Source organism: Cebidichthys violaceus, unplaced genomic scaffold (assembly GCF_023349555.1).
Source record: "Cebidichthys violaceus isolate CVI_PGR_0920_01 unplaced genomic scaffold, fCebVio1.0.p SCAF_6, whole genome shotgun sequence".
Classification (NCBI taxonomy): domain Eukaryota; kingdom Metazoa; phylum Chordata; class Actinopteri; order Perciformes; family Stichaeidae; genus Cebidichthys; species Cebidichthys violaceus.
Window position 1 is genome coordinate 13,756,669 of NW_027176816.1, and position 72,089 is coordinate 13,828,757.

Sequence of the window (72,089 nt, forward strand, 5' to 3'; positions counted from 1 at the left end):
CTGTATCTATGTATAAATGTGTATAGAGAGCCTTAATCAGTTGTTATAAGAGCTGGGAATATTTTAAATCTTGGATTTCCATAATTTCCAAAAAAAAATATCCTGAAATTGCTGTTTTTCCCCAGCGAGCTTTAGAATTTTCCAAGTTGTGCTGTGTTCTATCTTAATCTTATGTTAACCTGTAACATATATACTGATATTTCCATGACTTTTCACATCTCAAATATATATTATTTATTTTTTTAAATGCAACGCTACACTCACTTAGGTATTTTGCATCTTTTTTTGAGCTGAGGCCTGAAAATAGGCCTCGTTTTTAAAAGGTTTAATGACCTCTCAAAATTAAAAATACTCCTAGGAGCACGTCGCACACACACACACACACGCACACACACACACACACACACACACACACACACACACACACACACACACACACACACACACACACACACACACACACACACACACACACACACTTTATTATTAACACATATATACATATATATATACACACATATACACATGTATATATATATAAACAATGTTTATGTTAGTGTTTATGTTATTGTTTTTTAAACTTTCATGCCAATAAAGCAAAATTGAAGTGAGAGTGAGAGAGATTTGTTTAAAAACATTAAAAAAAACCATGAAAAAAAACCATGAAAAAAAACCATGACAAACCAAACAACACACTGACTCTTTAAAATGTACCTAAAAGGAGTGTTAAATATGAAATTGTCTCCAGCCACACAACATATTGCTTTTTTATAGCAGCATCTTTTAAAAATAAAATCATCCATGTTGTTCATATTTTAAAAAAAAAAATCGAAAGTCAACCCAAACTCTGGCTTTGACCAGTGAAATGAAGACAAGAAGTGCTTCCTGTCCTGTCCTCCATTCTGCTCTTCCTGCTGCTGTAGATCAACAGTTTGCCTCTCCAACAATGAGGTTGAGCAGCTGCCACTTTGAAGCTTAACTTTGTTGTAACTGACTCCTTAAATTAAGGTAGTCTGGGTCCACGTTTCACTAAACCATCTAAAAACATCCTGCAGTGCATTAAAAAGGTTAGAGTCTTAAAACAGTGAAAATCCATCTCTATGGTCTCACAGAATGGACATCGACTGGAAACAGTGGGGTTAATAACAGAGATAAAAGCAGTTAACAGCACCATGTAAAATCCTCCAGTTCTCCTTTAAAATAGGTTTATATAAAACTCTCCAAACTGGTATCACACCAGTGTCCACGTCCAGTTTCTGTCTCCACACTGTGTCAGCTCTACCGTTTAGTTTGCTTTTGTTAAGCACTTTTACACAATGTGTGTAGACAGTTTATCCCTTAGATGTGTACAGGTCCACAAGCTTAAAGTCCGTTCCACTTAATAAGGGTCCTAAGACCCCATTCAGATTTGGAACAAAACAGTTCTGGAAAGGGGTCAGTCGCATCAGGAGTTTCATCTCCTTGCAGCATCTCGACCTCCTCCTCCATCAGTCTCCCTGCCCACCTGCTCAGGATACTGCTCTGCCAGATGGACTTCAGCCCGAGAAGAGAAGCCACTGCAGGTGCGTCAGTCATTTGCTGTTGGACCTGTGAGATATCTTTGGACAAACTCTGCTTTAAATGTGTACCAGACCCTGACCCCCCTCCTCTTTAGGTAAAAACGGTATACTCTGAGGGACCCAATGCAGCCTGTCCCAGAAAAAGTCTACTAAGATGGCCTGTAGTCTGTGTGAGGCCTTTAAGGGGTTCCATGCAGCCTCTGCCACAGAGCAGAAGCCATCAGATTGTTAAAGCCTCCTCTGCCTTTACTGCTCATGTGTTGCCGGGTGTCTTCCATGTCATGTGACATAATGATTAACAGAAAGTAAAAGGTTAAGCAAGATTATATTTCGCTGTAGGGTTCTTTCCTTAATGTTGTTGACACGGAGCTGGTCAGTGGCTAAAACAAGCACTTTTAGTGGACATAAACTGATGGTGAGGAGGTATTACATTACAGCCCATTTAGCGGCTGCAACAATCTCCCTCAATACTGCAGAAAACCCTAAATGTATTATACCAAATAGTCAGACACACAAAAACAAGGGAAAATATGGTTGAAAAATACCAAAGTGACCTCTTAAGGTCAGTAGGTCTGTTCAACATGTTAGTTCAGCGGAAGACTGTCAATGAAAGTGTAAGTCCTCGTCCACTAATAATCAGGCCTCATGTACATAGACACACTGAATGGAAATCTAACTTTCATGGTATTAACGGAGTCCACGCATTCTATAACCTGAAGAGTACTGGATTTGTGAGGCGGACACTGAAGTTTATATTTGAGAAAATTCTGCAATGAAACATTTTTAAATACAAAGCGATTTTTAACAAGTTTTTGAGAGAATAGTATAAACAACCACTTATCAGCTGAATTCAATAAGATGAATTCTGCAGCTCAGGTTTTTACCTGAACACCTCTCAGCTGACGATGAACACCTGCACACTCTGACATCACAGCTCATTAAAATGTTTGAAACTATTTCATAAACGTTCAATAGGCAGCTCTCTTGCATGATGTCATTTTTATTTTTTACATACACACCTATGTTTTAACATTTTAACTGGACAACAAACTACAATAGCCACTGCATGCAGGTACCGTCACCTTCCTGAAGCCAAACAACTACTTTGTGGAGGGTAAAGTAGATTTTGGGTAAAAACAATGGAAGGAAAATAAATTCCAAAAGCAGCAAATTGATAAAGTGCATATCTTCACTCTAAAAGAATTGTACGGCAGCCTTCTGCTCACTTGGCAAGACACAGTGTATGGATATCATTTACACACTGGACAAATTCAGGCACATCTACTGGTTTTGTCTTCTTCAGCACTTTCCAATTGTTTCTAATTGAAAGGCAAATTATTAAATTACATTATATACACATTTTAGAAACCAAGAGTACAATTTAATTTCAAAAATGGGAACTGTTGGTGGATTTGGCCACTCTTGCATACGGCATCACATGTAGTTCAGATTCCTTCCTCTTCCTTTTGAAATTAAATCATACATGATACAGTATGGACAGAGACACAGCTCTGCTTGGCCCACATCTTCATTCAGTGCAAGACAAAAACGTTCCTACGCACAAAGAAAAGGTCTGAGTAGTGATGATACACAAGACGCTGAGGAAGGGGATTAGGAAAGAGGGTGTATTAGATATGTATGGGAGACAATTAGGGCCACATGAAAGACATTCTGAAATGATTTTTTAGTGAGAGAAGTCAGGAATTAAATCTGAAAATGAATTTGCACACCCCCATTTTGTCCCAGCATACCTGACATACTATATGCCCTCCGACCTACACACTGATGTGTTGAAAATGTACAATATTTTGCACATTGTTTTACATGAACACATTTCTGATGAGATTCCCTTCAATTTGGTCTTTGAAGAATAGTGACCTGCGTTTCTGCTAAGTGGGCCAATTTACAGTGTAAACACAAACTACTGCTTTCTGGGACATTTGACTCTTGTGTCAAAATAACCTGACATAGCTTTGGCATTACTGTACTGTGTTACTTGGATGGAGTATGCTGATACACCTCATATGCTCTAGAGATTTGGGGATGCTATGAGTTCTATTACCAAAACGCCAATCCAGGAAGAAGTCTCATTTCTGCTGTTCAAGTCAGTTCCTTGTCTTCTGTAGCTATGCTAACTCCTTTATAAGAGAGGTGCAGTTAGAGAATCAGACTTGTGCAGACCAAACCAACACTCAATGTGTCCCAAGCATGATGCATCTCATTCCTCTGTGGCATAGAGTTGATGCTCTCTACCCCTTACATTAACATTCAGGAGTCTAGAATTCACTCCTTCGTTGTTTAACATGGTACAATCTGTTCAGATGAGGGCTTAATATCTGGTTGAGATGGTATCTGGATCAGTTCCAAGTGCTCCTCTCAGTGCTCATAGACCTAAGCTTCAAGAGTGAAAACTAGTTTTCCTTCTTGCCGCTCTTTCCCAGTGACAACCTCCAACTCCACCAAGATCATTTCTGACTGCTCCATTTTCAAAATAAACTGCAACTGAAAGAATAAATGAAGATGCATTATGCCGCTATCATAACATAATTTCTCTCATTCCCTCATGTGGACTCCCTTTTACTTCAGCATGGCACTTGCCCAGTGTTCACAATGTATATACAAAATCAAATCTACACAATTTAATATGGCAGAGTTCACTGGAGTCAAATATAAAGGACAGTGTGGGAGTTCTGACAGAAGCTGGTCACTGAACAGTGTCAATAAAGATGCAAGGACAGCTGAGACTATACTACTGCTCTGGGGTCAGATCGATCAGCCAGGTTCATGCTCTTTTTTCATATTACCACAACTGAACATGAAAAATGAGCATCAGGAAATACACTAAGGGGAGGTTGAGTTCTGGAGTCCGTGGTTAAATCCTTTTAAATCATGTTGTGGCTTGTTAAATAGCTAATGTACTTTAACTCTTTATTTTTGTGTGACAAGTCACCAGCAGACTACAGGACTCCCACCCTGAGTCCATGTATCCTTATCACAACCACTCCTATCAGATCTGTTTCTCCTCTTCTGTACACAACATTGTGGAGGATTTCCTCTCATCAACTTCACAACACACAGGTGTGTGGACGGGAGGGAAAGCTTCAGCAGGTGTACCAGGTGTCCCTCAGGTGGATGCTCTGTGTGCTTTACTTGCTGTGGTGGAGGTACTGCTGGGTGAACATGTTGAGCTCGCTGTCCAGCCAGCCCGCCTTGTTCCTAACACAACAAAACACACACATTAATATCTATATGTATGAAATAAGGTGCATGTCTGAAAGAGCTATAAATACAAGTTAATGACAACTGTGCCGTGTAATTGGCTGTACTAATTTAAACAAGTAATCACAGAGAGACTAAGAGGCCACCAAAAGTCTTCTGAACCTAACCGCTTCTTAGCAGGTACACATTTCACATTGTAATGGTAATTTTTTTTACGTAGTGTGTATGTATATATATATATATATATATATATATATTTACTCAATATATTGTATCCATGCATAAGTCATTTTGCTCTGAACTTTGTTGAACTTCACCGTGTCTGTTGTGCAAAAGAAGGATTCTCCCTTGCCTGTTCACATAGATAACTAACTGTGTTGTATGAGAATGTTCCATGCCGAGGCCTTTGGGCTGCTTGTTTTGGTTGCTGGCCGTTTGTTTTCACTTGTTGTTCCCATCAGTCTGAGACCAAAAGTCTGAGACTGAAATGTCTGTAACATTGGCCATTGGCCCCTTCCTTTGCTCATTCTGTATAAAGAAAGCTTGTTCACTTTTTTTCGAGGTTCTTCCTCACTGAGACTGTACGCATTCTGTTGTGATGATTGAACCTTCTCTGTGCAGAGAATAAATACTTAAAAGACAACCTGGTTTTTGGTATTATGTATTTCAGCATGGAATGACTCACGCAAAGTGGGTATAGGAATATTTTCCACCACAACATACAGCCTTTCAGAACCTCTATGTTCCTAGTCCACAGTGAAATATGAGGCCAGCATTTTCAGATCCATGCACTCTGGCAACCGTGTTTAAAAATGTACGTTTTTTTCTATCTTTGGGAGTTGTTTTGGCTTAGTGTGGATAGAGGTCCAGTACAGAGAGGAAAAGTAGCTTCATACATGCATCGGAATTCTGCAAGTCTCTTCTTGCATATTTTACCTACTACCTATAGCAGGCATTTATCCCACCATCTCACATGCCCCAAATACTCAAGTCATACAGTCTGGCACAGATTGAGGTCTGTTATCACTAATATACAATATGCTGACAGTACAAACATATGGTTAACACCAAGAGCCTCTACGTGTGGTATACAATGTCCAGGCTGCTCATAAAGTAAGTAGTATGGAAGAAGTAAAAAAGCATCAACCAATTGGGCATTATTAAATGAGACCATCAGTCTATTTCTAGAAAGTTATTCTTATCATGCTATGGCAACATGTACATGTGCTATCATGAAGTTCATTACATTTTTTGTCTTAATTCAACGTTTTTTCATGTTTAATACTGAAGTACATATGGCATACGATCACCGCCCACGGCCGACCATCGAGCCAGACCAAACTCCACCGGACTTCCTCAGGATGGAAGCTAAGCTAACCCAGCTAGGCCCTGAGGCTACTAAACTAGCCTCAGGGCTGCGACTGATGTTCAGTCGCAGAAAAGAAAAAGATGAAATAAGACTTTAGGCGAAACCAGTGACAGGAAGTGGGTGACTATTAAGCCCACATCTTCATAGAGACCTGGCTCTGTCTGGGCATCCCGGATCAAGCAGCACTTGACGGGCAAATCTCAGGACAGAGCGCAGCACTCCTGTGGGACGAAGAGGTAGACTCTATGTTTCCACCAATGATGCTTGGTGCTCAAACATATTGAAAGTTAAATCAGATGAAATCATGCAGGTTCACCAGTAACTCCTTCAGCTCAGACTCCATTGGGGCCCCCAGCTGAGACCACTCTACCGTTTATAAACAGTTTTACTGTTGTTAAATGTGCCCCCCCCCATTTACTTCTATTCATTAAGACTTTTGTCAGTCTTTTGATTTGATTTTTTGAGGCATGCAAGATGTCAAGGTAAGACGAGCTTTCTTAAAGTATTCAATGTAACGCACGGTGAGTTCATCAGTCATTTTGTGGGTGTAGTATTCCTTTGTGGTTAGCCCCACCATCTGTATGTATATGTACGCTGCGTGTGGTGAGCTTCTTACCGCAGCAGCTTAGCCTTGCTCTGTAGGCTGTCCAGCAGCTCGATCTTGCTGTTCATGTCAGTGATCTCATCCTCCAGGTTCTGACGGGTGACGTCGACCTGCTGGCAGAGCTGAGCAAACACTCCTGCCAACTCCCTTTAACAAGCGACAGAGGGGACACAACCAAAATAGGACAGCATTACAATAACAAAGAGATTCTTCACCGTCTTCATAACAACCCCCCCACCGTTTTATTTCTTAGTCGACACCATTTTATCTTATTCCGTCTGTATTTAAGAGTTTTCATGTTGAATTGATTTGAAAAGCGTTACATAAATCTGATGCATTATTATTGCTCACTGCTGGACTTGGTGGCTGCAGTTGGATCCAGTGTAGCTGACGATGAGCTGAAGCTTCTCGCTAGCGTAGTCCACAAACTGTCTCTTGAAGGCTCTTTCCTTGGCCCTGGTGGTCCAGGTGAGCCGCTCGTAGATGTAGAGGAGTCCGTACAGACCCACTGACAAGGCGATCAGACGCCAGCCCACTGCTTTCCAGACCTGAACACACCAACTAAGCTTTAGGTCTGGCTCAACGGTACCCTTCTACCTCTCATATCTAAACACACTGAAGCTGATCCAGCTCTGTCAAGACTACTGTTGGATGATGGGTTGTCCTGGTGTACAAAAGCTACTTGAGGGTAAGGACTTGAAAACAACCAAGCATGGAGAAATAAGTCAATATCTTGAGTCTTCATAATAAATGTCATAAGATGTGCATTATGGAAATAAAATGTATATGATGAACTGAATGTGAAAACATGCATCATAAAAAAAGAATATAAAAAAACACCAAGATCCACCTTCTAGCCTTTCAACCACATCTCACTTTGTCCTCTTTTACACAGGCCTTTATTGTGTGTGTCTGTGTGTGTGTGTGTGTGTGTGTGTGTGTGTGTGTGTGTGTGTGTGTGTGTGTGTGTGTGTGTGTGTGTGTGTGTGTGTGTGTGTGTTTTTACCACGCCGCCAACCACAAGGACACCCATGGAAGTACGGGAGGTAAGGGATGCGAGACCAGTCACCATGGAGACCATCAGCTCCTCCTGGGTCACGGAGCTTTGTGGGAATGGAGGCATGCTGGTGCTGACTGGAGTCAGGGCCATTGGTCGAGGGACCTGCAGTGAGAACAGAGCTGAGAACAGCACAGAGCATAGAAGAGACTGGCTCTAAATGCTACCGACAGTTCTGATCCAGCACAATGCTACAATGGTTCTATGAAAAGTGAAGATATGAGGTGAAATCCAGAGCAAACATATTACAGGTTAGGGTTAGTGAACATGATCTCATTTCTTTGCCCTGGTTGTGCCTATTACAGCATCATCCAACAAAGCCTGGTACAGTAGCATGGACTGTTTCAACTAGGGATGTCACAATATGAAATAATCATATCACAATTATTGTCAGAGGAAATATGAATCTGAATATTTCGAATACAGCTAATGAACTAAAGTAGCCTACTTATTATCCTCATCAACTATATCCAGTTAGTTTTTATAGTGGAACATTTGGCTACTTCAAACACAATGGCTACACAGAGAAAGAGAGAATGACAGTCCTCCTCAGCCGGTAATATGATATCTCTGTAAGATCCCCTTACGTGTACACTTTTGAAAATAATTGTATTTTTTGTCTGCATCTGCCAGTGAGCTATCATAACAGAAGGCATCAAAATAATTTAATTCCACTACAACAGAGATTTTCTGCAATTAACTGGGTAAATATGTGTGTACAGTTGAGGCCAAAATTATTAGCTCCCCTTATGAAATTAGACAAAACTCTTGATTTCTCCATGGAAATGACCATTAACAACAAGTGTTTATAGTGCATTTGTTTCCAAAATAACAAAGACAAAATGTCCACTAAGTTTGATTAGGATATTTTATTGATACACTGAGTTGAAACAAGAAAAGGCAAAAATGAGACATCCAAAATTATTAGCCCCCTGGCCATTAATAGTCAATAGTGTACCCTTTCTGAGCCACAACTGACAACAACCTCTTAGAGTAGTTCTTTACTAGGTTGGCGGCACAGGTCTCCTGAGGGATTTTGGCCCATTCTTCCATTGCAAATTCTTCCAGCTGGTCCAAATTGCGTGGAGCATGGACATTCACTTTGAGCACCCGCCACAGATTCTCAATAGGATTGAGGTCTGGGCTCTGTGCGGGCCACTCCAGGACCTTGGTTTTGGTATCCTTCAGGAACTGTTGGACCAATTTCGATGTATGCTTTGGGTCATTGTCTTGTTGGAAGACCCAGCGACAACCTAAGGATAGACTGCGAGCAGATTTCTACATATTATCCCTCAAAACATCAACATCATTTTCTTTTTTCATGATGCCATGCACCCAAACAAGGCTCCCTGTACCTGAGGCTGCAAAACAGCCCCACAGCATGATGCTCCCACCACCATGTTTAACTGTGGGAACTGTGTTCTTAGGGTTGAAGGCTTCTCCCTTTCTTCGCCAAACATAAGCAACATCCATGTGCCCAAAAAGTTCCAGTTTAGTCTCATCAGACCAAAGCACAGACTTCCAAAACTCATCTTTACCTTTCAAATGTTCACGAGCAAACCTCAGTCTGGCTGTGATGTGCCGCTCTTTGAGTAAAGGGGTTCTTCTGGGACAATGGCCCTGAAGCCCACCACGATGGTGAGCCCTCACAACTGTGTTCCTTGAAACATCAACTCCAGAAGAGGCCAGGTCAGCAACAATCATCTTGGCAGATGTCCAGGGCTTCTTGCTGACATCTCTGACTATTTTCCTCTCAAGAGTTCTTGAAATCTTGCGCTTACGACCACGCCCAGCTTTGTTTCTTACAGAATTTGTCTCCTTGTACTTGGCAATGATGCAACGTACAGCGGTTCTAGACACTGTGAAACGCTTGGAAATGGCAGTACAGCCTTCCCCCTTATCATGAGCCTCCACTATCTTCTTTCTGAGCTCAAGACTGATTTCCTTTGTCTTTGGCATGGTGAGTAAAAGTAGTCCCTCTCAATAATGTGTTAAAGTGCCCTGTTCCTTGGAGTCTTTTTATGCTGATTGAATGCTCAGGTGTTGTTAGGAAGCTAATTGACTGCACAGGTGTGGCTGGAAAGCTAATTGGTTAATTAGGTGTGTTTGAAAGCAGAAATTCACATGGGGGGGTAATATTATTGACCACCCCATCAGGGGGGCTAATATTTCTGACCACCCCGTTTTTCACTATATTTGATATAAAGCAAGCCTAAAAATGTATTTTATATTCCAAAATTTACCAAAAGCTACCAAATAGCACTGGTGAATGTTTGATTATACCAAGTTTTATCAATGCTGCAAACATCCATAATTCCTGGGGGGCTAATAATTTTGGCCTCAACTGTTTATCATATGACCAATCAGGCAAAATGAGTTAATACTAATGAACAAGTGGTATTCAACAAACCGAACAAGCAAACCTCATAGAAAATAGAGATTTAGAAGAAGAATCCAAAAATGCTCTTGCATAAGGTGATCTAGAACCCATTATGAAGGCCATCTGCCAAATAACCTGTAAGAATACTGTAAATATGCTCTCTAGAAGCTCAGCAACAACATCCAGGAGCTGTCTCACTGATCTGGTTCCTGCATGTGTTACCTGGTCGCTGTAGCCCATTAGGGCCCGCCTGGTGTTTTTGGGCCCAAGGAAGCGGTTCACCACCATGGTCCAGCCCAGAGAGAAGTGGAAGCTGATGTCCTCCTGAAAGTCACTGCAAAGCTTGTCACAGGCGAGGTCATAACTGAGGCTGAAGCACTGACGAGGAACCAGCTTATCCACCTGCTCTCTAACCGGGTTGGGCAGCAGAGGCTTCAGACCCTCTACACACACACACACACACACACACACACACACACACACACACACACACACACACACACACACACACACACACACACACACACACACACACACACACACACACACACACACACACACACACACACACACACACACACACACACGTTATAACTAAGCACAGATGTCAGTGACACATAGTGTGTGGCTACATACATGTTCCCACTTAAGGATACTACATTGATAGTAAACAGTGTTACATGCATTATGCTCATAAATGTGCAGTGTAGACAGGGGGATGTTTGTGGACGGTTGTCTCAGGTGTAAACATGAGGAGTCCTACCGATCATATCGGTGTGTGTCGCCTGCAGGGCACTGGTGATGGAGGTGGAGCATCTCTCTGACATGTTCTTGCCCAGACCCTCCTCTATGTGCCGATGGAGCTCCTAGAACAAAACAAACAAACAACCAAGTGAAATATCAACTGCTGCCGTTTGGTTTCCTTACATGTACATCCACACTACTGCTGTGGCAGAAGTGCCAGACCACTGAGCCAGACATTACATTACATTACAGTCATTTAGCAGACGCTTTTATCCAAAGCGACTTACAATTGAGTATCTATCTATACACCGTAGGCACAGCTACAGGAGCAATTTTGGGGTTAAGTGTCTTGCTCAAGGATACATTGACATGAGACTAGTGGAGCAGGAGCCAGGGATCGAACCGTCGACCCTCTAATTGAAAGGCGGCCCTGGTCTCCACTTAACCACGGTCACCCCAGACCACCTCATACAGACATAGGATGTCCATCACAGTTTGTAGAAGAAATGATGGCTACCAATACCAATCATCATTATTGCCCTTTATGCCTCCTGGCATGTAGGGCCGCAACGAAAGTCTTCCACCCCCGTCCGTCACTGGATGGTGCCCCATGAGTGTGGTTTAGGCTCTGCATCTCCTTCTCCACAGTTCTTCTCCATGTGTTTCTTGGTCGGCCTCTTTTTCTTTTCCCTTCTGGTGTCCAGTGTAAGGCTGTTCTTGTAATATCAGCAGGGTCTTTTCTCAACACATGTCCTATCCATCTTCTTCTCATTAGGATGGTCTCCATGCATTCTTGTTGGCATTTGTCATTCAGTTCTTCATTTGAAATGGTGTTTGGCCAGAAAATGTGCAGTAATCACCTTAAACTCTTTCTGGGGAAGGTTGATATTCTATTGAGATCTTCTTGTGTCATTCTCCAGCATTCAGAACCGTACAATAGGTTTTTATATTATTTATATTTGAGTTTGGTCTTGGTGGTGTACTGCTGTGACCTCGATATGTTATTCAGTACTTTGAAAGCGTTCCTTGCCTTATTAAGACGATTCTTGATGTCTTTATCTGTGCCCCCATCGTGTCTGACAGTGCTGACCAATTAGTGAACTCGTCAGTTTTGGGAAGATCTTCTCCATTAACCTGAAAGATCATCTCCATAGTCTAGATCTTCAAGTGATGAAAAGAGAGACCAACATCTCCAAAAAGAACAGGCAGGTTTCAGAAAGGGTAGAGGTTGCAACAATCACATATTGACGTTACGTAACATCATAGAGCAGTGCAGAGAGGCAGAGGGAAATGTATATAAACTTTGTTGACTTTGAAAAACCATTTGACTCCATTCATCGTGAAAGCCTTTGGCGTATATTGCGGCAGTGTGGGATCCCTGAAGATATGGTTCTTGTGATCCAAAGTTTTTATACCAATTTCACATGCAGGGTTGGAAACAGTATGCCAAAAAAATGAAATTGAATGAAACGAATGAAAAGTGAAAACAGGTGTAAGACAAGGATGTGTGATCACAGCTTTGCTCTTCAATATTACTATTGACTGGGTAATGAGACAAAACTGAAGACCAAAATAGAGGCATTCGATGGACACTCTTTTCATCACTTGAAGATCTAGACTATGTAGATGATCTTTCTCTTCTTTCACATACTCATCGGCACATGCAGGAGAAAACATCCCGCCTCAGTGATTTTGGTCAGAAGATTGGCCTGAAGATCAGCAAAAAGAAAACTGAAGTGATGACTCTGAACATTCCAAATCCCTCACCAATTCAAGTTAATGGAGAAGATCTTCCCAAAACTGACGAGTTCACATATTTGGGCAGCACTGTCACAATGGGGGCACAGATAAAGACATCAGGAATTGTTTTAATAAGGCAAGGAACGCTTTCAAAGTACTGAATAACATATGGAGGTCACAGCAGTAACCATCAAGACTAAACTCAAATTGTATCAGAGCTGTTTTTTATTGTATTGTATGGTTCTGAATGCTGGATAATGACACAAGAAGACCTCAACAGACTATCAACCTTCCACACAAAGAGTTTAAGACGAATACTGCACATTTTCTGGCCAAACACCATTTCTAATGAAGAACTGTATGACAAATGTCAACAAGAATGCATGGAGACCATCCTAATGTGAAGAAGATGGAGATGGATAGGACATGTGTTGAGAAAAGCCCCTGCTGATTAAGGTTGTCACGATACCAAAATTATGACTTCGATACGATACCTGTCATAAATATCATGATACCCAATACTTACGATACGATACCAGAATTCGATACAATACCACAAATACGATATGATACCACAAATATGATACGATACTGGTATATTTATCTATAATAGTAATAAATAAAACATCTGTATGGTTCCCTTTTTTACCAGCTTGTTCCTGCCCAGCTTTTTGAACACTTAACAAATGGCATTAATATTAGTATTAGCCTACAGAAAGGTATTAATGAAAACTACATGGTGCCATCATAGCATTGATTATACACGGCTATGTAGACAACCTATTGTCCGTATCTGACCAGATGACTACATAGTTCCTTCCATAAGTATGAGCAATTGTAGAGTGCAAAAAATAAACCTAAAGCTATGTGGGATGGGTACATTAAAGATGGACACATAATTAAAGGGCAATTTCTCCCTTTAATTGAAAAACAACAATGAAAAACATGCCACGACATACTATACACCAATACACACATGCCATTAAACTATGGTCTGTGTGGCTTTGAAACAAGTTTTACAGATGGGTCTCTGTATGTCAGTGGGCTTTCCTTCACTGTCTGCAATGTAGCCAAAGTACTTCCAGATTTCACTTCTGGCATCTTTTTTTCCAACAAGCCGAGGACGGTCGGCAAAAGCTCCTGCACTTGATGCCATGTCTCCCCTGCGATCACTCACTGTGAGTGAGCGCTGCCTGTTGCGTGTGTGAGCGCTGGGCAGCCCCGTCCCCTTGCAGTCAATGCGTGCAGGCAGCATGACAGGGAGCGGAACAGTGAGTGCGCTCTGATCGCGAGCTATTTTAATGAAGTATCAATACTAAAAATAAGCAAAATCGGGCCGTTTTTAAAAATACGGGTAGAGCGGTACCTTTTTAGTATCGATACACCGTGCAACATTACTGCTGATATTACAAGAACAGCCTTACATTAGACACCAGAAGGGAAAAGAAAAAGAGGCCGACCAAGAAACACATGGAGAAGAACTGTGGAGAAGGAGATGCAGAGCCTAAACCACCATGGGGCACCATCCAGCGACTAGCCCAGGACAGACGGGAGTGGAAGACTTTTGTTGCTGCCCTACATGCCAGGAGGCATAGAGGGCAATGATGATGACTGTCCTCAGTGTCGGCAACCCACCTGACACATCTTGAAACACATACCAGGTCTCGTTTCTCGTGCTTTGAGAATGTCAACATTAATCTCTATACAACACGTCTAAACTGTGACGCAGACGGTGTAGACAGCACTGTGGTTTAAAATGAACTTGAAACACTCATCAGAACCTAGTGAAACAGACAGCGAGTCTGACGCAATGACAACTAGTTGTGCTGTGGCTCTGTCACATTTCCTCAGTGGTTCCAACGTGAAGCATGTTACAAGTAGCAAACCAGAAGCTAACCATCTAGATTTGGTGCTTCAGCCAGGTTCAGGTTTACTGCTATTAGATTTTGTTTGTCCAGGTCAGTCTGACCTCGTGTTTTCTGGCCTGTACAGACATCCATCACAGATAGAGCAGCAGTTTTTACCTCCGTGCCATCAAATTAAATTGCTGAGTTGAATGAGTACATCAGTACATAATGCACATTACATGGGCTTAATACAGGTTCATTGAGCCAACAAGAGGCCAGGGATGAGCTTTACACTATGCTGCATGACCATATCAGACTGTTGGATGCAGGAATATTTCAGGATGCACACACAGCAGAGTCTTACAGTCAGGATTATGGTTTCATCTCAGACCGTCCGATTTTATCCGTATATAAATGGGACAAACCAGCTCATGAAGTGGTCAGAACACACAAAAAAAAAAAATCTGGGGGAAATCTGCAGACTCAACCGCTAAATGGACTGTGTGGAAAAGACCCGGTCTAAGAGACTGAGGGCTCTCTCTTACACCTGGCACAGAGCAACTGTCTTTGCTAGTTTGACTGACAAAAATGTGGCAAGTGTTACGGAAAAATCTGTCTGTGCGATGAAAGAAATCATTGCAGCAGTACCGGTGCAACACAGCTTTGTGATGTTCGTGGTGAATCAAATGCATTGTTACTCTACAGCGCGGCTGGGCTGAGAGGTAGAGTGGGTTTTCTTCCTATAGAAAGATAGACGGTTTGATCCCCAGCTCTTCCAGTCCATGTCGATGGGCAAGACACGTAACCCCAAATTGCTCCCGAGGGCTGTGGGTGTGAATTAGTTCAGTTCTGATGCACTTTGCATGGTAGCCCCTGCCATCAACCTATGAATGGGTAAATGATGACAAGTAGTGTAAAGCGCTAGTTTCTAGTGGTCGAACGACTAGAAAAGCTATACAAAATGCAAGTCTATTTACCATTTACTTGGTACTAGTAGACAATCTTGCCATTTACAGTCGGTGTTTACAGCAGTAATGTTTGGCCGAGAACTGCAAGGAGAGGAAGAGCGAGTGAGATGGTGCCTGCAGGTGGGACATGTGACCCATAAAAACATTGATTAAAGACTGTGGCGGCCTGCCAAAGTCTATTTTGTACCTGCAGTTTCATAATGAACCAAAATAATTTTACAATGCTGAACAGGTGGGCTGGCTGGTGGGCTGGCTGGTGAGCTGCGACCGGCTTTTTTTTCAGGTCAGAAAGTGACTTGCGGCTCCAGCAGCAATTACAGCACCCCTCGTCCAGACTGTGTAGCTTCCCAAAGCTGTGAGCTTAATGCTGGCTGCTCGCTCTCACTGCTGCTGCCATGTCTGCAACACACTCGGCCCGTGTTCAAACATGAACAATGTATCGTTTACCGTGCTTTGGGAGTGGGACTCTTATCATGATTAAATTGTTTACTGGAGCACACTGTAGGGTACAATAATTGGTAAAATTAAGTAATACAAGAAAGTCCTGCACACATGTGAACCATGGATCAATGACAGTTTACCTTCACCATCACAGTATGAAATAGTTTTACTGACATCGTTATCCGCCAATGTTCAGTAAAATATGCGATTAGGACATCATTTATGCTTTCTGTTGGCTGATCTCTGATAATGTTACGGAGAGCTGGTAAAGTGGCTAATGGACAACAAACAAAGGTTCCATTCAGTTACATTGTGATGCGTTCAGGCTCTGTTCGGTGAAAATCAGTATTGAGCGAAGGTAAATCATAACGTTATCATGATGTGTTCACGTGTAATCTCGTAGAATGTAGCGTTGGTGAGAGATAAATCCAGTTGTTTGAAAATGTTGTTGAGAGATCGTAGAAAAGTATGAAAGTATAACTGTTATAACCTGTAACCTTTTGAATCAACGTATAACCATTGAACCTATTAACCTTTTTACTTTTTGATAGAAGTGATTAAACCTATAACTTGCTTTACTTTTTGATAGATATGATTTAACATATAAACTGCATATATGCCTTATATAAAGTAGTCACTCTAACCTTATACACTACTTCCTCGTCTGAACAGGATCAAACCAGTTACCTTCTGTGTCTGACTTAGAGAGAGGAGGCTTCATGTGAGTTACTCATTAGCCTGAAGGAGGTGCAGCTTTTTAGCAGCATAAAAAGGAGCAGAGAATCTGTGAGTTTGGGCTTTTTTTCCCCCAACTAGACTTAGGGGTCTTACCCCCCTTAGAAAGTATTATGCCTCATAGCAAAATCAGTGAGAACTGATAAAGAGGAAAACTCCGTATAAAAGGAGTGTTAAACTTATTTCTTGTAACACAGAAACTGTTTCATTGACTTGAAATTGTTGTATGTGATTGTTGTGCGACCAACCTAAATAAAAATCCAGCCTTACATTTTGAAAGAGACTGAAACCAAACAACGTATTCTGGTCCTGAAAAACAATTTAACCCTCTTCCCCTGTCCGTTAATGGTGTGATCAGAAGTGACGACTGAAGCATGCAGAGGAGCTTAAGGTAAGTACCCTGAGTGAAGACTTGGCAGTGTTAGTCATAAAATGGTGAGAATGTTCACAATAGGCAATAGTAAAGTACAGACGAAGTACATAACTATTACATACAGGGTGTTAGGGTTGCATCCCATTGAAAACGCCTAGGGCTTCACCGTAAAAGAATTTCAAGACGACAATTAATCCGAAATCCTAACGATTTAGCTACGGGGTGAGATAAAAGGACGAAGGTTTTGTTCCAACACCTCAAAAAGGAAAGTATATCCTTGCAGGTGGGACAGCCGACGGAGTGACCACCGTGTTAGGTGCGTACTACTTCCCCGCCTAGAAACGGGGCAGGCGCCGCTCATGCTTCAATGTTTTCACAGCAACATAAATAGATATTAGAGGGCACTATAACCTGTTTACACTAGCTTCAATAATCATTAAAACTACTAATGACAAGATTTGTTTTATATCAAAGAAAATACAATCATTCATCTCCTAATCAATTGAATTGTGTGCCTTACTGAAAAAAACACTATAAACTATTTTAACAAAGTAAAAGGATAACATTTAGAATAGTTGAAGGTTTACGGACTTCAGAGTGGTTGGTCATGAGAGTGGTCATAATCCGTTGCACCACTACTACTTAATTTACGGTAGGCCTATATCATTGGATTATAATTATGTATGTATTAATGTCTACATCACTTTAATGTTGCAGCTGGTGAAGGAGAAGCTTATTTGAACAACTTTATATACTTAATTAGGTTATGTACAACTTAATAATACATCTTAGTTAATTAGTTGATTTATATTTTGTATTAGTATTGTATCAGTAACTAGTAACTTATATTATCAAATACATGTAGTGAGGTTAAAGTACAAAATTACCTAAAATTGTACTTGAGTAGCCTAAATGTACCTCGCTACATCCACTGCTAGAGCCAAAAATTGTTTACAAAAGCACAACGTTCTTCATTGATCTGCCAAATTTTGCGCTCATATTGCACCTCATATTGTAAAAAACAATCTTTTGGCGGAGCATACCCCCAAAACCCCCTAGAGCAGGGGTCACTAATAGGCGGACCACAGCCCAGATCCGGACGCAGACGCTGTCCTATCCGGGCCCTAGCCTTTACAGCACTCGGTCAACAGTCCAGGAAACACACCGACCAATTACATGCATTGTAAATCATCTCACATGACGCCACTCAGCCAATCAAATATCTGTATTCTGAAACGCATCGTCAGCCAAGTGAGATTTGCACACAGACGGGGAGAGAGAGAGAGTGAGCAGTGGCAGAAGTAAATCGGAGAAGTTTTAATTTCTGTATGATATGAATTTTTCACACACACACCGTCATGCATAGCCGAAACAACTGCTGTCACTCTTCAACAGGTAGCTAAATATATTGTTCGCCGCTATGAGCGCTACGATCGGAGCTAGTTGTCTTAAGTGTATTGAGAGGGAACCCTAATCATGGTTATAACTTTATAACAACAATTAACAACCCACAACTAACTCTCTTTAACAGGGCAAAACACCACGACACAACAGTTTGTGACACATAAACAATTTGTAACACTAATAATTGTACATTTATACAATTTCACCGCCGAACTGCATGCTGGGTACAGCTTGCTAGCTAGCCCGTTAGCTATTCTGTTAACAGCTGGGAGAGGCTCCTTTCGCTACAGTAACGTTACATTAAAGAACAGAAAAGAGCGATGCAGGGTGAACAAAGAGAGACCGGAGATGCACCAATAGAGTCTGTGCCCAAGAGAGGAGCTGTGTCTGCTGTTTGGAAGTGTTTTGGTTTTAAAAAAATCTGATGTTTTGCGAGTTTGGAGCCACTGTTGTTGCCGCTGGTGGTAACACGAGCAACTTACGTCACCTCAGCAGAAAACTGGAGTTATTTTCATGTTTGTAATATATGCAATCTGAAATTTACACCTTGAAAACTGCAAACCTATCAACGTCATGTTTTTATGTTTGTTAAATTCTCAGTAGCGATAACTAAATGATATGCTTATTATACATATTACAAACAAAAACACTTAACCAACTTTTTGTTGGGTATTTTGGTTAGACACATGCAACGCTGATTACCTTGTAACATGTGTGGTATTTGTTGTAAATGTACGTTGCTACATAGAGGATGATAAGAAGCTTTCTTTTAAGAAAGTTCTTTTTTGTGTATTTTTTTTTCCGATGGAGCCCTTATTTTACTTCAAAACGGAACAAAAGTAGGATTCTGTAGTGACTAACCCTGCTGTTGAACTCCCTTCCTCCTCATCAAGGACTCCCAACGTGTTTACGTTTTAGGTGCTGAATCATTTTAGGTGCTTTTTTTTTTATACTCAAACATCTCCGCGACTTATTGAGTGGCGTAATAATCGCGCGACACAACAAATCAATAATAAAATTTGTTGCCAACGCTTTTAATAACCGATTTTATCGATTCGTTGTTGCAGCCCTAGATATTATTGTAATGTTCCGGACCTTTGCACAAGGAAATTTTCTCAATCTGGACCTTTTGGATTTTTAATTGAATACCCCTGCCCTAGAGCAGTGGTTCTCAAATGGGGGTACGTGTACCCCTGGGGGTACGTGAAGGCACTCCAGGGGGTACGTGAGATTTTTTTTAAATATATTTAAAATTAGCATCCATTCATTTCCTGAAGAAAGTAGAGCTGTGGAGAAGGGCCTCTGCACAGGTGGATTTCACCTGCTTTCCTCAGGTGGAGGATGTGGACAGAGCTCCAGTCAAGTTGGTCATAGTGGGACATTTGACCAACATGATTCAAGATTTTCATTCCTACTTTCCTGACATGGAGGAGAAATCTGCACAGCTGGATTGGGTCAGAAACACATTTGTCTTGTCCGAAGCAAACGGAAGCAAGCTACCTGTCACTTATCAGGAAAAACTCCTGGAAGTGTCATCTGACCGTTTCCTCCAGATGAAGCCACATCCACACTCACACAGTTTTGGGTCTGTGAGGCAGGAGCACCCTGACCAGGGACAGAAAGCTTTGGAGCAGCTACTACCCTTTGCCTCCACATATATATGTGAGGCCTCCTTCTCTGCAATGACTGTGATCAAAACAAAGCAAAGAAACAGACTGTGCCTGGAGAAGAGCTTGATCACAGCAGTTGTCTCCCTGCCACCAAGACTGACAAAGATCCTCAGTGAAGCACAAGCTTCTCACTAAAATGTAAATGCAAAAGCACTCAGTTCAATGCAACAATGCAATCTTCAGTGTTGACAGTTTATTAAATCAGACACTGATGGCACAGTGCTGTGTATTTTTTTCAACCAAAAATGCTTTGTGCTGGTTAGGAGGTACTTGATGGAAATAATATTTCACAGGGGGTACATCACTGAAAAAAGGTTGAGAACCACTGCCCTAGAGGGTCCCCTCCAGGTCCGCCAAACAGCGTCTCACTAAATCCTGTCCTACACTGTGGGGACGCTCTCTGCCACAGACAGCCTTCTCTGGCCTATCCTCTGTTGGAATGTCTTCGTCTGTGAGGCAGCCTGGGAAGAGAAGGGGGCATGCTGCATCTTTTGACGCAGTTCTGCTGATACAGACAACAGCTTAGCAGGACTGTGCAGCCGGCAAGCAGTTCATGATCTGCTTTAATCTTCTTTTCAACTTCATTGTTGACTCCGTCCTTCTGATTAGCCCTAGCTAAATCCCAGGACCCGCAGTTTATTTTTTCTCGCTCCCACCCGCAGCAAAGTTAAAATAACACACTCACTGAATCCCAATGCCATCCATTAAAGCACAATGTGGCGCACACACACATTGCCCTACGTCACACATTGATGCAACTTGAAGACCATAGCCTATTGCTCCTTTTAAAACACAATCATTCTTAAAGTACAATTACTAATATAGGATATTTTACCGTTTTCACCAGCAGGGTATAACAATTTCTAGTATTGATATACTGTTCAACTCTACTGGCAACCTGCCAAAAAGTGCAGTATGGCTATGTACACACAGTCATGACAACAAAACATCTGAATGTGCAGGAAGGAAAGAATTGGGTATAGACAGACAGAAGGCATGGCCTCAGTTTCAGCCAGCCCTGTGAAACTCACATTAAGGACAAAGATCTTTTTCAAACTCACATTCTTGTAGACCTTGAGCACCACTGGTGATGGGTGGAAGTCCATGTGGTAGTCATCCACCAGCACATGAAGCTTCCTGATCTCCTCTGACATGGCATTGGACACCTGAACATGAGCAGACAGCAGGAGTGAAAACTTTCCCTCTGTTGAACCAAGTGAAACAGAACTTGAAAATAAACTTAATATTGAAGTTGTTTTTTGACTAAACAAGTTTTGACTTTTATTTGATAAGTGAGGAAATAATTAGATTCCACAAGTGCATCATTTCACAAATCACCATTGAGATTCAGGAACTAAAGTCCAGCTGTTTCAACGCAGCTGCTGAAAAGGCAGGACATGTTATGTTGTCATGTTGGGGTTCACCTGTCTCTCCACCTCCTCAGTAATCTTCTTGATCTTGGCTTTACAGTCCATGGTCAACAAGTCCAGCTGCTTGTCTATAAACTCCAATCGGTCCTGACGGTCCTCTTTGGTCTCAAAGCAGTAGATTCTACCAACACACACACAGCCGATTGCCATTTGATAACGCTGTACATTGAAGATGGTGTCTTTGTTACAATTAAACTATTTATTTGAATTATTTCTCCAATCATCCCATCTCTGGATGAAGAGTGTTTAGAGTCCGAACTAACCGTCAATAATGCAATCCAGATGTAATTTAACAGTGTAAAGGCATCTGAGGGCAGATGATCACATTTGTTTCCAGTCTTTGTTTCACATATTGTCTCAATCCATGCACTTGTACAATTTCCTTTTAATACCTGACTCACCTCTGCTCTTGTGCAGCAATGTGTACAGAATCCATAATGCGGCGCAGGGCTTCAGAGATCTGTTTGGCCCTCACTGTGTGCTGCTCAAACTTGGTCTTCACCGCTGACTGGGAGATGCACTCCTACACACACACACACACACACACACACACACACACACACACACACACACACACACACACACACACACACACACACACACACACACACACACACACACACACACACACACACACACACACACACACACACACACACACGCCAACAATCCACACATCAACTCAATGGATGGGCTTCCTGACTCACTGCATTCACAACTCAAAGTCCAACTGAAAGCAACTTTTGATATCTGGATTATTTTGTAACTTTACACAAGGAATAACATACAACAATTGCTCAGTCAGAAAGTGTCGTGAAATAAAAGCTAAATAATAATAATAATAATAATAATAATAATAATTAAAGCTGCGAGCAGCGAAGAACGGGCCCTCGCCTCCTCCAGCACATCGGGGGTGCCGGCGGGACACTAACGTGTGCGTCCGAGAACGTCTACGACCGTCGGACAACGCACCTACGAATCTGATGCTTTTTTTCTGCTTGGACCGCGTGATGCTAGAAATGATGCTATGCAAATAATCCACTGCTACCTTTATCTGCTGTGTGGCGCCACAGAAGACCCGCAAACATGCATTATGTTGCTCTATATGAACTGGAAACCAAATTGTGTAAAAGTCATGTAATTCGGATGCTATTTGTCAGAAAACGCAGATTTCCTTTTGCCAGCAGGTGGCGCTGTGAGTATTACTGAAAATTAGCTTGTAGACATCCTCAGGCCATGAGTGTTATCAAGCATGTGGAGTTTGGGACTGTTTGGAACAAGTCCGGATGAGTTACATCAGCTTCTTAGGTGGGGAATCACGTAAAGTAGGCTAAGCCATTCCGTCAAACGTAAAGCTTTTGATAACTTTTAATCACAAAGGTCTTGAGACTGTACTGACCAAATTTGAAGTGGATCCGACAAAGTCCCTAGGAGGAGTTCGTTAAAGTATAGCGACTAAAAGTAAGCCTAAATCTATTGAAAAATGACACAAAAATCAAAATGGCCAACTTCTGGTACATTTTAGAGCATGGTCCTAAGAGAGTTATTTTTAAGTCCCTCTGAGATACATAATCCTACCAAGTTTCATACAGGTACCTCAAACGTAGCGCTGGGGCTACTCTTTTGAAATATTGTAGGGGGTGCTATGGAGGCAATTTAAAACGGCCAAACCAAACACCCATATAAAATATGTCCTCCCATTACCTATACCACATGTGTAAAGTTCCATGAGTTTTTGAGCATCACAAGCCACTGATCCATCGGCCTACTTTGTCATGGCGAATGATGCGTTGCCATGGCAACAGCGTTCAACGAAAACTCACAATATTCATGATGATGCATCATCAACGTGTTAAGGCTATCTTTACAACTTTTCAGACTGATCTGGTGAACTGGCTAGGAGGAGTAAATAAAAGTATAAAATATGACATTTCCTTTTGCCAGTAGGTGGCACTATGAGTTATTGAAAATTTTTCAATTGAAATGTGCTAAGAGTTGAAGTAGCATCATGCATAAGAAATTTCGTGCAGATTGAATATTGTACCTTGGAGTTATAACAACTTCTTTTTTCCCGGCCAATGAGGCAAAATGGCCGCCCCGCCACGTCAAGGTTCTTTGATGAAAACTCTAGCTTTTAATAACTTTTCATCACAAAGGTCTTAAGAGCATCCTGACCAAATTTGAAGTCGATCGCATGAATTCTCTAGGAGGAGTTCGTTCAAATACAAAGGCTGAAAACGCGAAAAATCACCAAAAAACTGAAATTGAGTGAATTACTGTAGCGCCCCCTATAACTTGAAAGGACTGAAAATTGAAGGGGATGTTCCGCCATGCGATGGGCACATATACTGCAAATTTTGGGACTTTAGGATACACAGTTGAGAAGTTATATATATTGATAAACAAGCCACGCCCCAAGAGGTTCATTGGTCCGTATCTTCTTAACGCTGTAAGATATCAACAAGCTTTTGATAACTTCATGTGATCTAGATCCAATAATGAAGCACAGCAAATTTGGTAGCAATCGGACTTAGCATGTAGGAGGAGTTGTGAAAAATGTGTTTTTCACAAAATTCAAGATGGCGGAAATTTTTTCCAGGCGGACCTTAGGGGTCTGAGAGGCTTTTTTTTTTACATCGAGCGGATGTGGACATCTGTGTTGAATTTCAAGTAAATCGGACATACTGGCTGAGGGGCGTCGCCGGTCCGACTTGTAGGGGGCGCTACAGAGCCATTTTTTTTCACACAAATATACAACCTATATCATACCTCAAGTTTCACCAGACCTGACAAGACTGCAAAATTTGGTGAGTTTTCATGCATGACAAGTCCCCAGAAATGCTCCCAAAAAGGAAAAATAAAAATCAGAATAATAATTAAAGCTGCAAGCAGCATTGATCGGGCCCTCGCAACTTCACGCACGTCGAGGGTACTGGCAGGACTCTGCTTGACGTGGCAATACATTTCTGTGATCGTCAGACTCTGGATGACGCGGGCATGCATTTCAGTGACCATCATACACTGAGTGCACGAGTTAAACGGTATTTCTTGGTACTGGCAGGACTCTGGGTGACGCAGCCATACATTTCTGTGACCGTCAGACTCTGGATGATGCGGCCATGCATTTCTGTGACCATCATACACTGCGTGCACGAGTTAGATGATTTTTCCTGCGTCGACCAGCAGCGTAGCAAGATCATGTTGCCAGGTCTTAAGCCTCAAATGTTTTAAGTGTACCTCCAATACAATCATAGATGTAAGCCTGTTAAGATCTTTAAGAAAATGAATGTGCGTGAATGCACTTCAATGTTTGAAATGTAACAGACTGTCAGTTTACTGTGACGAAGTTCAACTCCCTGCAGTGTCCTACTGATTGTATTTGGACTTACATGAAAGTTAACAGAACAGCAGTGTCATTTGTTTTTACTTGAACACTTTAATTTGACACTGTTTTCATTTTAAGCTCTTCTGTAACTTTAGATTGTAGTGTGAAGCATTCATTGTAACATTTAACCTGATTCTCATGTAGAAGCTCTAGACAGATCATTTATACTAATGCCCACTGACATGGTTTGAAAAACACTGTTGATTAACTTTTGTTCTCCAAGCATCTTAGTTTGCACATATTTAGATCAGAGAAGTCTGTTTCTCATGGTGTGCCCACAAACCCTGTTTGGGACGCTGTTATTATAGAATTCTGTTTACGTCCGTGGTTGCCAGTAGGTGGCGCTATGACTATGAGTTAATATTGGAATGCAGAAGTCCTAAAATCACGACAGCAATCAAGCATGTCAAGTTTGGGGCAGTTTTGACAAAGTAAGGTTGAGTTACAAAAGCTTGATGGATGATGGCGAATCATGTAAAATTGCCGCGACACCAAGTCCATGTTATCCGATGAAACATCAAGCTTTTAGTAACTTTTAATCGTTAAGGTCTTTAGGTTGTTCTGACCAAATTCTAAGCTGATTGGATTATTTCCCAGGAGGAGTTCGTAGTGCAGCACCTGGAAAAGGAAATAAAACCACAAGAAATTCATACAAAATTCAAATTGGCTGACTTCCGGTTGGGTTTAGAGCATGGACCCCTAAGACTTTTTTTTAAGTCTACATGTGATACACCTGCTTACTTAATTTCATACATCTAGGTGAAACGTACTGCGAGGGCTGCATCGTCGAAATATTGTAGGGGGCGCTATCGAGCCGAGTTGCCACTCTGAAGCATTAAAATCACATCAGATAACTACATTCAGGATTTTAAATGTGTGTGACAAGTTTGATTTTGTTTTGAGTATTTTTAGCCCCTCAAAAACACCTTTGTTTTTCATGGCGAGGAATGCGTCGCCACGGCAACGGCATTTCACGAAACAACAAGCTTTGAGTAACTTTTAATCACAAAGGTCTTTAGATTGTTCTGACAAAATTCTAAGTTGATCTGATTAGTTCCCTGGGAGGAGTTCGTTAAAGTAGAGCGCCTGGAAATTGAAAAAACGACACTAGAAATTCAGACTAAATTCAAAATGGCTGACTTCCGGTTGGGTTTAGGGCATGGCCCCAAGAGACTTTTATTTAAGTCCACATGTGATATATGTGCCTACCAAATTTTGTTAATCTATGTGAAACGTACTGCGAGGGCTGCTTCGTCGAAATTTTGTAGGGGGCGCTATTGAGCCGATTTAACACTGATTGAATAAAATCATATTATAGAACTACATTTTGGCCTTGTGATCTGTGTGTCAAGTTTGCTTGTGTTTCGAGCTTTTTCAACCTCTCCAAATGACCATCGTTTTTCACGGCGAAGACTGCGTTACCACGGCAACGGCGTTCGACGAAACATCAAAAGCTTAGAGAACTGGCATTATGAACTTCTTACATTTGTGTGGAACAAATTTGATGTTGATCTGATTTTCCAACTAAGAGAAACAAGCCAAAGTATAAAGACTTTAACTTACTGTTGCCAGTAGGTGGCGCTATGACTATGATTCAAAATTGGCTTGCAGATGTCTTCAGGCCTTGAGTTTAATCAAACATGTGAAATCTGGTAAAGATCTGATGATGCGGAGTCGAGTTACATCAGTTTATTCGTTCATGGCGAAGGATCAAAATTCGCAGAGCCGCCACATCGCCACGCTTCGACAACTTCCTACAATTTTCACAAAAAAGCATTATCAAGGTCTTAAGGCTGTTGTGACAAAATTTGAGAGGGATCCGATTAATCTGTGAGCAGTAGGGTGTCAAAGTACACAATCTATGACTTCCTGTTGCCACTAGGTGGCGCTATTACTATGATTCTAAATTGTCATATACATGTGTTCAGGGTCAGGATGTTATGACATATGAGAAATTTGGAGCAGATTAGGCAATGTACAGCCGAGTTACAACAACTTCCTGTTTCATGGCGAATGGTGTTTTTTTGCTGCCACGCCACGGACACATAGTTCGATAACTTTTTGATCTTTGAGTATCGTTTCACTGCCAAGGTCTCAAGAGCATACTGACCAAATCTGAAGGCAATCGGGTTTAATCTCTAGGAGGAGTTCGTTAAAGTACGGCGCCTTGAAACGGTCCAAAAACGTCATAAAATTCAAAATGGCCGACTTCCTGTTTGGTTTAGGATATACCTCATTTTGACTTTTTTGTACGTCCCATCACGTTCCACATACCTACCAAATTTCATACAGCTAGGTGAAACCCAAAGTTGGGGCAACTCTGTAGGGGGCGCTATCGAGCCAAAATGTCATGCCGCAGCTGGACACCCCAATAATACTGGACTTTTCACCACGATTGAATTTTGTGCCAAATTTCAAAAGATTCCCAGTATCCCAAGCACCTCCTTTTTGCGATGAAACTGGTACGATAATAATAATAATAATAATAATAATAATAATAATAATAATAATAATAATAATAAAAAACATTAGAATAACAATAGGTCCTCCGCTCCGACTACGTCGGTGCTCGGGCCCTAATAATAATAAAAAACATTAGAATAACAATAGGTCCTCCGCTGCAGAAGACCCGCAAACATGCATTATGTTGCTTTATATGAACTCGAAAGCACATTGTGTAAAAGTCATGTAAATCGGATGCCAGTTGTCAAAAAACGCAGGATTACTTTGGCCAGCAGGTGGCGCTGTGAGTATTAGTGAAAATTAGCTTCTACACATCCTCAGGCCATGAGTGTTATCAAACATGGGAAGTTTAGGAGCGTTTAGAACAAGTCCGGCTGAGTTACATCAGCTTTTTTCATGGGGAGTCACGTAAAATAGCCGCCCGCTACGACTAAGCCATTCCGTCCAACGTAAAGCTTTTGATAACTTTTAATCACAAAGGTCTTGAGACTGTACCGACCAAATTTGAAGTGGATCCGACAAAGTCCCTAGGAGGAGTTCGTTAAAGTATAGCGACTAGAAATAAGCCTAAATCTATTGGAAAATGACACAAAAATCAAAATGGCCGACTTCCGGTACGGTTTAGAGCATGGTCCTAAAAGACTTATTTGTAAGTCTCTCTGAGATACATAATCCTACCAAGTTTCATACAGGTACCTCAAACGTAGCACTGGGGCTGCGCTTTTGAAATATTGTAGGGGGCGCTATGGAGGCAATTTAAAATGGCCAAACCAAACACCCATATAAAATACGTCTTCCCATCACCTAGAACACATGTATAAAGTTCCATGACTTTTTGAGCATCCCAAGCCACTGATCCATCAGCCTACTTTTTCATGGCGAATGATGCGTTGCCGCGGCAACAGCGTTCAACGAAAACTCCCAATATTCATGATGGTGCATCATCAACGTGTTAAGACTATATTTCCAAAATTTCAGACTGATCTGGTGAACTGGCTAGGAGGAGTAAATAAAAGTATAAAATATGACATTTCCTTTTGCCAGTAGGTGGCACTATGAGTTATTGAACATTTTTCAATTGAAATGTGCTAAGAGTTGAAGTAGCATCATGCATAAGAAATTTCGTGCAGATTGAATAATGTACCTTGGAGTTATAACAACTTCTTTCTTCCCGGCCAATGAGGCAAAATGGCCGCCCCGCCACGTCAAGGTTCTTTGATGAAAACTCTAGCTTTTGATAACTTTTCATCACAAAGGTCTTAAGAGCATCCTGACCAAATCTGAAGTCGATCGCATGAATTCTCTAGGAGGAGTTCGTTCAAATACAAAGGCTGAAAACTTGAAAAATCACCAAAAAACTGAAATTGAGTGAATTACTGTAGCGCCCCCTATTGGTTGAATGGACTGAAAATTGCATGGGATGTTCCGCCTTGCGATGTGCACATATACTGCAAATTTGGTAATTTTAGGATACACGGTTGAGAAGTTATGTGTATTGATAAACAAGCCACGCCCCAAAAAGTTCATTGGTCCGTATCTGCTAAACGCTATAAGATATCAACAAGCTTTTGATAACTTTATGTGATCTAGATCCAATAATGATCCACAGAAAATTTGGTAGCAATCGGACCAAGCATGTTGAAATGAAAAAATTTGTTTTTCACAAAATTCAAGATGGCGGAAAATGTTGGTAGGCGGAGCTTAGGGGTCTGAGAGGCTTTTTTTTTTAGATCTGGACATGTGTGTTGAATTTCAAGTAAATCGGACATACTGGCCGAGGGGCGTCGCTGGTCCAACTTGTAGGGGCCGCTAGAGAAAAATAGTTTTAAATCAAAATATGCGACCTATATCAGATGGCTATTCGCACCAGACCTGACAAGTCTGCAGAATTTGGTGAGTTTTCGGGTATGGCAAATACTCACCCAAAGTACAAAAATAAAAATCAGAATAAGAAAAAAAATAATAATACTCCATAGAATTTCAATAGGGCCTTCGCTGGCCCGACGTTGTCGGTGGCTCGGGCCCTAATAATAATAATAATAATAATAATACCCCATAGAATTTCAATAGGGCCTTCGCTGGCTCGACGTTGTCGGTGGATCGGGCCCTAATAATCTTTAGAAACTCAATAGGGCCTTCGCTGGCCCGACGTTGTCGGTTGCTCGGGCCCTAATAATAATAATAATAATAATAATAATAATAATAATAATAATAATAATAATAATAATAATAATAATAAATACTGGATGCATGGGGAAACTGCTCGCCACCAGCCATCAATGCTGGAGTGTCATGGATGTCACAGTGATAAATAAAATGGATACCCAATAAGACCATGGAAGTAAGCATAACTGGGGGATGACTTTCTGTTAAATGTAATTTAGTATTAAAATCTGTGACCTATTATAATCTCAATCAGAGTTGGTACTGGCATGAGGGTCTTACCTCGAATCGCCTCTCAAAGTTCTGGAACTCAAACATTCTGGCTTGAAATCCCTCAGCAAGAGCTCCACCTGAAACAGAACAACAATAAGTAATACTGTAGAAAACTGGGGAATATTTTTCCACACAGTCCACATTTAGTGTGTTCTTTTAAAAGCCGTTATGTATAATCCATGTGTATGTCACTGCAGACAAGACAACACTGACTAGCATTCCCACCTGCTTCAGGCATCCCTTGAGCCTTCTGTACACGAGCCTGAAGTACTTCCTTGGCAGACACGAAGAAGATGCGGTCACTGGCCTGGGCTCGGTCCACCACACCCAGCTCATCCACCAGGAAATTGGTGCAGCGGTCCATATGCTGCCTGCGGACCTGACACAACAACAACAACACACTTTGTTGAACCATATTGTAAAGCAACAATGGACACTGAGCCACCAAGCTGCTGGCCTACATCTGTCTGTAGCAAAAATGTAGGAAAGATAAGACAATCTGGGAGTAAACCGTTTTAGTCTTTGTGTAGCTTTCAGCCTAGTCATTCAAGAACCTGTGAATGAACCAGAAACAAATTTCAATTGAACTGGGTGTGGCATCAATTCTCAACCGCAGATATTTCAACATCCGTGCAAATAAAGCCTGCAAACGGTAGTATTAACATGGCTAGATAACACTGGGGGTCACTGAAAAGGCTTCAAACCTGAATACAGAATATTAGTCCGGGTTTGCAGAGGACTGTGAAGCAGGAGGTGATTCTCAGGTCACTTCCAGCAGACCAGGTGGAGTGCAGGGAATGGTAATACCAGTTTAGCTGTTCACCAGCCTAATCTATGGCTCCTGCTGAGTCAGCAGCTAGTTAATAGTGTACTATGTTGTATCAATACTCCTATTAAGATTTTGAACTCTATAGTAACAAGCTCGCATTTCAGTCAGTCACAGCGTTGCTATCTCTTGGTACCTCATTGGCAGAGACCAAGAGATAGCAGAGACCTTACTAAAGTGAACACTTTAGTAAGGTCCATCATCTTTAAAATGTGCTAAATTATAAAAATATTCAATATTCAGAACATATCTATTGCCTCCGTATGGCTCTCAACATGGCAACGGCTGAGTGGGGCATGCTCACATTATTTTAAAAAGCAAAGTGAGGAGACACAATGAGAGGTTCTGACTCACTCTGATGAAAGTGCAGGCAGGGAGAGACCCACTGCACCAGTGGCATCGACTAGTACCATTGGTGGAAGGAGTATTAAGATATTTTACTTTTAAAAAAGTATTAATATCACGATTTGAAAAAGATTGTTACAAGTAAAAGTCCAGCATTCACAATAAAATTTCTTTAGCAAAAGTATCTAAGTATGTAATCAAGAACATGTACTTAAAGCACAAAAGTAAAAGTACTCACTATGCAGTCAAATGAGCTCTTTAGTATTTACATTATTATAGATTATAATAGATTATTACATGGGGGATATGACAGGGGTCACATGGCCCAGTGGTAGAGCAGGGTCGTCCTCCAATCAGAGGATCGGCGGTTGTCAGCGGTGTGTGAATGTTGTATGAGTGATTAGTTAAGAGTCCTGATGGGCAGGTAGCACCTTGCACGGTAGTCCCTGTAATCAGTGTATGAATGAATGAATGATGACATGTAGTGTTACAGCGCTTTGAGTGGTCGAGAGACTAGAAAAGGACTATACATGTACAGTCCATTTACCATTAAATATTGATGCATTAACATGTAAGATGCATTTTAATGTTGTAGCTAGCTGCAATAGAGCTAATTAGGGCCCAAGCCACCGACAACGTCGGGCCAGCGAAGGCCCTATTGAAATTCTATGGGGTATTATTAGGGCCCGAGCCAGCGAAGGCCCTATTGAAATTGTAAGAGTTATTATTAGGGCCCGAGCCACCGACAACGTCGGGCCAGCGAAGGCCCTATTGAAATTGTATGGGGTATTATTATTAGGGCCCGAGCCACCGACAACGTCGGGCCAGTGAAGGCCCTATTGAAATTCTATGGGGTATTATTAGGGCCCGAGCCACCGACAACGTCGGGCCAGCGAAGGCCCTATTGAAATTCTAAGGGGTATTATTATTTTTATTCTGATTTTTATTTTTCCACTTTGGGCGCAGATTTGGAGTATTTGCCATACACCAAAACTCACCAAATTTTGCAGACTTGTCAAGTCTGGTGAAAATAGCCATCTGACACAGGTTGTATTTTTCGGTGTAAAAAAATGGCTCTCTAGCGCCCCCTTGAAGTTGAACCGGCAACGCCCCTTGGCCAGTATGTCCGATTTACTTGAAATTCGACACACATGTCCAGATCCACTAGATCTAAAAAAAAGCCTCCCAGACCCCTAAGCTCCGCCTCAAAACATTTTCCGCCATCTTGAATTTTGAGAAAAACTAATTTTTGAGAACTCCTTCTAGATGCTTGGTCCGATTGCTACCAAATTTGCGTTTAGAAGATACGGACCAATGAACTTCTTGGGGCGTGGCTTGTTTTTCAATACATATTACTTCTCAACCGTGTATCCTAAAATCACAAAATTTGCAGTATATGTGCACATTGCATGGTGGAACATACCCTGCAATTTTCAGGTCATTCAACCAATAGGGGGCGCTACAGTAATTCACTCAATTTCAGTTTTTTGGTGATTTTTCACGTTTTCAGCCTTTGTATTTGAACAAACTCCTCCTAGAGAATTCATGCGATCGACTTCAAATTTGGTCAAGATGCTCATAAGACCTTTGTGATGAAAAGTTATCAAAAGCTAGAGTTTTCATCGAAGAACCTTGACATGGCGGGGCGGCCATTTTGCCTCATTGGCCGGGAAGAAAGAAGTTGTTATAACTCCAAGGTACATTATCCAATCTGCACGAAATTTCTTATGCATGATGCTACTTCAACCCTTAGCACATTTCAATTGAAAAATGTTCAATAACTCATAGTGCCACCTACTGGCAAAAGGAAATGTCATATTTTATACTTTTATTTACTCCTCCTAGCCAGTTCACCAGATCAGTCTGAAATTTGGTAAAGATAGCCTCAATATATTGATGATGCATCATCATGAATATTGTGAGTTTTCGTTGAACGCTGTTGCTGTGGCAACCCATCATTAGCCATGAAAAAGTAGGCTGATGGATCAGTGGCTTGCGATGCTCAAAAACTCATGGAACTTTATACATGTGTTCTAGGTAATGGGAGGACATATTTTATATAGGTGTTTGGCTTGGCCGTTTTAAATTGCCTCCATAGCGCCCCCTACAATATTTCAAAAGAGCAGCCCCAGTGCTACGTTTGAGGTACCTGTATGAAACTTGGTAGGATTATGTATCTCAGAGAGACTTACAAATATGTCTCTTAGGACCATGCTCTAAAATGTACCAGAAGTCGGCCATTTTGATTTTTGTGTCATTTTTCAATAGATTTAGGCTTACTTTTAGTCGCTATACTTTAAAACCCTTTAAGCCCTAAGCCTTTTTGTAGTCCTCTCCTCGATTTTTGCAACCCCTAGTTAAGAGAGTGATTTTCGTCTAAATATAAGGTGTATTTTAATAGTTGTTATAGTGTAGAAAGCTAACACTTGTGAAATTTGTTCTAATTTGTAAATATCAGTATATATGTTACTGGTTAAGAGTACATTAAGATGGAACACAGCACAAATTGAAATTCTTTATCTCCGACTATAAATTAATCCAATTTTGATAAGATATTTTTTTTTAATGTTGTAGTTGAAAGCTTTTATCCTCTCCAGATCATAGCCCAATGGGTTGAGAGTCTCTCTGCACAATGTATTCTTTGATAAAGTGAAGCATTCAAGAGCTAGAGAGGTTAGAGTGCAGTGATTTCAGCCGAGGTCAACCAAAATGTCATTTGGTTCCAGCTGTTCCATTGCAATTTTATATAGTATATAATTATATATTTCACTTCTTTTATGACTAATAGTGTTCAATCTATCATATGCAGAAGTTTGGCATCATTTAGAGAGCCTGGATCCTCTCTGAGCCTGTTTATGTCTGTCATCCATGGGATTTTCTCATCTGGCTTCCACTCCAGGTCTCCTAGCTCAGCCTGTGGTTGGTCGATTTCAGTCAATGGGCCCGCCTTAGAAGCGTCTGAGTCCTGGCTATCTAACAAACGCATCGTGATTTTGATAGACAGAAGCGATAGCCAGTAAGGAGTAAAACAGTGGCGCGTCACCTGAATTTGCGCATAACCTCGTCGGCATTCACACCCATCCCCCACACGGTCCCTTTGTTATTGGGCCCTTGTTTCTCCGCGGGGACATTTCAGAGACGCACCGGAAATACGTAGAAATATTGTTGACGGAAATAAGCGGAGATATACAGCAGAACAACGAAAAGGTAAGGAGCTTTGGATGATTTTGAAGGATATTACGCATTGTGTTTCTGGTGTTTGTTTGCTCACAGCCTTGTGAGGGTTTACCGGAGAGGCGATCTGATAGTAGGTCTGCAATCTGTGTCGAATGCTCGTGCTGTTTGATATTTCGGTTGCCTATGCTAACCGTTAGCTTTGTTATGCTAACTCGGAGAAGAGCGACTTATGGCTAGAAATACGTGATTTTGTGATAAATATTTTATTTGCGTACACAATTTGTGTAGAATGGTGTTTGGAGTGTGTCAGAGTGTCTTGGATTGTTTGTTTTAAGCAGATTTTGAATTTTTTTTTTTTCATATTCATAATTACATGCATTGGTCATTTTTGGACGGTAAAGACCCAGAATCGGGTCCGTCGGGCTTAAACAAACTCCTCCTAGGGACTTTGTCGGATCCACTTCAAATTTGGTCAGTACAGTCTCAAGACCTTTGTGATTAAAAGTTATCAAAAGCTTTACGTTTGACGGAATGGCTTAGCCGTAGCGGGCGGCTACTTTGCGTGATTCCCCACCAAAGAAGCTGATGTAACTCATCCGGACTTGTTCCAAACAGTCCCAAACTTCACATGGTTGATAACACTCATGGCCTGAGGATGTTCACAAGCTAATTTTCACGAATACTCACAGCGCCACCTGCTGGCCAAAGTAATTCTGCGTTTTTTGACAACCGGCATCCGATTTACATGACTTTTACACAATGTCGTCTACAGTTGTTATAGAGCAACATAATACATGTTTGTGCATGCTCTGTAGCACCACACAGCGGATACAGGATGCTGTGGACTATTTGCATTGCATCATTTCCTGCATCACACGGTCCAAGCAGAAAAAAAGCATCAGACTTGTAAGCGCGTTGTCCGACTGTCGCAGACGATCTCGGCTGCATACGTTGGAGTCCCGCCGGCACCCCCGACATGCGGGAGGAGGCGAGGGCCCGTTCATCGCTGCTTGCAGCTTTAATTTTATTCATTTTTATACTGTTGGGTGGTTTAATTTACTGTGTAACAATACATTGTATATAATATTAAACTAAAGAGTACAATATTTCCCTCTGAAATATAATGGAGTAGAAAGTACTTTCAAAATTGTACTGATTAATACCACGCTGTACAAATAAAGAGTGCAACAAAATCATGTGCTGGTGCGACCAATTGAGAAAGTTGGTGGCAGAGCAACCAGTGGAAAAGTTAGCAGGAGCCATTGGTAGCAAATAGTTGTTTGCTGCTATAATAACACTTTGAATATTGTAAAGACAAACTAAACATTCTATATGAACTACTCACATGTGCGAAGAGGCAGCTCTAGTTGCTAGGAGACATATGAATTATGGCTGTCAGTTTCAGTTAATTTTGCTTTCGCTAAAGTACCCATCAACCGGTAACTAACTGGTTAATTTTTAGGAAAAAACACAAAATGACATGAAATGCAAGAGGCACTTTCTTTTCAGTCCAGTGCTCCATTGACACAGTGAGCTTTGGCACTGCATTTCAAACGCTATCCATTTAGAGGTGCTGGAATTTCAATGTTTTGTTTTGTAATTGTCTTTCCTTTTTTATTTGTCTGTTGGCTTTGCTAAGGTTTATTGTCGCATTTTGATCAGGTCATCAATAAGAGTGCGCCAAACGATAGTCCACCGATCTTTATCTGCCAACATTCGTTCTAAATAGCTTGATCTGTGGACTCTATAAAGGCCGATCAGAAGATCCGATCAGATCGGTTCTGAACTGAAACGTTTGCCTGCTTATTGAATCCCTTTGAATGACACAGCGAGACAAACAACGGGCCCGGTGCCACGCTACTCTGACCAGCCTAAGCGGTTGGGGTCAGAAGCTTCTGTTCACTGCCCATGTTAAATTGACCTACAGACTGTAAGTTAACCTATAAACCACTGGTGTATGGTGGCACAACAGCCATACACCAGTGGTTCATGCATACACCATACAAAATGTTAAATATGGTGTCATGTTTGAAATTTCCATGTGTTTTTCCAGTTGTCGATGTTTTGCCAGCTGACTGACCTCCTCCATGTATTCAGGCTCTGAGGCTGAGGCGTCCCAGCGGTTGTTAAGGATGAAAATGTTGGGACTGGAGAGTCGCTCATTGACCTTGTGAAAGAAGGACTTCTCCTGTAGGAAGACATCATTTACAACTGTTTTAAAAGACATCATACAAGTAAAACATTAGCATTACATTGACATTAACTACCACAGTCCGTCAGATTATTCCACTATCTCATCATACAGTTCACTCAGTTCTGAAGCTTAGGTCTCAAACTAAAGAGGTGCCATGTCTCACCGTCTGCATCAGTGTGGACTCAGAATTTGCCACCAGAACAAATACATCAGCATCCAGGCAGAACTTGTCGATCCAGCTGTCCAGTTCTGTGGTAACATCAATACCTGGGCTGGAGGGGAAAACACAAAGTAGAAATTGCGGATGAGCATGGCAGCTTTTAAGCAAGAGAAAAGTGAATTTAAATATTCTCCTTTTATGAGCAGGTTTGTATTTTTTAAATTGCTAGCACTACATACAGTTTATCCCATCTTAACCTTGGTATAAAATGCTGTGACCTTTCTAGAACAGGTCTATGCTCCACTGCCAATCTGCATGCTAAGTATGCTAATGTATTCACAGCATAGTATTTCTTAACCTATTCAGCCCTAAGTCTATTTGTAGGCCTCTCCTCGAAAATTGCATACCCATAGTAAAGAGAGTGTATTTTGTCTAAATATAAGGTGTATTTTAATAGTTTTGGTATTTTAGAAAGCTAACACTTGTGAGATTTGTTCAGATTTGTAAATATCAGTATATATGGTACTGGTTAAGAGTACATTAAGATGGAACACAGCACAAATTGAAATTCTTTATCTCCAATTTTGATAAGATATTTTTTTTTAAATGTTGTAGTTGAAAGCTTTAAACCTCTCCAGATCATAGCCCAATAGGTTGAGAGTCTCTCTGCACAATTTTTTCTTTGATAAAGTGAAGCATTCAAGAGCTAGAGAGGTTTGAGTACAGAGATTTCAGCCGAGGTCAACCAAAATGTCATTTTGTTCCAGCTGTTCCATTGTAATTTTATATAGTATATAATTATATATTTCACTTCTTTTATGACTAATAGCGTTCAATCTATCCATATGCAGCAGTTTGGCATCATTTAGAGAGCCTGGATCCTCTCTGAGCCTGTTTATGTCTGTCATCCATGGGATTTTCTCATCTGGCTTCCAGTCTATGTCTCCTAGCTCAGCCTATGGTTGGTCGATTTCAGTCAATGGACCCTCCTTAGAAGCGTCCGAGTCCTGGCTATTGAACAGACCCATCGTGATTTTGATTGACAGAAGCGTTAGCCAGTAAAAATTAAAACCGTGGCGCGTCGCCTGAAACGTGCGTAAAGTACGAAAATAAAATCCCTTCCCCCACGGCGCCTAGTTAGACAGACCCTTGTTTCTACACGGGGACATTTCAGAGACACACCGGAAACACGTAGAAATATTGTTGATGGAATTAAGCGGAGATTTACAGCAGAACAACGAAAAGGTAAGGAGCTTTGGATGATTTTGAAGGATATTGCGCATTGTGTTTCTGGTGTTTGTTTGCTCACAGCCTTGTGAGGGTTTACCGGAGAGACGATCTGATGGTAGTTATGGAATCTGTGTCGAATGCTCTTGCTTTTTGCTATCTCGGTTGTCTATGCTACCCGTTAGCTTTGTTATGCTAACTCGGAGAAGAGCGAGTTATGGCTAGAAATACGTGATATTGTGATAAATCTTTTATTTTTTTAATTGTTGATGAAAGAGTGTTAACTTGTGTCTGACCTGTCCACCAACACCAGATCATCCCTGAGCAGAGCACACTTGGCTTTAGGCCACATGACACAGACCAAGCTGCCGGCATCCAGGTCCTCATCCTGGTGGAGCGCGTGGGCCAGCTGGTTCACCGTCTGTAAACACACATCAGCAGCATCAGATTACCGCACACAGCGAAGACCTTCATTGAACTCCTGCAGACTGGAGTTGTGGAGTTTGGAGGTAGTTTGACCTGTATACTGTAATGGTAATTTTTTACGTAGTATACAGTTGTGGTCAAAAGTTTACATACACTTGTAAAGAACATAATGTCATGGCTCTCTTGAGTTTCCAGTTATTTCTACAACTCTGATTTTTCTCTGATAGAGTGATTGGAACAGATATTTCTTTGTCACAAAAAACATTCATGAAGTTTGGTTCTTTCATGACTTTATTATGGGTTAACAGAAAAAAGTGATCAAATCTGCTGGGTCAAAAATATACATACAGCAGTGCTAATATTTGGTTACATGTCCCTTGGCCATTTTCACTTCAATTAGGCGCTTTTGGTATCCATCCACAAGCTTCTGGCAAGCTTCTTGTTGAATCTTTGACCACTCCTCTTGACAGAATTGGTGCAGTTCAGTTAAATTTGATGGCTTTCTGACATGGACTTGTTTCTTCAGCATTGTCCACATGTTCTCAATGGGATTTAAGTCAGGACTTTGGGAAGGCCATTCTAAAACCCTAATTCTAGCCTGATTTAGCCATTCCATTACCACTTTTGATGTGTGTTTGGGGACATTGTCCTGTTGGAACACCCAACTGCGCCCAAGACCCAACCTTCGGGCTGATGATTTTAGGTTATCTTGAAGAATTTGAAGGTAATCCTCCTTCTTCATTATCCCATTTACTCTCTGTAAAGCACCAGTTCCACTGGCAGCAAAACAGCCCCACAGCATAATACTACCACCACCGTGCTTGACGGTAGGCATGGTGTTCTTGGGGTTAAAGGCCTCACCTTTTCTCCTCCAAACATATTGCTGGGCATTGTGGCCAAACAGCTCGATTTTTGTTTCGTCTGACCACAGAACTTTCCTCCAGAAGGTCTTATCTTTGTCCATGTGATCAGCAGCAAACTTCAGTCGAGCCTTAAGGTGCCGCTTTTGGAGCAAGGGCTTTCTTCTTGCACGGCAGCCTCTCAGTCCATGGAGATGCAAAACACGCTTGACTGTGGACACTGACACCTGTGTTCCAGCAGCTTCTAATTCTTGGCAGATCTGCTTTTTGGTGGTTCTCGGTTGACTCTTCACCCTCCTGACCAATTTTCTCTCAGCAGCAGGTGATAGCTTGCGTTTTCTTCCTGATCGTGGCAGTGACAAAACAGTGCCATGCACTTTATACTTACAAACAATTGTTTGCACTGTTGCTCTTGGGACCTGCAGCTGCTTTGAAATGGCTCCAAGTGACTTTCCTGACTTGTTCAAGTCAATGATTCGCTTTTTCAGATCCATGCTGAGCTCCTTTGACTTTCCCATTGTAGCGTTTGTATCCAATGAGCCCTATTTAAATGGCCTCAGAGAAGACACCAGCTGTAGTCACTCATAATCACTCACAAGAAGTTAAGAGGCCATGCTATGAAGCTCATTTCATTGACACAACTTTCTAAGTCACCAAAATTGCTAATTCATGTTGCTGTATGTATATTTTTGACCCAGCAGATTTTGTCACTTTTTCTGTTAACCCATAATAAAGTCATGAAAGAACCAAACTTCATGAATGTTTTTTGTAACAAAGAAGTATCTGTTCCAATCACTCTATCAGAGAAAAATCAGAGTTGTAGAAATAACTGGAAACTCAAGAGAGCCATGACATTATGTTCTTTACAAGTGTATGTAAACTTTTGACCACAACTGTATATTTCTACTCTGTATATTGTATTCATGCATAAGTAATTTTGCTCTGGACTTTGTTGAACTTCACCGTGTCTCTGTAGTGCAAAAGAAGGATTCTCCCTTGCCTGTTCACATAGATAACTACCTGTGTTGTAGGAGAATGTTCCATGCCGAGGCCTTTGGGCTGCTTGTTTTGGTTGCTGGCCGTTTGTTTTTTAATGTTGTTCCCATCAGTCTGAGACCAAAAGTCTGAGACTTAAATGTCTGTAACATTGGCCATTGGCCCCCACCTTTGCTCATTCTGTATAAAGAAAGCTTGTTCACTTTTTTCGAGGTTCTTCCTCACTGAGACTGTACGCATTCTGTTGTGATGATTGAACCTTCTCTGCCCAGAGAATAAATACTTTAAAAGACAACCTGGTTTTTGGTATTATGTATTTCAGCATAAGAAGACTCATGCAAAGCGGGTATGGGAATTTTTTCCACCACAATAATCAGTAGGGGTGCAACGGTCTCTCTCTCTCTCTCTCTCTCTCTCTCTCTCTCTCTCTCTCTCTCTCTCTCTCTCTCTCTCTCTCTCTCTCTCTCTCTCTCTCTCTCTCTCTCTCATTATTCACAAGTGTGCCGAACCGTGAGGGGTGATCCGAACCGATCACGGATACACCACTAATACTCTGTGAGCTCTGCTAACCTTTATGCTCTTCCTCTCCTCAGAGCCTTCAGTGAGGAGGAAGGCCTCATTGCCATCTGTGCCCTCCACCCTCAGGAAGCAGTTGGTAGTGTGTCCTATTCCAGATGGCAGCACCTTGTCACACAGCATGGCATTGATCACTGAGCTCTTCCCATTGCTGGTCCTACAGAACAAAACAAACCTGTCAGCAATATCTGAAGCCTTTCCACAGTTTTACTTTAAGTTGCTATTTAATACTCTAGTTTCAGGTCAAATTTAACATTTAGAGATTTTCGACAGCTACACAGAATTAGATTAAAAATCAGTTTAAAAGGTCACATTGTATGCTTATTTTCAGGTTCATAAATGTACTTGTGGTTTCTACTAAAACATCTTTACATGCTGTAAATGTCATGTTCAAAAAACACTTAATTCTTCTCTACTGTCTGTGGGCAGGGTCACCTAGCTGGAGGTGGTTTTACTGATCCACCTGGAACCTGATCTGCTTGTTTTACACAGGTTTTCTGATGGAAGTAGCAGGAGAAAAAGTGTAAAGATGGTCTTTTTTGACACTTTGAGGGTCTGTAGAAAAAACAGGCACACATACTTATATTTGAAAGCCATAAAAAAAGTGAATTTTGCATAATATGTGACCTTTAATAAATTAAAAATTGTAAAACAAAAAGTGGCTGCAATAAAACCCAAGTCATTTTTATTCAATATGGAGAACAAAAGAAAGTTCTAAAATGTGACAGAGAAGCTACGAAGCAGATTTACAAACCTCCCAAAGAAGACCACCTTCATATGCCTGCGCGCCAGCACTTCTCCAATCCCTGCCACCTTGGCGAGGTAACCCCGAACCTCCTGGACCTGCTCCTCTGTGGTGACTGGATCCAGCTCATCATTTTTGTAAGTATCTAAAAGGAACACATTTATCCATTTTATTTATGAGTTTAAAAATCAGGACATTTTTAATCTGTTATAGAATAACTTGAGCTGACTTTCCCTGTACAGTAATGTAAAGTGAAACTACGTCAAATTGTATATGGCCATTGGAAACGTTTGAGCAGAAACCCATTGAGTTTCAAGGTAACAATAAACCTATTATGGAAACCGATTTCATCATTTTAGGACTGCTTTAATAACATCCCATATTCAACAACTATTTAACATATGATGCGTAATAAATGATTGCTGTAATTATTCCAAGAATAGACGCACATCAAAATTCAAGCGGCGGCTGGCTTGACCGCATAGTTTTAAGGTGCTGCTGTTGCGCTGCTCTGTCTTGTCTGTCCTTGGTCTGTCAGTGTCCTCTATTCGCACAAGGTTATCACAATGTTATCAACTTGAGGAAAATCTTGAGGAAATGGATGTGTGGCGTGAGAGTGTGTGAAAAGTGTCAATTGCTTGATTCTCACCTTTAGTGCATAATTTTACATGTACTACCGAGCATATGCACATGGCATTTCGAGCCCTGCAACAGTGATGTCATGGTGTTATGACACACCCCTGAGTAAAGTTCGACATGAATGCAACAAGGTGAGCAAAACAAGATTTTCATCTGATGTTACTGAGATACTGTCTAGTATCTTCTGCAACAGCTTCCTGTGTTTGACTGAGAGCAAGGCTGAGCTAGTAACATCAATGAAAAACCTATTATTTATTTCCATCTATTCTACAGTTTAAATACATGAACACTAAAAGTACAGACAGCTGGTCTGATTATCACTGTGGTTGTACTAGGTTTTTTTTAATTTTTTTTATGTCTTTTGCTTCAGTCACACCACAAAAAGAAAATGTTTTTTTTAAGACTGATTTCATGTGTGAAGTTAGACCTCTTCAACACCTTAACATTGGCTCTTTCAATGTATTGATGTTGACGTCTGTGTTTGATGTTTTGATGTAACCAACACTGCTGTATTGAGCTAACCCACTATGTTGTCCCGAAAGCAAATTCCACCGACCTCGGTCGTACGGTCATTAATATATCATTGATTGATTGACTTTTACCCGGGTGGTTATTCAGATATGAGACGAACATGTCAAATTGTCTTCAGATTATCATAATGTGTGAAAAGGGTTAGAGTGCGAATGCAGTAAAGAGGGTACCATCTAGAAAGGAAGCACTCTCCTTGATGTACGCCCCCAACTGTTCAAAGATCCCGTTGATCTTCTTCTTTGCTGTGACAAAATGCTTGAGCGGCGATGCATTCACTTCCGCCATCAGTCTCTTATCCTTCTTGCTGTGGACTGCGTTGGTGTTGGCTCGTGGGAAAACCAAAGACATGGCACTGGACAGGGGATAAAACATCAAAACACCCTTATAAGCATATCTGGCAAGTGTGACTGAAATCTGAAATCCTATTATAGTGAAAGACAATTAGACAAAGATTTACAGCAGGGGTAGGGCAAATGTGATATCCATGTTAAATACCTTCACCTACTCACTGTAGACTGGACTGACAACTGCTGTCCAAACTACAGCCCAGCCCCTTCATTTACATTGCTCTTAAGTCCTGATCACTCAATCTCAAGAAGCCCAACAACATTATACATCAGAATTGCAGTAGGAGCTGGCTCAAATCGTGGCAGCGGCAGCTAGTAGAGGCACTTCCTGTGGCAAGCTCAGCTGCCGCAGCAAGTTGCGACTTTGCCATGACTTGCCACGACTTTGTGGCAGCTGCCACGACTTGCCGCGGCAGCTGCCACTGTTCGGGAGAGGTGCCGCGACAGTTTAGCCTTTGTTTTTCGTAATTTGACAATATGTGACAATACATTAAGGTCCTTGAAGGTATGACTGTTGGTAGTTGTAATTGGTTTAGTAAAAAAATGCCGATTTGTAAAAGTATGCTACTCGTTTTTATTAAACTAAGCTAATATAGGCTAACGTCAGTTGGTACTTGTTGCCATGGCAACGATAAACACTTTCATGCAGCGGACTGAATGAATGCTAATATATATTTGCATTCATTCAGTCCGCTGCATGAAAGTGTTTATCGTTGCCATCAACAAGTACAAGTACTAACTGACGTTAGCCTATATTAGCTTAGTTTAATAAAAACGAGTTGCATACTATTACAAATCGGCATTTTTTTACTAAACCAATTACAACTACCACCAGTCATACCTTCAAGGACCTTAATGTATTGTCACATATTGTCAAATTACGAAAAACAAAGGCTAAACTGTCGCGGCACCTCTCCCAAACAGTGGCAGCTGCCGCGGCAAGTCGTGGCAGCTGCCACAAAGTCGTGATAGCTGCCGCAACTTGCTGCGGCAGCTGAGCTTGCCACAGGAAGTGCCTCTACTAGCTGCCGCTGCCACGATTTGAGCCAGCTCCTACTGCACAAATAACCAGTAAAAACAGAACCTTCTAGACGAATCTTCTCTAAAGCAGTAACGTTATTAACTACCTGTTACCTGTACGGCCCTTCCATTAGACTGAATGTGATTGTAACGCTTCTAGAACGTGTGTGTGTGTGTGTGTGTGTGTGTGTGTGTGTGTGTGTGTGTGTGTGTGTGTGTGTGTGTGTGTGTGGTGAGGCTGCGAAGGCCATTGTTCAGCTGTGACCTTTCACACAGTGTGAAGGTAACTCTGCAGTCATGGTCTGGGTGTCTTCTTTCACTCGTTTAAAACCGGCTAACGTGAACGCACTAAATGGAACATCAGCACAAACCCAAGTGGAACAGCGAGACAAACACATTCAGCTGAAATCGATTAAGTTGACGCAAGCAGTAAATAGCAAGCTAGCCTTTATTAAGGTCCATATGTCATCAAGTTGTCTAACGTCCCATATCTAATGTAGTTAGCTAACGTATCCTATACCAGTCAAATAACCACCAGTCCTTGTTTTTGTGTTAACGTTATCAGAAAGTAACGTTAATGCTCCTGACAGGCATTGCAACGCATTGAAGTAGGAACGGGTCCTCGTTGAATTACGAGCTAACTAATATAGCCACGGAAGTCCATTTCGAATAGCAGCTAACGTTAGCTAGTGTGACATTACTGCAGAAACCCGCCGAACAGACGGGCAGCTGTTTGGGTTGTGACTTACCGTGGATGGGGTCGTTCCTCACAAATAATCCTCTTGCATCCTGGCCCCTCGGCTTTTTGAATCTCTAAAAGCTAACTAGCTGATAACGTTACTGCGCGACTGAATGTCAGTAAAGCTATTAGCTTCTACTACCTATGCTAGGTTAAGGGGGCGTCGCTAAATGTTTTTAACAAGCGCAGGCTTGATAACAAACTGTTCTGCAGCACTGACAGTGTTCGAACAGCGAAAATGACGACGGAGACGACAATACATCTATTCCAAACTCGTTGTTTCCTAACCTGCACGTCGTTCCAGCACATTACCAGCAAGTTGTGGGTATTCTTGAGATGTTGCGCTCTAGACAGACTGCTCACCAATGTTGCCAGATCCGATTGACAGGTCGTCTTCTTCTTCTTCTTCTTCTTCTTCTTCTTCTTCTTCTTCTTCTTCTTCTTCTTCTTCTTCTTCTTCTTCTTCTTCTTCTTCTTCTTTAAATTTGATTGGCGGGTCGCAACCAACTTGAATAGGCGCATACCGCCACCTACTGTACCGGACTGTGCAGTTTCAGGGTAAAAGTTTCATCACTGTTCTAAAAAAAATAATAAAAAAAATAAATAAAAAAATAATAATTACCTAATCAACACCTGCTAGCAACTAAATCCTACGGTCTAATCCCGTTTCTTTAAGAAATCGCAACAGTGCCCTGCAGCAGTCACGCCATTCTTCGTCCCCTACAAGAACTCCCTCCAAACTCCACCTCTGTCCCAACTGACACATTTTTTGCTTCAAGATGTTCCTTTCTGAATTGTATCTTCGACATTTTAGGATAACATGCTCCACATCTTCAGTGACATTACAAATAGCACACTTATCTGAGTCCCTTTTTGCCATTAAATACAGCGTTGAGTTAAGTCCTGTATGTCCGAATCTTAACCTCAATAATATGACCTCCTCTCTTCTATACTTCCCTTTGTATGTCTTCACATTTATGGATTTCTGAACGTTATACTAATGTCTTCCTCTGTTGTCATTGTCCCACTTCTTATGCCATAAATCCCGTACTGCCTCTCTTATTAATGCTTTGGCTTCCCCCTTCCCAAAAGGAATATTCAATATCTGCTCTTCTTTTAGTTTTAGTGCTCTCTTTGCAATCATATCTGCTCTCTCATTGCCCTCCACTCCTATATGAGCAGGAACCCAGCAAAATTGAACATTTATTCCCAGTCTTTGAAGTCTCAACATTATCAGAGATATTTCCATCACTAAATCCTCTCTTATTGTTTGTTTTGACTTTAGGCTGTTTAAAGCTGCAGCAGAATCTGAACAGATGACCATTCTCTCAGGCCTGACCTCTTCTACCCATTGCAGTCCCAAGATTATTGCAGTAATTTCGGCTGTAAACACAGACAGTCTGTCATTAATTTGTTTACATAAGGTCACACAAAATTCTGGAATGAATACCCCTGATCCTACGTGTCCATTCCCGTTGTCTTTAGATCCATCTGTATAAATCTGCAGATAGTTATAATAATTATTGTTGATGTATACTTGAGTCTGATGTCCAATGTCATACAAGTTTCTTTCCATCCATTTGTTCCTCTGTTCTATGAGTGATAAATCTACATTGTGAACTGATAATATCCAAGGCGGAACATTTCCCCACATTACATTGGGACCATACTCTAACCCATTTAAACCGTATTCTTTGGCTATTGTACTGATTGTCCAACCAAACCCTTTGCCTTTAATTCGGGTGTATTCCCAGCATTCACACGGCACATTTGTTGTGGGAAGTTCCTCTCCTAATCCCTTTAGCTTCACCCAATATGCCAGAGCTAGTTTTGAACGTCTTAAGCTTAATGGCAGTTCGTCAGCTTCCACCAGAAGAGCGTTGTTTGGGGTAGATTTAATTGCACCCAAGCTAAGTCTTAGAGCTCTGAAATTAATTCTATCTAACTTTTCTAATGTACTCTTAGCAGCTGCTCCATACACCATACATCCATAATCTATACATGATCGTATAATGGCCCTATAGATATCCATTAGTGACCGTTTATCTGCTCCCCATTCATGCCCAGAAACTGCTCTCATAACATTAAGCACCTTTTTACATTTAGTTTCAATATGCTTAATATGAGTTCTCCACAAACCATATGCCTCAATATTTAAACTCTGCCACCCTCTCCATATTTTGTCCATATAATTTAAGATGAGTATTGCTTGTATTTCTCTTTCTGGTAAATATCATGTAGCAAGACTTAGCAACAGACATCTTAAACCCCCAGTCATACGACCACTTTTCAACATTAAATATAGCCTTTTGGATGCTACTGATCACTTGTCTAATATTTTTTCAAGTTTCTTGAATGCAAATAACATCTGGTATAACTTTCAGATCAGCTACCACCTTCTTGAATTCTTGTCCATTTGCAATTAGACTTTTGGCATTCCATTGTAGGATATGCAACACCATTATTAGGTTAATCACCCTGATCCTGTCCATCATGATTGGGAGGGTTCAACATCTTATGAATCAGATCAGCCTTAACTTCTTTAATCCCCAGTATCTCTATGGCTGCCTCTACGATTGTCTTAATTCTGTCACTTTTTCTCTTTTGTTGAATTGCTAAATTCATAGTTTTGCAGATGAAGGCCACGAAACAGATTTTATCTTCAATTAGCGTGTCCTCATTTATCTCTCTTATGCATGGATTTAACTCTGTTTGACTCTGATTTAGGACGGGGGGAAGGTCCACAGGAGGTTGTCTACTCTCAGCTTCTCTTACATCATTAATGTGGGTTTCCCTGGATGTACCTCTATCATTTTCCTTCACTTTTTTAGCTGCTTCCGCATAAGACACTTGGTTAAGTATTTTATATTTCTGCACTTCCTTTGATTGCATTTGTACTGGGCATCCTCCAAAAGCAGTGCTATGTTCCCCGCCACAATTACAACATTTAATTTTTACATTATCACCACATTTTCTGTACTCATGCTCGCCTCCACATCTTGCACATCTCTGTTTCCCCTTACATTGTCCAGCAGTGTGCCCCGTTCTTTGACACTTGAAGCATCTTAAAGTAGCTGGAATAAACTCTTTTACCTCATAGCTCATGTATCCTATTCTTATTTTCTTAGCCAAAACCTTTTCAAATTCAAGCAGCACTGATAGGCTATCAGTTTTCATTCCATTTCGATTTATTTGAAGTCTCAAAGCTTCCACTACCTTTCCTCCTTTCACTTCCTGGACTATCTCATCTATGGACACTGATAATGGCACATCCTGTATAACCCCTCTCAGCTTTGAAACGCTCTCTGGAATATGACTGCTGATGCTTTCTCCATTCAAATTTTCAGCTCTGAGGATCTTCTCTCTTTGCCTTTGATCAGTAGCAAAGATCAAAAGTCGCCTGTTGCTTAAAAACTTGATCTTCCCTATTTCCTTCTCTATTGCCTTTGTCAGTTTTAACTGATGATAATGGGCCCCTTCCTTCTTAAACGCAATCACAACTTTCCATTCAGTTGTGTCATCCTCCTTCCTCACACTTGTTCTATTAGCCTTCACTTTTTTACTCTCCTCGCCAAAATCAGTTCCGAAGCAGCCTGAACTATCGCTCCTGTTTCTCCTCTTTCTGTTAGCTTCTTGCCATGGCATGTTGTCACTTTCGCCATCCAAACTATCACCCATGATATCTGCATTCATGGTACAGTTGTTGCACAACCGCAAAATTCTGCTTCTCTGGTCTCGTCACACGCCGCTGCCTCTGCCCCCCCCCAATTGACAGTTTCCACCCTAATCACAATTTAAACTCCACCCAATTCAATAAAAAACAGCACAAATCATAACCTTGCCAGAAATTTGTGTGAAACTGTAAAACCCATCATAAAAATATCTGCATCAATTAATCAAAGACAAAATGCAACCCAAAATGAGTGCAGTCAGACAACTAAATACACAAATTGCCCTGTCAATGAGAATGACGTCAAGGTAATCGGTTGACCGGCGGAACCAGCTCAATCTGGCAACGCCTCTTTGCTCTTTTTTACGACAGCCGGCATCTCTTAGGCCGATGTAGCATTGCTGACCCCTTCTGGAATTATCCATTACTGTGCCATCTTTGGTCTTGATCCTTTTTAACTAGACCACTGACTCTCAATAAGTCAAACAGGCATTGTCTTCCTTTTCCTTTGCCTCCATACGCTGGAATACATTTATTAACATCACTTCATTTTCTGCCAGTTGGGTGCTTCCCAAGATGAATAGTTAGCTGTTCAGATTGGTGCTCCCCCCCCCCCCCCCCCCCCCCCCCCCTCATTCCAGCCGGTCAACTTTACTTTTTTTGTACTTTCAAAAAGGTTGGTTTATTGTAGAAAAACACTCACACTCAAGTTTAGTAATGAAACACAAAATGCACTATCTATTGTGCCAAAATTCCTCCTACCAAAAAACTTTATTTAATTTATAACAGCTTTACAGTTTTATAAATACATACCCAATCTATAAATAGACAGACATAATACACAAAGACAGATACAGATACAAAAAAAGTGATGTGTGCCTGGATCAAAAGTGTATTAAATGCCATGGGAGGGTCTGGTTTTTATCCAGCATTCTCTTCCTTCTGAGGTCAGTGACCAGTGTTTTATTATCATGTGGCTGTCTATAACAGTCTGATTAATTACCATTACACATCTAGTTTTCCACAGTTCAAAACATGTAATGCTGACAATGAGTTGGAAAAGTGCTCGTTGTTTCACAGGCATCTTCTCATCAAACAGAGCAAACGTAACAGATTTATAATTCACATGGAAAACTAGGTTGAGGCCTTGAAGCATGGACCAGACCTCTTGAGCTCTGTAACAGTCCATGAGTAAATGTTGTTGTTTCATCCTCATTACAATGAATCATGGGACATTTCTTTGTTGTGACATAACAACTCCATGAAACAGCAGCTCTTACAGCGAGTCTGTTGACAGACATGAGCCAGCGGACATCTCTGATGCTCTCTGAGAGGTTTTTGTTTTTTAATATTTTTATTACTTCCTCACCTTCAATATTGATTACATTTTTGTATTTAATAAATCCATCATATTTGATATCGTTGATCTTTTTAAAACCATTTTTACTTGATAGACCATTCCAGTCTATCCGTAGGTGTTGTTGTTGAGTAATAAAATCTCCACATATTATATTCAGGACCTTGTCTAAGTCTCCCTTTCCTCTTTCTCCACATGGAGCGATCGCTTACCCAGAGAGCATTTCTGGAGATGGCAGCAGAACATTCTTTAACAAAGGCAACATATAATTTAACACCCAGCTCCAGAGCCCCTAACCCACCATAATCTTTACTTTTATACATCATTTCTCTTTTAGTCACTTCCCTGGTTGTGCTCCAGTTTAAGTTTACACACTGTTTGTTTAACTGGATTATCATTTTGTTGGATGGAGGAAAAATGATTGATAAAAACTAGTTTAGATAAGATGAAAGCCTTGACTATATTAACTCTGGTCTTATAATTAGTATTTTTGTTTTCCCATTTTTCACCTCTTTAATTTCATACAACTTGTTCTCCCAATTTCTTTCACTACTTTTTTTGTCACAAAATATTAAACCCAATATTTTTATTCCTGGGTTAACTTTAATGTTAATATTACATTTATCACATGTAATATTATCACATTTATCACATCCAAACTCCCTCTGTTTTGGTATGATTTAATATAGTTCCAGATGCTAGTTCGTACAGAGCTAGATTATTGGTTAAAGCATCCATCTCCAACTGGTTTTTGATGATAACCATGATGTCATCCGCGTAAGCGATGGCTGTGACTCAGATTAGATGATCTGAGTTGATTTTTTTAATAAAAGGATTTATGGCAAGGATGTATAAAGCAGCACTCAGAGGACACCCCTGCTTCTTTCCTCTTTCTACTTGAAAGGCTTCAGTTAAAATTCCGTGTACATTTACACAGATACTTGATTTAACATACAAACATTTCACTATGTGAACAAAGGCATCGTGCAAGCCGTATGACTTCATCACAGCCCGAAGGTAATCTCTGGAGATGTAATCAAAGGCCTTCTTCTGATCAAGCCCAACAACATAGAAACCTTTTTTTCCAGTTCATGTAAAAGTTCTCTTAACATGCACAAGTTGTCCCACATCAGTCGGCCTTTAATTGTACATGTTTGTTATTTATCTATCATTTTGTCTAATATATTGTTTAATTTGTTCATAATTATTTTAACAAGTATTTTATAGTCTGTATTCATAATAGTTAGATGTCTGTATCTGAATCAGCATCATCACCTTTCTTAAACAATAAACATAAAACACCTTGATAAAACAGCTGCTCTTTATACCTTCATTGTACACAGCAGTGAGGAGGTTTACAACATCTTCATTGTATAACTGATAAAACTCAGTGAGCAGACTGTCAGGACCAGGACTTTTACTGACGTTAAGTTGTTGGATGGCTTCTATCACTTCCTCTTTTCTTATCTCTCCACTAAGATGAGTGAAATTTAAATTGCTATATGAAGGCATTGTTTCCAAAAGAATATAGACACAGCCTACATCTGTATCCATTTTCATATATGCATTGACACACAGATTTTTGATTACTTCTCTTTTTTGCTTTTCACAGTAAAAAGTATCACCTTAATGGTTTTTTATATTTATTAGGGCCCGAGCACCGACGTAGTCGGAGCGGAGGACCTATTGTTATTCTAATGTTTTTTATTATTATTAGGGCCCGAGCACCGACGTAGTCGGAGCGGAGGACCTATTGTTATTCTAATGTTTTTTATTATTAGGGCCCGAGCACCGACGTAGTCGGAGCGGAGGACCTATTGTTAATCTAATGTTTTTTATTATTAGGGCCCGAGCACCGACGTAGTCGGAGCGGAGGACCTATTGTTATTCTAATGTTTTTTATTATTATTATTATTATTATTATTATTATTATTATTATTATTATTGTTGGAATGCTGATTCAGCATTCCAAGTATTGTTCTTCGAATCTTTATTCTTCAACTATTTCTTCCGTACGTATTTTGGCACTTAATAACGTCCACATTTCTTAAGCTACAGAAACCGTTCAAATATGAAAATGTTCAGCTTTTTCAGGAGAGGGGTGCTATGTCTTTTTATGTTTCTAATCTTTCAACTTTTTTAATTATTAAGCATTTTGCAATTTTTTTTTGAATGGGATGTCTATGGAGAAACTTTTCAAATCCTCTTAAACTTGTTCAACTTTCAGATCATTCTACTTCCTCATACTTTCAGCTACAGACACCATTTAAACTTTCAAATGTTGAGAAAACCCTGATCAATGATTGTATGTTATAATCATTTTGATATCTTTTATACTTTTTGAGCTGTAGCAATTTTGCTTTTATGTGTTTTTCAGTCCTTTTCTGCTTTTATAATGGGTGTGTATTGCGCAGCTTAGAGTGCGTGATGTCATCGCTAGAGTGAAGAGAAGCCTGAGATTTCTGTGAAAAAAATATTTGTCTTTTGCGACTGACTCCTCAATTTTCACTCTACATGCATAATTTTTGGATGGAAACGTAGCTAATCTTGTCCTTGTCGTAGACATATGACTATGGAATCTCACAGATTTACACATTTGGCACAAAAGCCTTTACTTGAGAGGAAAACCAACTTTCTCCTCCATAGACCCCAATGTTAAAACGTACTTCAAAAAAGTCTTGCACAGACAACCGTACCCCATTTCTAAATCGCCATTGAAGCCACTTTGTTTTACACTACAGACACAATTTTCGCATGATCTGTTCTTCAAGTCATCCTCCCTCTCGAGTATTCATTTTGGAGCAATAGGGGCTATGGTTATGGTGTTTTTTGGGTTTTGTTTGACAGGTGTTTTCCAGTTTTTTTCTCATGAAAAGGCGGCAGGCTCACAGGTGTTCATGCTTGAGCTAATTACTGATGTTTATAAACACACAGACTCACAGACACAAGCCTCTCTCTCTATCTCTCTGTGTGTCTCTCTCTCTCTGCGTGTGTATCTCTCTTTCTCTGTGTCTCTCTATCTCTCTGTGTGTGTGTGTGTCTCTCTCTCTCTGCGTGTGTATCTCTTATACAGTCATTCAGGTATTAGAGACTTTTAGAGGACCCCCCACACACTCACACACACACACACACACACACACACACACACACACACACACACCATTTTAAAGTCCAAGCCCCACCGAATGAATTCCAACTGAAATGCTTTTGATGAAGCCTGTCATTTAATAACCTGTTTGTGTTTATCTAACATTATGATTCAGTCTCCTCTCCTCCTGTCTAACCCACCCAGCCCCACCCTTTCAAAATAAAAGCCCCATGGATTAACTGTATTTAAACATTAAGCTCAAAATGAGGCTTTTTTGTTGAAATAATTAATGTTCTTACTAATACTACGACAACTACTACTACTGCTGCAAATATTTCTAGTATTACTACTACTGCTACTAATACTACTTCTACTACAACTTTTTACAACTTTTGCTGTTGCAACTATTACCATTACTACTACTGCTATTATTACTACCACGACTGCTAATACGACCAGTGCTACTATTACTTATACTACAACTGCTACTACTACTACTACTACTACTACTACTGCTGCTATTCATACTACTACCAGTACTAATACTACTACAGCTATTAGTATGAATGCTACTAGTATTTCTACTACTGCTATTACTGCTACTTCAAATACTGCCATTACTATTACTAATACTACTACTTCTTCTACTACTACTACTGTTATATTAAATACAACAACCACTGCTACAGCTATTACTACGACTACTTCTACTACTTCTTTGAATTACTAATACTTCTACGACTAATAATACTTCTATTACAACTACAACTTCTACTACTACTATAAATATCTCTAATGCTACTAATACTTCTACTTCAAACAATACTTCTACTACAACTTCTACAAATATCACTACTGCTGACATTTTTTAAGCCACAGAAACCATTCGAATATCAAAATGTTCAGCTCTTTCAGGAGAGAGTGATATGACTTTTCATATTTATAATCTTTACATTTTTGAATTATTAAGTTTTTTGCAATTTGTTTTGAATAAGATATCTATGGAGAAAATCTTCAAATCCTGTTAAACTTCATCAATTTTCAAAGCCTTCTTCTTTCTCATACTTTCAGCTACAGACAGCATAGTTAGAAGTTTCAACTAAAAGGGTTTTCAGCAGTGCAGTTTAAATGCTTTCGGGCTTCAACATTTTTCAGACAGGTAGTCTCTCATTTCTGTATTTTCAGCAATGTTTTTGCAATTCATTTCAGCTTTCAGCATTCCAACGCATTTTCAGCAGGAAATGCATTTTCTAGTTATTATTATTATCGTACCAGTTTCATCGCAAAAAGGAGGTGCTTGGGATATTGGGAATCTTTTGAAATTTGGCACAAAATTCAATCGTGGTGAAAATTCCAGTATTATTGGGGTGTCCAGCTGCGGCATGACATTTTGGCTCGATAGCGCCCCCTACAGAGTAGCCCCAACTTTGGGTTTCACCTAGCTGTATGAAATTTGGTAGGTATGTGGAACGTGATGGGACGTACAAAAAAGTCAAAAGAAGGTATATCCTAAACCAAACAGGAAGTCGGCCATTTTGAATTTTATGACGTTTTTGGACCGTTTCAAGGCGCCGTACTTTAACGAACTCCTCCTAGAGATTAAACCCGATTGCCTTCAGATTTGGTCAGTATGCTCTTGAGACCTTGGCAGTGAAACGGTACTCAAAGATCAAAAAGTTATCGAACTATGTGTCCGTGGCGTGACGGAAAAAAAACACCATTCGCCATGAAACAGGAAGTTGTTGTAACTCGGCTGTACATTGCCTAATCTGCTCCAAATTTCTCATATGTCATAACATCCTGACCCTGAACACATGTATATGACAATTTTGAATCATAGTAATAGCGCCACCTAGTGGCAACAGGAAGTCATAGGTTGTGTACTTTGACACCCTACTGCTCACAGATTAATCGGATCCCTCTCAAATTTTGCCACAAAAACCTTAAGACCTTGATAATGCTTCATTGTGAAAATTGTAGGAAGTTGTCAAAGCGTGGCGACGTGGCGGCTCTGCGAATTTTGATCCTTCGCCATGAACAAATAAACTGATGTAACTCGACTCTGCATCATCAGATCTTTACCAGATTTCACATGTTTGATTAAACTCCAGGCCTGAAGACATCTGCAAGCCAATTTGAATCATCGTCATAGCGCCACCTACTGGCAACAGTAAGTTAAAGTCTTTATACTTTGGCTTGTTTCTCTTAGTTGGAAAATCAGATCAACATCAAATTTGTTCCACACAAATGTAAGAAGTTCATAATGCCAGTTCTCTAAGCTTTTGATGTTTCGTTGAACGGCGCTGCCGTGGTAACGCAGTCTTCGCCGTGAAAAACGATGGTCATTTGGAGAGGTTAAAAAAGCTCGAAACACAAGCAAACTTGACACACAGATCAGTTAGTCTGAATTTCTAGTGTTGTTTTTTCAATTTCCAGGCGCTCTACTTTAACGAACTCCTCCCAGGGAACTAATCAGATCAACTTAGAATTTGGTCAGAACAATCTAAAGACCTTTGTGATTAAAAGTTACTCAAAGCTTGTTGTTTCGTGAAATGCCGTTGCCGTGGCGATGCATTCCTCGCCATGAAAAACAAAGGTGTTTTTGAGGGGCTAAAAATACTCAAAACAAAATCAAACTTGTCACACACATTTAAAATCCTGAATGTAGTTATCTGATGTGATTTTGATGCTTCAGAGTGGCAACTCGGCTCGATAGCGCCCCCTACAATATTTCGACGATGCAGCCCTCGCAGTACGTTTCACCTAGATGTATGAAATTAAGTAAGCAGGTGTATCACATGTAGACTTTAAAAAAAAGTCTTAGGGGTGCATGCTCTAAACCCAACCGGAAGTCAGCCATTTCTAATTTTGTATGAATTTCTTGTGGTTTTATTTCCTTTTCCAGGTGCTGCACTACGAACTCCTCCTAGGGAAATAATCCGATCAGCTTAGAATTTGGTCAGAACAACCTAAAGACCTTACCGATTAAAAGTTACTAAAAGCTTGATGTTTCATCGGATAACATGGACTTGGTGTCGCGACAATTTTACATGATTCGCCATCATCCATCAAGCTTTTGTAACTCAACCTTACTTTGTCAAAACTGCCCCAAACTTGACATGCTTGATTGCTGTCGTGATTTTATGACTTCTGCATGCCAATATTAACTCATAGTCATAGCGCCACCTACTGGCAACCACGGACGTAAACAGAATTCTATAATAACAGCGGCCCAAACAGGGTTTGTGGGCACACCATGAGAAAAAGACTTCTCTGATCTAAATATGTGCAAACTAAGATGCTTGGAGAACAAAAGTTAATCAACAGTGTTTTTCAAACCATGTCAGTGGGCATTAGTATAAATGATCTGTCTAGAGCTTCTACATGAGAATCAGGTTAAATGTTACAATGAATGCTTCACACTACAATCTAAAGTTACAGAAGAGCTTAAAATGAAAACAGTGTCAAATTAAAGTGTTCAAGTAAAAACAAATGACACTGCTGTTCTGTTAACTTTCATGTAAGTCCAAATACAATCAGTAGGACACTGCAGGGAGTTGAACTCCATCCCAGTAACCTGACAGTCTGTTATGTTACAAATACTGAAGCACATTCACACGTTCATTTTCTTAATGATCTTAACAGGCTTACATTTATGATTGTATCGGTGGTACACTCAAAACATTTGAGGCTTAAGACCTGGCAACATGATCTTGCTATGCTGCTGGTCGACGCAGGAAATATCATCTAACTTGTGCATGCAGTGTATGATGGGCACAGAAATGCATTGCCGCATCAACCAGAGTCCTGCCAGTACCCTCGACGTGTGTGACGTTGCGAGGGCCCGATCAATGCTGCTTGCAGCTTTAATTAGGGCCCGAGCACCGACGTAGTCGGAGCGGAGGACCTATTGTTATTCTAATGTTTTTTATTATTATTATTATTATTATTATTATTATTGTACCAGTTTCATCGCAAAAAGGAGGTGCTTGGGATACTGGGAATCTTTTGAAATTTGGCACAAAATTCAATCGTGGTGAAAATTCCAGTATTATTGGGGTGTCCAGCTGCGGCATGACATTTTGGCTCGATAGCGCCCCCTACAGAGTTGCCCCAACTTTGGGTTTCACCTAGCTGTATGAAATTTGGTAGGTATGTGGAACGTGATGGGACGTACAAAAAAGTCAAAAGGAGGTATATCCTAAACCAAACAGGAAGTCGGCCATTTTTAATTTTATGACGTTTTTGGACCGTTTCAAGGCGCAGTACTTTAACGAACTCCTCCTAGAGATTAAACCCGATTGCCTTCAGATTTGGTCAGTATGCTCTTGAGACCTTGGCAGTGAAACAATACTCAAAGATCAAAAAGTTATCGAACTATGTGTCTGTGGCGTGGCGCCAAAAAAACACCATTCGCCATGAAACAGGAAGTTGTTGTAACTCGGCTGTACATTGCCTAATCTGCTCCAAATTTCTCATATGTCATAACATCCTGACCCTGAACACATGTATATGACAATTTAGAATCATAGTAATAGCGCCACCTTGTGGCAACAGGAAGTCATAGATTGTGTACTTTGACATCCTACTGTTCACAGATTAATCGGATCCCTCTCAAATTTTGTCACAAAAGCCTTAAGACCTTGATAATGCTTCATTGTGAAAATTGTAGGAAGTTGTCGAAGCGTGGCGACGTGGCGGCTCTGCGAATTTCGATCCTTCGCCATGAACGAATAAACTGATGTAACTCAACTCCGCATCATCAGATCTTTACCAGATTTCACATGTTTGATTAAACTCCAGGTCTGAAGACATCTGCAAGCCAATTTTTAATCATAGTGCCACCTACTGGCAACAGTAAGTTAAAGTCTTTATACTTTGGCTTGTTTCTCTTAGTTGGAAAATCAGATCAACATCAAATTTGTTCCACACAAATGTAAGAAGTTCATAATGCCAGTTCTCTAAGCTTTTAATGTTTCGTCGAACGCCGTTGCCGTGGTAACGCAGTCTTCGCCGTGAAAAACGATGGTCATTTGGAGAGGTTAAAAAAGCTCGAAACACAAGCAAACTTGACACACAGATCACAAGGCCAAAATGTAGTTCTATAATATGATTTTATTCAATCAGAGTGTTAAATCGGCTCAATAGCGCCCCCTACAAAATTTTGACGAAGCAGCCCTCGCAGTACGTTTCACATAGATTAACAAAATTTGGTAGGCACATGTATCACATGTGGACTTAAATAAAAGTCTCTTGGGGCCATGCCCTAAACCCAACCGGAAGTCAGCCATTTTGAATTTAGTCTGAATTTCTAGTGTCGTTTTTTCAATTTCCAGGCGCTCTACTTTAACGAACTCCTCCCAGGGAACTAATCAGATCAACTTAGAATTTGGTCAGAACAATCTAAAGACCTTTGTGATTAAAAGTTACTCAAAGCTTGTTGTTTCGTGAAATGCCGTTGCCGTGGCGATACATTCCTCGCCATGAAAAACAAAGGTGTTTTTGAGGGGCTAAAAATACTCAAAACAAAATCAAACTTGTCACACATTTAAAATCCTGAATGTAGTTATCTGATGTGATTTTAATGCTTCAGAGTGGCAACTCGGCTCGATAGCGCCCCCTACAATATTTTGACGATGCAGCCCTCGCAGTACGTTTCACCTAGATGTATGAAATTAAGTAAGCAGGTGTATCACATGTAGACTTAAAAAAAAGTCTTCGGGGTCCATGCTCTAAACCCAACCGGAAGTCAGCCAATTTGAATTTTGTATGAATTTCTTGTGGTTTTATTTCCTTTTCCAGGTGCTGCACTACGAACTCCTCCTAGGGAAATAATCCGATCAGCTTAGAATTTGGTCAGAACAACCTAAAGACCTTAACGATTAAAAGTTACTAAAAGCTTGATGTTTCATCGGATAACATGGACTTGGTGTCGCGGCAATTTTACATGATTCGCCATCATCCATTAAGCTTTTGTAACTCAACCTTACTTTGTCAAAACTGCCCCAAACTTGACATGCTTGATTGCTGTTGTGATTTTAGGTCTTCTGCATGCCAATATTAACTCATAGTCATAGCGCCACCTACTGGCAACCACGGACGTAAACAGAATTCTATAATAACAGCGGCCCAAACAGGGTTTGTGGGCACACCATGAGAAAAAGACTTCTCTGATCTAAATATGTGCAAACTAAGATGCTTGGAGAACAAAAGTTAATCAACAGTGTTTTTCGAACCATGTCAGTGGGCATTAGTATAAATGATCTGTCTAGAGCTTCTACATGAGAATCAGGTTAAATGTTACAATGAATGCTTCACACTACAATCTAAAGTTACAGAAGAGCTTAAAATGAAAACAGTGTCAAATTAAAATGTTCAAGTAAAAACAAATGACACAGCTGTTCTGTTCACTTTCATGTAAGTCCAAATACAATCAGTAGGACACTGCAGGGAGTTGAACTCCATCCCAGTAACCTGACAGTCTGTTATGTTACAAATACTGAAGCACATTCACACGTTCATTTTCTTAATGATCTTAACAGGCTTACATTTATGATTGTATCGGAGGTAGACTCAAAACATTTGAGGCTTAAGACCTGGCAACATGGTCTTGCTATGCTGCTGGTCGACGCAGGAAATATCATCTAACTTGTGCATGCAGTGTATGATGGTCACAGAAATGCATTGCCGCATCAACCAGAGTCCTGCCAGTACCCTTGACGTTTGTGACGTTGCGAGGGCCCGATCAATGCTGCTTGCAGCTTTAATTAGGGCCCGAGCACCGACGTAGTCGGAGCGGAGGACCTATTGTTATTCTAATGTTTTTTATTATTATTATTATTATTATTATTATCGTACCAGTTTCATCGCAAAAAGGAGGTGCTTGGGATACTGGGAATCTTTTGAAATTTGGCACAAAATTCAATCGTGGTGAAAATTCCAGTATTATTGGGGTGTCCAGCTGCGACATTACATTTTGGCTCGATAGCGCCCCCTACAGAGTTGCCCCAACTTTGGGTTTCACCTAGCTGTATGAAATTTGGTAGGTATGTGGAACGTGATGGGACGTACAAAAAAGTCAAAAGGAGGTATATCCTAAACCAAACAGGAAGTCGGCCATTTTGAATTTTATGACGTTTTTGGACCGTTTCAAGGCGCAGTACTTTAACGAACTCCTCCTAGAGATTAAACCCGATTGCCTTCAGATTTGGTCAGTATGCTCTTGAGACCTTGGCAGTGAAACGATACTCAAAGATCAAAAAGTTATCGAACTATGTGTCCGTGGCGTGGCGGCAAAAAAACACCATTCGCCATGAAACAGGAAGTTGTTGTAACTCGGCTGTACATTGCCTAATCTGCTCCAAATTTGTCATATGTCATAACATCCTGACCCTGAACACATGTATATGACAATTTTGAATCATAGTAATAGCACCACCTAGTGGCAACAGGAAGTCATAGGTAGTGTACTTTGACATCCTACTGCTCACAGATTAATCGGATCCCTCTCAAATTTTGTCACAAAAGCCTTAAGACCTTGATAATGCTTCATTGTGAAAATTGTAGGAAGTTGTTGAAGCGTGGCGACGTGGCGGCTCTGCGAATTTTGATCCTTCGCCATGAACGAATAAACTGATGTAACTCGACTCCGCATCATCAGATCTTTACCAGATTTCACATGTTTGATTAAACTCCAGGCCTGAAGACATCTGCAAGCCAATTTTGAATCATAGTCATAGCGCCACCTACTGGCAACAGTAAGTTAAAGTCTTTATACTTTGGCTTGTTTCTCTTAGTTGGAAAATCAGATCAACATCAAATTTGTTCCACACAAATGTAAGAAGTTCATAATGCCAGTTCTCTAAGCTTTTGACGTTTCGTCGAACGCCGTTGCCATGGTAACGCAGTCTTCGCCGTGAAAAACGATGGTCATTTGGAGAGGTTAAAAAAGCTCGAAACACAAGCAAACTTGACACACAGATCACAAGGCCAAAATGTAGTTCTATAATATGATTTTATTCAATCAGAGTGTTAAATCGGCTCAATAGCGCCCCCTACAAAATTTCGACGAAGCAGCCCTCGCAGTACGTTTCACATAGATTAACAAAATTTGGGAGGCACATGTATCACATGTGGACTTAAATAAAAGTCTCTTGGGGCCATGCCCTAAACCCAACCGGAAGTCAGCCATTTTGAATTTAGTCTGAATTTCTAGTGTCGTTTTTTCAATTTCCAGGCGCTCTACTTTAACGAACTCCTCCCAGGGAACTAATCAGATCAACTTAGAATTTGGTCAGAACAATCTAAAGACCTTTGTGATTAAAAGTTACTCAAAGCTTGTTGTTTCGTGAAATGCCGTTGCCGTGGCGATGCATTCCTCGCCATGAAAAACAAAGGTGTTTTTGAGGGGCTAAAAATACTCAAAACAAAATCAAACTTGTCACACACATTTAAAATCCTGAATGTAGTTATCTGATGTGATTTTAATGCTTCAGAGTGGCAACTCGGCTCGATAGCGCCCCCTACAATATTTCGACGATGCAGCCCTCGCAGTACGTTTCACCTAGATGTATGAAATTAAGTAATCAGGTGTATCACATGTAGACTTAAAAAAAAGTCTTCGGGGTCCATGCTCTAAACCCAACCGGAAGTCAGCCAATTTGAATTTTGTATGAATTTCTTGTGGTTTTATTTCCTTTTCCAGGTGCTGCACTACGAACTCCTCCTAGGGAAATAATCCGATCAGCTTAGAATTTGGTCAGAACAACCTAAAGACCTTAACGATTAAAAGTTACTAAAAGCTTGATGTTTCATCGGATAACATGGACTTGGTGTCGCGGCAATTTTACATGATTCGCCATCATCCATCAAGCTTTTGTAACTCAACCTTACTTTGTCAAAACTGCCCCAAACTTGACATGCTTGATTGCTGTCGTGATTTTATGACTTCTGCATGCCAATATTAACTCATAGTCATAGCGCCACCTACTGGCAACCACGGACATAAACAGAATTCTATAATAACAGCGGCCCAAACAGGGTTTGTGGGCACACCATGAGAAAAAGACTTCTCTGATCTAAATATGTGCAAACTAAGATGCTTGGAGAACAAAAGTTAATCAACAGTGTTTTTCAAACCATGTCAGTGGGCATTAGTATAAATGATCTGTCCAGAGCTTCTACATGAGAATCAGGTTAAATGTTACAATGAATGCTTCACACTACAATCTAAAGTTACAGAAGAGCTTAAAATGAAAACAGTGTCAAATTAAAGTGTTCAAGTAAAAACAAATGACACTGCTGTTCTGTTAACTTTCATGTAAGTTCAAATACAATCAGTAGGACACTGCAGGGAGTTGAACTCCATCCCAGTAACCTGACAGTCTTTTATGTTACAAATACTGAAGCACATTCACACGTTCATTTTCTTAATGATCTTAACAGGCTTACATTTATGATTGTATCGGAGGTACACTCAAAACATTTGAGGCTTAAGACCTGGCAACATGGTCTTGCTATGCTGCTGGTCGACGCAGGAAATATCATCTAACTTGTGCATGCAGTGTATGATGGTCACAGAAATGCATTGCCGCATCAACCAGAGTCCTGCCAGTACCCTCGACGTGTGTGACGTTGCGAGGGCCCGATCAATGCTGCTTGCAGCTTTAATATTTATCTTGAATTTGTTTTTGACTTGATTTCAGAGCGTGAATTAGATTATCTCTGTTATCTAAGTCTGACTGTTTAAAAACATTATATAACTCATGATTAAAGTTGTCTATTTGTTTCTTCATACTTGTCATTGTTTCCTCATCTACTGTAGATTTTTGTTTCTTCTGTTTCAGTCTAATGTATTGTTTAAATAATTCATCATAATATGTATTTTTTTGTTTATTTAATTCTCTGCATTTGAATTTGAAGAATTATTTCACTCTATACTTTATTTCCTATAATTTAATATTAGATTTGGTTAGAATTTTAAATTGTGTTATTTTTTGTATTTCCTGTTTTAGCTCCATCAATAGATCTGTATTTTTTAAGCACTGAGTATTTAGCTTTCAGAAATCTCTGTTGACCGAGGTTCCAGAAGACACGTTGTTTTTACTTAGAGGTGATCAGAGAAGTCATTTTGTTCCCCCTGTTGCCCCTTCTGCTCGCTGTACTGCCCACTCTGCTTTGGAAGGCATTGTCTCCCATTTGTCTCCTGCTCCCAATACTGTTGCCACTCCTGGTTAATTTTTTTTCCGAACAACCTTTTTCTTCACATTTAGAAAGTTTAATGTTTACCCATATGTCTCTCTTTTAACCACTTCCTTTGCCAACCTTTTTTCATTGCTTTGAATGATAATGCGCTGGGACCCATAGGAAGTCACTTCAATGCCCCTCCTGGTTGCTGTATTGAGTGCTAACAGGGTTTCATAGACTATGTCAGGCCGACTCTATAGGATATATCAGACCCAATACTCTGGATTGCCCACAAGTCCCTATATCAACATTTTACGAGATTGAATCTGTTCAATCCACTGGACTGCCAAAAAATAGTGTACAGCTCTACTGTATACACGGTCAGGTAGGATGTTTTTTTGTAAAGACCAATTTATTAGCCCCTGGACTACAACATCAGCTCCTGTTGCATCGGCTACTGGATCCTTTGACCCCTCTGTGAAAATTAAAAGATGTTCTCTATTTTTTATGTGACAAATTCTTCATTTGCTAGGTCTTCTTTTTCATTCCTCATTCTGGCCTCAAGTAGCTCCAGATCAACTTTTGGGGTCGCTAACAGCCATGATAGTACAGAAGGCCAAAATACTGCATGGCAGAACTTGCCACTTGCCACTAAGCCCCTAACCCCCCCAAAAGCCTGTAGTCTGTGCCACCTCTCTCTCCCAGCAATCCTGCACTACCTGCTTTGTTGGGTGATTTTTCCTATGTCTCTTCAGGCTTAGCCAGTTAATTGGCCAGTACCACAGATGTATAAATATATACCTGTAACCTATAAGCACGAACATCGTGGCAAGATGTTTCAATGCCTCACTTCACCATGGCAAAAATCACTTTACAGTTTATCAGAAACAATTCAGAAAGGAACTTTTTTCTCTAAATGGTTCAGAAATAAGACCATGCCCTTTCTGTCTGATTAGTGTTGGTTTCTGTTTATATCATACTGTTTCACTTTCATGTACCCTAACTACTAAAAGTTTAAAAATATGCAGACTTAGATTTACACACATCAAGTGTACATCATGTGTACAAGGTGAGATTTTGATGCACTAGTGTTTTCCTGGGCCACACACACACACACACACACACACACACACACACACACACACACACACACACACACTGTGGTGGAAAAAAAATCCTATACCCGCTTTGCGTGAGTCTTTTCATGCTGAAATACATAATACCAAAAACCAGATTGTCTTTAAGTATTTATTCTCTGCGCAGAGAAGGTTCAATCATCACAACAGAATGCGTACAGTCTCAGTGAGGAAGAACCTCGAAAAAAGTGAACAAGCTTTCTTTATACAGAATGAGCAAAGGTGGGGGCCAATGGCCAACGTTACAGACATTTTGGTCTCAGACTTTTGGTCTCAGACTGATAGGAACAACAAGTGAAAACAAACAGCCAGCAACCAAAACAAGCAGCCCAAAGGCCTCGGCATGGAACATTCTCATACAACACAGTTAGTTATCTATGTGAACAGAGAGGGAGAATCCTTCTTTTTGCACAACAGAGACACGGTGAAGTTCAACAAAGTCCAGAGCAAAATTACTTATGCATGAATACAATATACTGAGTAGAAATATATACTACGTAAAAAATTACCATTACAACACACACACACACACACACAATCATTCATGTCATAACCTCACAATCAGTGGATTTAAAACAGCACATTCCTTGTTCTGTTATATTAAGAAAAAAATAAAGAAAGATGCGGAGGCAATCATGATTCTGAGGTGTTGCAATTGTGGAGATCACAGTGCAGCTTTTGGTGGAGGTTTAGTACAAAAGCAGGCAAGAGAAGCACACACATTTAAAGAACTTCAAGGTTCTTATGCAATGGCGGCAAAGAAAGTTAACAACGAACAGGTAGCAAAAGGAAAACCACCTTGAAAGGATTAACAATCCTAGTTCAGAAAGCAGAAACATTCAGAGAGTTAGACGAGATACATCATATAAATGCAAAGTAAAGGAGGCCATGTTAGTGTTCTTATTCAAGAAACATGGCTCAGACCACATTTACATTTTGTTATGGCAGGATACAAGTCAGACATGTTCGAGCAAATAATCAAGGGGGTGGTTGTGTCACATACATCAAGGAGAATATAGGATATAGAATAATAAATCCAACAGGTGGACATGAATGCACAGTTGTTGAGGTGTACAAAACACAAGACTCATTCAAAATAATAGCTTCTATACAAACTTCATCCAAGCAGTGAAATTCTGGGAGAGGCAAGCCAAAGAGACATTTGGTGTGGAATGAATGCAGTTTATGGGGGGGGGGGGGGGGTAATCATACTGATAACTGTGCAATGATTGAAGAAATGATTGGCACAAGTAATATTTTATGTATAAAACAAAGTAGAGGAATGAGATAGGAATAAGATGTCATGTATTGATTTCAACAAATATGGCCAGCCTATGTGATTGGAAAATATGTAATTCAGATTATATATGATAGAATCTGAATTGATAAAATATATGATAGAATCTGAATTGTATGTCTGCTAAATGATTGTAAAGTAAAGTATGTACCATAAATACATTCAAGAACATACTTCTATTTATAGATGGAGCTAAAGGCAAAATGGGCCAAATTTAAGGAATGCAGCAGGGAATTAGCTAGTATTATTTAAACTAGAAAATTCCGCAAGAAATTTTGACAGTGTGGCTTCTACTCCCCGTCGTCATATATATACACGTTAATATTACCGGTAGTATCATTGAGGTTCAATTGATATATCGCTTCTCTCTTTTCTGCATTTTAGATTCATACTCTTGGATTGAATCTTGTATTTGTGATGGACAGTCCACAAATGGCTCTTTTTTTGAGATACATACCATTGAAAATTACATTTCTGTATTTGTGATGGAAAGACTTAACATTTCTTAACATGAACCTGATTCTGAGCTTAATGTTAAGATACAGTTACTCTGTGGGGCTTTTATTTTGAAAGGGTGGGACTGGGTGGGCGAGAGAGGGGGAGAGGAGACATAATCATAATGTTTGACACACACATTGAGAGAGAGACAGAGAGAGACAGACATACAGAAGGTCTAACAATGCCTTTGACTGAATATCTCCAAGTCATGTGTGTGTGTGTGTGTCAGTGTGAGGAGAGAGAGAGAGAGAGAGAGAGACACACAGACAGACAGACAGACAGACAGACAGACAGACAGAGACAGAGAGAGACAGAGACAGCGTGCATGTGTGTGTATAACTGGTTGCCATGGTGAGGACGCACCTGGTTGGAGAGACAGACTGAATAAGAAACATTACAGTAAACAGTGATTTTGAACAAAACTTCTGCCTCCTTTTAACAAAAAGCAGGAGTCTGAGCCAAAATATGGGTATCATGAGAAAGATATGACTCTGCCGAACGCGCTGATGTGGTTTTTATGTTTGTGGTGTTCAAAGTGTGAGCTCCAGAGCAATAAACAAAACTGCTACTGTCTGCTTTCTTTGAGAAATTAGTGGTCAGATTTAACATGGAGTCAAATAACTTAAACATTTGAGCAAAATGTTTAAGTCCGTTGGATTCCATTGACATCTGTGTGCAACAGCACAACATTTCCAAGCTTTTTGGACATAAATGGTGTATAAAGAGTAAAAATTATGGGATCTGGAGCAATTTGTTTGGAAAAATCACAGAATATTTTCAGACCCAAAATTTTCCTGAAACTTAAACGTTGATTTAATGAAAACAGTGCTAGCTATCAAAATGCCCATTTGGCTCAATAAAGTGCATCGTTTTGTCTATGTTTTAAACTTTGAATAATTTTTTCTACGTTAATGTATGGCTAGTTAATATGGGCCCAAAGTTAAGTGTTTTTTTTGCTGTCTTCACGCTGAAACCCCAGTCAAGTGATTTGAGAAATTTTGCTCCGTTTTTTGTAATTTTCGGGAAAACCGCTGGGTGAATCTCTCTAGAAAATACATAGCACACGATTCCCAATCAGGCCGCACGTTTTGATGTATTTTCTTCACAGGTGTTGTCAACGCTATGTGAGGAGAAGCGCGGCAAACTTTTATACTGATGATTAAGGCCGATGGATTATATACAGTGTACTTTGGCACAGGCAGTTTTACTGCCTTTGTACCACAAAGCCACACTGAAATATTGGAATGTGAATGAATGTACTAGTGAGATTGCATGCATGATGATTGAAGCTGCCTAATAAAGTGTACCTAAAACTGATAACTGGAAATCAAAGAATTGTGCCATGGAGGAATGATGAATATAGCTTGGCTATTAAAAGAAACGGTGCTGTAAGAAACCTTAAATATCTTGTGTGGACAATTTAATAGAATTATAAAGAAATAGCTCAAATAAAACAGCTAAAAAGAATAGCTGGAGTTAGTTTTGTTATTCTATTGATAGATAGAGATAGAAAGATAGTTACTTTATTAATCCCGCAAGGTGATTTTTTTTTTGCTACAGCAGCATTTATGGTACAAAAACTATTAAATATAAAAAAATATAAAAATGAAAATGCACAATATATACAATAAAAATAATAGAGTAAAAATATTAAATATGAAATCTACAATATATACAATGAAATAGAATAATATTAAAATTAACTAACTAAACAATAGTGCAAAGATTTAACAAACAAAACAAACAACAACAACAACAACAACAACAACAGTGTAATAGTGTTATAGTCGTGTGATTGATTTGGCCAAAGGTGATTTATTGTACAGTCTTGTTGCAGTGGACAGGAATGTTCTCCAGTATCTGTCTTTTGACAGCGGAGCTGGATCAGTCTGTTGGAGAAAGTGCTCCGCTGTCCCTGCAGTAGGTAGTGGAGAGGGTGGTCCGGGTTATCCATTATGGATAATAATTTCTTCAGTGTCCTCCTCTTCATCACCTTTTCCAGACTGTCCAGTTTGCAGCCAATGATGGAGGCCTTCTTAACCAGTTTGTTGTCTTTTGGTGTTCCTGGCTCCAATGCTGCCCCCCCAGCAGACTACGGAGAAGTACAGTGCACTGACTACAACAGACTGGTAGAACATCTCCAACATCTTGCTGCACACATTGAAGAATCAAAGTTTCCTCAAGAAAAAGAGTTGACTCATCCCCTTCTTGTACACAGTGTTGATGTTGGTCTTCCAGTTCAGTCTGTTGCTGATGAAGACACCCAGGAACTTGTACTCCTCCACCATGTCCACATCCTCTCCCAGAACTTTAAGCGGTTGCTGAGAAGTCGCCTTCCTCCTGAAGTCGACCACTCTGGTCTTAGCCACGTTCAGAAGCAGGTGATTTCTACCGGCCCACTCCACAAATGTATCCACTAATGCCCTGTACTACTCCCGACCACTGCAGAGTCATCAGAGAACTTCTGCAGATGGCATGACCCCGAGTTGTCCTGGAAGTCAGTGGTGTACAAGGTGAACAGGAAGGGAGACAGAACAGTTCCCTGTGGAGCTCCAGTACCACTGACCACCGTATCAGACAGCACACGGCCCAGTCGGACAAACTGTGGTCTGCCTGTCAGGTAGTCAGTGATCCAAGAGACGGTGGACGTGTCTACCCCCACCATCCGCAGCTTCTCACTCAGCAGCAGTGGTTGGATGGTGTTGAATGCACTGGAGAAGTCAAAGAAAGTAATGCTTACAGAGACACCGGTTCCATCCAGGTGCAACTGAGCTTGTTACAGCAGGTAGATGATAGCGTCGTCCACTCCCACATGAGGCTGGTATGCAAATTGCAAAAAGTCCAGTGAGGTTGTCAGTGGTGGAAGAGCCCTTTGAAGTAGAGGGCTCTGTGTCCATGCAGCTCACCATTTTTATATATTGTTTGCAGGTTGTCATATGTTTAAAAAAGTTGTTAGGGTTAGGGTATTAGAATTTAGAAAATAAAACTGCATGCCATATACAGGGTGAATAAATGGACAATACTGAATAAAACGTAATTTCGTTAATTTATTGACACTTTTACCATCTTTTAATCGTCATCAGTCCAATACTTTTTAATATCATGAACAATGATATCTACAATGATGTTATGCTATATGCTGGTCACCAAAAGAAAATAGGTAATGGACATGGGTTAACACTTTACAGTAAGCCTTTGGATAGATAACTTGGTTTATGGTTTGATAACATTTTTTTACATGTAAACATCATATTGAAAACATTGAGACCAAATGTAAAAGTGTGTTAAATGTAATGAGGTATGTGGTCTCCATTAGAATGGGGAGCTGACAAAGAAGCATTATTATATTTATACAGGGCTTTGATGACAGTTTCTTTGGATTATGATTGCATGATTGTACGAAGCAGCAGTAAAAAGACATTTTAAAAAATTGGGCAGGATACAATGCATAGCATCAAGACTTTGGGAGCAGTCAAAACCACAACCATGCATTGCTCTTTGAATCCAAGCAACTGGCATTACATCTGAGGAGAACTAAATTAGCACTATTATATTGGATTTGAATTCAGGGTGGAATAAATGGAAATTCTGTACAATTGTTGGGAGGACTCAACATTTTTTTGGTTAAAGCTTTGGATGGGACATTAACAAGAAAGTGAAACATTTCAAATTAGCTATACAACAGTCCAGCACTTATTAGCAGCAAAATTCCTCCATGGACAATTCCAAAAGCCAAAGTCATTTTAAAGATATTATAAAAGAGAAGATAATGCACAAAGAGGAATTTTAACATTGGGTACTTGGTTCAAGATTACCTGAAGAAGAGCTCCCATAATTATCTAAAGATTTTTACAGATGGATCAAAACACTAAGACAATAAACATGTAGAAGTGGGCTTATACAATCCAGAATTAGACAAAGGAATTGCTAAAATAATTTCAAAGAAGTTATCAGTGTACACAGCAAAACTGACATTGATATTCAACAGTCTACAGTGGGTAGGAGGTTGTATATGTTCAGATTCTGCAGCTGCAATTCAAAGTATACAATCACATTAAACAGTTTGTGAGGACCTTTTAACTTAACATTAATGATTTTAAAACAATTAGGAATAGAGTCCTCACATCTCCCTTTAATTTTGTTTTTTTAATTAAAAAGTATATACTATAGGTCTGTGTCCATTTGTTTGGGGGTGGAGAACTATTTTCAGGAAGCAAAACTGCATGGGACACAGTGCCACCAATTGGTAAGATAACTATCCTAGGGGTCAGTCAGGAGAGTAACATGTGTGTTACCATGTGTGTGTGTTTGTTTGTTTGTTTGTTTGCATGTGTGACAGTGGATGAAGAAGGGTACATGACACATTGAATTTTGGGCTACCTGCTTTCTTCTAAGATAATGCATTTCTGTTGAATGACTGAGTCTGTGCATGAAGATGAAGATGAAGCAGAGGTTGGTGTACCCCGCCTAACCTGGGAAAGAACACCCCACAATCCATTCTACAATGCTTACCCAGACCTTCAGGGTCGTTCCAGATGTGACATATACACACAGTCATTTGGATGTTGGTTTACATGTTTATATTTCTATTGACATGTTTCATATGTTTATTCTATACACAAGGTACTGTTAATTTGGAGTAGGTTGGTTGATGTTTTCGAATTGAAGATGGTTTGGAACCATTTGTGGTTGATAACATTTTGCATATATTGCTTGATTTCCTTATTCCACTTATAATAATATACGACACAATTTCTGAGCTCCCAAAAAATGGGTTGAAATAATTTTGCCCTCAAAATAAAAATGCATGCCATATACAGGATTAATTAATGGACAATACTGAATAAAACATAATTCCGTTAACTTATTGACACTTTTCTCATCTTTTAATCAGGCTCTTGATCAAAGATTGTGCACAGTCCAAATATAGTTTACATGCATTAATATCTCTACGTCCACTGAATTAAAATGGCGGCTCTGCCTTTTACTTAGCTGTTGCCATGGTGAATCTTGGAATCCATCGTGGAATCCATTGATGATGGCTTTTTTTCATATTAACTCAGAGTGAACAAACTCACAGTTGATTGAACAAACTGATAAGCTGTTGTGGAACCAAAAACTCAAACAGTTTCTCATCTAAGGGTTAGTCAACTCAGAGGTCAAGGATAGGCTTCGAGTTGGTTAAACCTGCTTTCTGAAACAGGGCCAAGATCATTGCATCAAGTTAAAGGTCATTTTTAGGATAGACGCTGCTACTTCCCCTATTCATCTTCTGCCTATATTTGCCCTGATATCAACACTATCCTCGCTAACAAAAAATCTTTAAAGCCCTTATTCTTTAGGAAGTCATGCTGGTGGTGGTGTTTGTTTTCACTTTTTTGCATTGTTGTTTGTATCCATTTTGACTCACATCAGGTTTCAAATGACTGAGGCACTGTTCCTACCTCATTGCAAATGTTCTAAGATGGCATCTCTCATTGCACTGGTCTAATGTGACCTCACTCCTGCTCCATATCTTAAATATCATCACTCCTTCCACTTGTCTAACATGACATCACTCATTGCAGTGGTCTAACGTGGCCTCACTCATTGTAATATTCTAAGATGACATCACTCCTCCCGGTGGTCTAACATGACCTCACTTATCGCACTGGTCTAATGTGACCTCACTCATTGTAATAGTCTAAGATTAAATCACTCATTGCAGTGGTCTTATGTGACCTCACTGATTGCAATGTTCTAAGATAACATCAGTCTTTGCAGTGGTCTAAATGACCTCACTGATTGTAATGTTCTAAGATGACACTCATTGTACTGGTCTAACATGACATCACTCATTGCTATGTTCTAAGATGACATCACTCATTGCTATGTTCTAAGATGACATCATTCATTGCTATGTTCTAAGATGACATCACTCATTACTATGTTCTAAGATGACATCACTCATTGCTATGTTCTAAGATGACATCACTCATTGTACTGGTCAAACGAAAATCTGGTCGGGTTGCTGGAGGAGGGGCGCAGACAGGAAAGCAGGGGGTGTCCCCCACCAGGTCGAGGGAAACAAGGCTCCTCTCTTCTGACCAGGAGTGAAGATGAGAGTTGATCTTGGTATGCAGTTCCAGTTACCCAGCAAGATTACCACCACGTCTCTCAGCCGTAACATACTAGTGTAGTCCACCACGGCTTAAGCTGTTCCCCTCATTGAGCTCCCAGTACCGTT

At 40.4% G+C, this 72,089-nt stretch overlaps 1 protein-coding gene across 3 annotated transcripts; it reads right to left on the reverse strand.

Annotated features, from left to right (window-relative positions):
- Nucleotides 1-2,541: 2,541 nt before the first annotated feature.
- mfn2 (mitofusin 2) lies at nucleotides 2,542-45,092 on the reverse strand. 3 transcript variants are annotated; one of them, XM_068732601.1, is made up of 18 exons: nucleotides 44,996-45,092; nucleotides 42,697-42,878; nucleotides 41,366-41,501; nucleotides 40,606-40,768; nucleotides 38,050-38,174; nucleotides 36,530-36,638; nucleotides 36,253-36,360; nucleotides 30,050-30,203; nucleotides 29,834-29,901; nucleotides 21,942-22,063; nucleotides 21,535-21,661; nucleotides 21,172-21,276; nucleotides 10,952-11,054; nucleotides 10,411-10,631; nucleotides 7,758-7,913; nucleotides 7,103-7,299; nucleotides 6,764-6,898; nucleotides 2,542-4,775 (listed from the first exon to the last, which is right to left on the reverse strand). In XM_068732601.1, exons 2-18 carry the CDS (start codon nucleotides 42,872-42,874, stop codon nucleotides 4,706-4,708), a joined length of 2,277 nt encoding a protein of 758 aa, XP_068588702.1. In that variant the 5' UTR covers nucleotides 42,875-42,878; nucleotides 44,996-45,092; the 3' UTR covers nucleotides 2,542-4,705. The 3 variants fall into 3 exon arrangements, with proteins under 3 accessions (XP_068588702.1, XP_068588703.1, XP_068588704.1); XM_068732602.1 differs by having other exon boundaries at nucleotides 44,921-45,011; XM_068732603.1 differs by lacking the exon at nucleotides 44,996-45,092 and adding an exon at nucleotides 44,643-44,914.
- Nucleotides 45,093-72,089: the final 26,997 nt, after the last annotated feature.

Bases quoted from the DNA above. Each gene is read 5' to 3' on its own strand.
- mfn2 (XM_068732601.1), bottom strand. From the start codon at position 42,874: ATGTCTTTGGTTTTCCCACGAGCCAACACCAACGCAGTCCACAGCAAG. The intron at 41,502-42,696 runs GTACCCTCTTTA...TGTTCCTTTTAG, and splicing joins GAGTGCTTCCTTTCTAGATG to ATACTTACAAAAATGATGAG. The intron at 29,902-30,049 runs GTGGGAATGCTA...GTTCTGTTTCAG, and splicing joins TCAAGGGATGCCTGAAGCAG to GTGGAGCTCTTGCTGAGGGA.